The sequence below is a fragment of the Beta vulgaris genome, chromosome 3 (assembly GCF_026745355.1).
Source record: "Beta vulgaris subsp. vulgaris cultivar EL10 chromosome 3, EL10.2, whole genome shotgun sequence".
Lineage (NCBI taxonomy): Eukaryota > Viridiplantae > Streptophyta > Magnoliopsida > Caryophyllales > Amaranthaceae > Beta > Beta vulgaris.
The window spans coordinates 9,819,233-9,885,729 of record NC_079204.1 but is presented as its reverse complement, the minus strand read 5'-3'; the positions used below and the strand labels follow the sequence as shown (position 1 = coordinate 9,885,729).

At 35.9% G+C, this 66,497-nt stretch overlaps 7 protein-coding genes across 8 annotated transcripts in view; all 7 read right to left on the bottom strand.

Annotated features, from left to right (window-relative positions):
• Positions 1-1,785: 1,785 nt before the first annotated feature.
• Positions 1,786-3,502, bottom strand: LOC104906431 (heat stress transcription factor B-2a). The gene is made up of 2 exons (XM_010695175.4): positions 2,938-3,502; positions 1,786-2,844 (listed from the first exon to the last, which is right to left on the bottom strand). The coding sequence occupies exons 1-2, from the start codon at positions 3,187-3,189 to the stop codon at positions 2,113-2,115; spliced, it is 984 nt and encodes a 327-aa protein (XP_010693477.2). The 5' UTR covers positions 3,190-3,502; the 3' UTR covers positions 1,786-2,112.
• Positions 3,503-9,158: 5,656 nt separating this feature from the next.
• LOC104906432 (hypothetical protein) lies at positions 9,159-10,915 on the bottom strand. Its single transcript, XM_010695176.4, has one exon. It carries the CDS (start codon positions 10,733-10,735, stop codon positions 9,299-9,301), a length of 1,437 nt encoding a protein of 478 aa, XP_010693478.2. The 5' UTR covers positions 10,736-10,915; the 3' UTR covers positions 9,159-9,298.
• A 2,005-nt stretch (positions 10,916-12,920) lies between these two features.
• On the bottom strand, positions 12,921-18,720 carry LOC104906433 (hypothetical protein). 2 transcript variants are annotated; one of them, XR_791901.4, is made up of 5 exons: positions 18,568-18,720; positions 17,350-17,938; positions 14,531-14,711; positions 13,554-13,615; positions 12,921-13,159 (listed from the first exon to the last, which is right to left on the bottom strand). XR_791901.4 is itself a non-coding variant. In XM_010695177.4 (3 exons), exons 2-3 carry the CDS (start codon positions 17,869-17,871, stop codon positions 14,559-14,561), a joined length of 675 nt encoding a protein of 224 aa, XP_010693479.2. In that variant the 5' UTR covers positions 17,872-17,938; positions 18,568-18,719; the 3' UTR covers positions 14,235-14,558. The 2 variants fall into 2 exon arrangements, 1 of the variants encoding a protein (XP_010693479.2); XM_010695177.4 differs by lacking the exons at positions 12,921-13,159; positions 13,554-13,615 and having other exon boundaries at positions 14,235-14,711; positions 18,568-18,719.
• A 1,198-nt stretch (positions 18,721-19,918) lies between these two features.
• Positions 19,919-20,652, bottom strand: LOC104906434 (protein MEN-8). Its single transcript, XM_010695179.3, has 2 exons — positions 20,319-20,652; positions 19,919-20,152 (listed from the first exon to the last, which is right to left on the bottom strand). Exons 1-2 carry the CDS (start codon positions 20,611-20,613, stop codon positions 20,145-20,147), a joined length of 303 nt encoding a protein of 100 aa, XP_010693481.2. The 5' UTR covers positions 20,614-20,652; the 3' UTR covers positions 19,919-20,144.
• A 3,679-nt stretch (positions 20,653-24,331) lies between these two features.
• On the bottom strand, positions 24,332-29,834 carry LOC104906435 (probable methyltransferase PMT15). Its single transcript, XM_010695180.4, has 6 exons — positions 28,936-29,834; positions 26,816-27,026; positions 26,371-26,668; positions 25,660-26,052; positions 25,482-25,559; positions 24,332-25,027 (listed from the first exon to the last, which is right to left on the bottom strand). The coding sequence occupies exons 1-6, from the start codon at positions 29,620-29,622 to the stop codon at positions 24,805-24,807; spliced, it is 1,890 nt and encodes a 629-aa protein (XP_010693482.2). The 5' UTR covers positions 29,623-29,834; the 3' UTR covers positions 24,332-24,804.
• A 14,920-nt stretch (positions 29,835-44,754) lies between these two features.
• Positions 44,755-57,127, bottom strand: LOC104906436 (probable methyltransferase PMT15). The gene is made up of 6 exons (XM_010695181.4): positions 56,124-57,127; positions 53,705-53,915; positions 53,137-53,434; positions 46,254-46,643; positions 46,072-46,149; positions 44,755-45,296 (listed from the first exon to the last, which is right to left on the bottom strand). Exons 1-6 carry the CDS (start codon positions 56,826-56,828, stop codon positions 45,050-45,052), a joined length of 1,929 nt encoding a protein of 642 aa, XP_010693483.2. The 5' UTR covers positions 56,829-57,127; the 3' UTR covers positions 44,755-45,049.
• A 3,848-nt stretch (positions 57,128-60,975) lies between these two features.
• Positions 60,976-66,497, bottom strand: part of LOC104906437 (oxygen-dependent coproporphyrinogen-III oxidase, chloroplastic) — a 6,378-nt gene continuing 856 nt past the window's right edge. Inside the window, exons 2-8 of the mRNA XM_010695182.4 lie at positions 66,466-66,497; positions 64,910-65,004; positions 64,268-64,351; positions 62,176-62,263; positions 61,949-62,073; positions 61,770-61,868; positions 60,976-61,338 (exon numbers count right to left, since the gene is read on the bottom strand). The exon at positions 66,466-66,497 is cut by the window's right edge and continues 44 nt beyond it. Coding sequence (XP_010693484.2) covers positions 61,270-61,338; positions 61,770-61,868; positions 61,949-62,073; positions 62,176-62,263; positions 64,268-64,351; positions 64,910-65,004; positions 66,466-66,497 — 592 coding nt within the window. The 3' untranslated portion in view covers positions 60,976-61,269. The remainder of the gene's footprint in view (positions 61,339-61,769; positions 61,869-61,948; positions 62,074-62,175; positions 62,264-64,267; positions 64,352-64,909; positions 65,005-66,465) is intronic.

Here is a 66,497-nt window from a genome sequence, read left to right as displayed (position 1 = left end):
ATCTTTAAAACGGTCCTATCCCATGTCTTCCTTCAATAATACTCTATTGTGAGCAGAGTGAATAAACAAAAGGAATCAGGTGGAAAGAATGAAGTTAACCATGAAATGAGATGATGCACTTGCAATTTCTTAAAGGGAATGCACATGTAGGCGATCAATGTTTTCTGTTACGTAAATATCTTATAATTCTCGGAAAAGGATAATGTATTTGTGGAAGTCGCAAAATTGATGCTAATTTGCAAGATGAAGAATTGAACCATTGTTATTAACTTAGAAATTGATAATGGCAATGCTGTATGAAACTTGAGGCGTTTTAGTAAATTCAAACTAGTATTTTGACTCAAACGATACCTCGAGTCAGTTACAATTATCAAATATATTACTATATATAAATTTCATAATTGATTATTAACTTTTCGTAATATTTTGTCTGGTGCAAAATTGAAAATTCACGTTATGGCATGATAAATTGTTTAAAAAAACTTCTAAAGAATTAAGGCTAAAAATAACAATTTCAATGCAATTAGAATAAGAGAATGTTATTGCTAATGAAAGTGTTAGAGATCAAAAAACTTATCTATGTCTTTAAAATTTCATATAATTATAAGACTTTATTATGTTTTACTTTGAAACATTAATGCATTAAGCATTAAAATTATAGTAGATTATTAGTTAAACTCTCACATTTCATTTCAAGTCATGTGATCGAATCCTAGTAACTACACATTGTTAATATTTTTTAATTGAAATTATAAACACGTGTATTACAAGCTAGAAGAGACTATCGATGCATATTCTCTTACCACAATTCTTTTCCGTTCAGATTTTTTTTACTTATCACGTTATGACGTATATATTTCAATTTCTTAAGGAAAAAAAAACGAAAAATAACAAATCAATTTTTAAATTTAAGAATAATACTTCTTCCGTTTCAAATTAGTTGTGACACTTTTATAATCAGGGACACCTATGCAATTTTTGGAGAGGAGAGAGATAGGTAGAGAAAGAAAACAAAAAGATCCCTATGATATGAGAGGGAAGTTATTACCCAAAGTGAAAGTATAAAATCTACTCTAAAACTTCCTAAAATAGAAAGTATCATAACTAAATTGAAACGGAGGAAGTAACGTATTTGTTTATTATAACTGACTGAAATCATCGTTCGGACCAAAATACTAATTTCAAGCTAAAATAAGATTTAGTCAAGATAGAGTGCTAGATTATGAAATCAAACCACGAAATGTCAAACCAAACCAAAAATATTTTCATCAATTTAGATTTTTTATATTGAATTCTTACCCATCAGCTCATTTTAGATGAAAAAACAAAACCTAAATTCATTTAGTTTAGATAAATTCAAATAAATTAATTCTAGATAACCTCATGTCTTAATGGTTGTTTGGTCCATATGGAGAAATTGAACCTCTCATAAAATCCCTATTCATAAGAAATAAATTACTAAATCAAATTCATGAAAATTTGCCAAAAATAATCGGACAATAGGAAAAATGAAGAAAATTTATACTTGCTTCATGCTATTATACATGACACAATTACCATCTCAACCAACTTTTAATCAAATTTTAAGTGTCCACGTTATTATATTTGTACCTTTTAATGTTGCATTTTCCTTAATATATATTTTAAGGAGAATAGAAAAAAATACATATTAAATTCGGAAAACAATACCAATCCGGAACAACGCTCTAACCCAGATACTAGTTTCAGCTTCAAAAGTAGACACATGATCATAAAAGTGTCTATCCAACATGTGAACAAGAACAATGAAAATCAATATTCAGTATTCACATCTAGTGGAGTAATCAGCTGAACAAGATCATAACCATCATCTTAAACTTTTTTTATTTGAAGAACTTTCAACTTTTTCTACATTCATCTAAAAGCCTAACTGATCAAAACTCAAAAGCAGTAACATTGCCCCTTAGTCCCCTTTTAAGGGCACATCTGACATCACTATAATTAACCTTACAAACTAAGGGTAAAATATCAGACTAAAGAACCTTCTTCACCATACACGTGACACATCTTCCATCACGTGCCTCTTAAGTCTTAACCATACAAAATTTTCTAAAACTAATCTTATTCTGATGATCAATTACAAACCCTCTGATTTTGTCGGTGACATTGTTGAAGCCATGGAGTAGTATTCTGATTATCACCATCATCAATAATTCCACCTACATCAGACGGCTCACATTTAATCTCCATATCAGTCTCCATCATATCATCCTGCACCTGCACCACACCTTCTTCTTCTCTCACACGCTTCATTCCTATTCCTATTCCTATTCCTATTCCTATTCCTATAGGAACACCAAATATCTTAGGGCTTTCACTCCCACTACCCTGTCCCTCACCCGCGGATATCAAATTAGGTGGCAACAAATCCAGCGCCTGTTTCATACAATTGGTGCTACTACTTGTAGCTGTAGTATTCCCTTCAGAAGTTGCGAAATTCGTCATCAATGAAAATATATTGTTGCATAATGCCTTCATACTTGTTAACTCTCTGTTTAATTCCAAATTCTCTCTCTTCAATCTCTCATTTTCGTCGATTAAATCTCCTTTGTTATTGTTGTTGCTATAATTATGATTGTTGATGTTATTAGTGTAAACTGAGGTCGGAATTCCTAATGGCGGAGAATTGGAATTCGATATCACCTGTTCTTCGCCGGAATCTCCGCCGGAAATCTGTTTCTGTTGCGCCACTGTTACAACCGCCGTCGTTTTCCGGCGTTGAATTTCACATAACAATTGCTTTTCTCCTCGTCGAAACGCGTCGTTTGAGAACTCCCATCTATCTGGAACTACCTTGCGAAATCCCTAAATAAATCGAAATTTAACATTTGAATTTAATTTAAACGAATAAAAATGATCATAGGTAAAAAAAAAAATTTTAAAAAAATTGATGCTTACGTAGGTATTGAGCTGACGAACGAAGGAAGAGAAATTGTTGTGCTTGAAATAACGAGGGAGTAAATCGCGAGCGAAAACAGTAGGATTCCAAACGATGAAGGAAGATCCGTCATCATTCCACGAAATGACGTCATCAATGGAAGGATCTTCAACAAGTTGATAAGTTTTGGTCAAAAATGGCGTCGGAATTGACCGTTGAGCTTCTCCTCCACTACCACAGGCGACATTTTCGCCGGCAATTTGATCTCCCATCGTCGGAAAGTTTAAACTTCTTTTAAATAATAATCAAGCTTTTTTTTCTGAAATGAGGAATTATATTAGAGAATATACTTTGAAAAAGGAAGGAATATTTTTTTTTTTTGGTTGGCTTAAAATGGAAGAGAGTGAGGAAAAAGATGAAGATCTGAATGTGGAAATGTGGAGGAAGATATTTGGTAATGAAGGAGAGGAGGAGAAGCTACGTTACTGGGTTTCGAGAAACTTCCGTTGATATTTTTTTTAATGTTTTCTGGGGGATTCAATGTTGTTTTCTGTTGTGTACGTGGTGGTCAACTAATGGGTGAGAGTGTAGGAGAGAGGCCCGCGAAAGTTATTTATAGCCGATAAAGAAGAGATTCTTGAATGGACTAATTATATAAATACTAGTATTTCTATTGGTGAGTCCAAAAATGAAATAAAATAATAATTAGGAAGCTACTCGTATTCGTATGCATTAAAAAAAATGGAATTTTCTAGAAGGTATAGATGAGTAGATGACAATATCTATTATCTACTGATCCTGTGACTTGTGAGTTTGTGAATTGTCCTCAGCCATTATCCATATCAACCATATGGCCAATGGAGGCTCTCCCAAGTTCCACCCTTGCATGTCGAGGTCTGATTCTAAGTGTTGTATATATTTTTCAAAATAAGTAACTTCTTTGAACCGTATTCACACACGATATTATTCAGAGGTCCATTACAAGTTATTTTAACCTTTCTTCTCCATTTAGATCTCAAACAATATTTGGAGTGGATTGAATCCGAGACTTTAATAGGAAAGATGGTAAAAATTACAACTTGAGCTAACTCAAATTCTTTCTCCGTGTTGTTGTGAATAAAATAATGAAATAAAACCAACGAGAGTTTAGAGGAAAGTATTTAATTTCCTGTATAGAATTTTAGAGGAGAGTATTTTTAGTCTAGAAGTTTAGAGGAGAATAGCCCTTAAACAGGCTTGAATGAGAAAATCGAAAAGGCTGATTATAAGGAATGAGAAATCAATTAGGCTCCAAAAATCTTGCTAGCAATGGTTACAGAATACGTTAATAAAGACAAGTCGAGATACTTGCAATTTGCGTCAAAAATAAAAGAAGGAGATCTAAAACGGATCCGTTCGCCACGAGCCGAACCAGGCCGACGCACGCGTGTGTGGTACATCCATACTTCTAGCACTACATCAAAAAATAAGCGATAAAGAACTCCTATATATTAATAAACGTGGTGAAGTATAGCCAATTTTCCAACATGGGACAAGGGCTTTTTACTTTGTTTTTCCACTCCTTACTTTGAGGTTTTTCTTTTAGAGAAATTGTTGAACTAACAACATGTGTTGTACATGAACTTCTATATAGATTCAGTGTACCTTTTTTTTAGAGGTATAGATTGAGTGTACTTTTCTTTTACATGAAGATTGAGTGTACTTAACTACTTATATTGAATAAATGGTTGAAATTTCAAACATTGGACTTCTATATTTTTTGCTAGGGGTTGTGATAAAGAATGTAAAAATATTTCAAACTTTTGACGATTTGATAATCCTTGTATTTTGTGCTAGAGATTGCAACAAACAATGTAAAATAAAGTTAGATTACGTGAATTGCCAAATTATGACTGGATAGTTTATAAGGTGAGTTTTTCATTTCCTCTAACAAAGTCTAAGGTCCTATCATTTTTCTTTATGTAAAGACAGTTTAGAGTATTTCTTTTTACCTATTAAAAAATGAATGGCCAAATTGATAAATACACTAATGTGCAACAAATATATCCCTATAACAAATGAGATAAATAATACCCGGAAGAAAATTCTATTCTCTTCAAGATCTTGCATGTCGAAGAAGTCATTTTGCATAATCTGTGTGTGATTGATGTATCATATAATCCGTCCATGAAGCCACATTCAGTCAGTGTAAATTTTCTGATAACCATGACACGAGTTTTCACCATTTTGAATCGTAATGCTGAGTTTTTCCAACAGGTTGCACGGACACAAATCTTGTATAGTGAGTTGTTTTCTTCTTCCCCTTGTTCATTCTTTTGAAGACTGCACTTTTGGTTTATTCCTGACTATTTTACTTTTTTTTTTTTTGCCACTTTCTTACCACACTTAAAGTTTTGTAATCTTGTACTGGTTTTCAAAATGTGATGATGAATAGAAGCCTATAATATACTTCGTTAGACAGATCATAGCTGTTCTATTGATGTGTAACGTGTATGAAGAAATAAGAATTCACACCCCTTACAATTTTAAACAATAAAAAACAAAGAAATACTCTAGTACTCTTTGAATAGATTAGTTTGGGTTCAAGAACTTGTTTCTTGGATCCTAAACTAGGTAGTTAAATTTGTTTATATTGAAAACACTCGCAACACTCACAAACCTTTTAAAGATTGCTTGGAAACTCACAAGAAATCACTCGAAAAATTATTAAACAAGCAAGCAAAAACAATGCAAAGCTCGATGAACAAGAAATTTAAACTTAAACTTAAACTTAAAACATCAAAATGATCTTATTAATGAAACAACTTACAATATAGTATATCATAAGACTCCAATACCTTTTTTTTTTTTGAAGGAGAAATTTTTATTAATTGAAGGCCAAACGGCATCTACAATAGATATTAAAGAAAAACAAGATACATTCAAACAAACAAGGTTAAATCAAATTCGCCTTAAAAAAAAACTACAATGAACCAAATCGAGCAATACAACGCAGCCCTCTTGGATTTGCTGAATCAAACAGCTATTGATGAGGAAGTCTATCATTCTGACATAGTTTGGGAAGAACAATCTTGATCGAGCCATGTTTACCGCATCCGAGATTCCAATACCTTCAGGTTGAGTCTCGAACTTCAACCAATGAGAACAATTTCTCATACCTAAAAACAAAAAAACCATACTCACAACTCTCATATGGGAGAAGGAGATCTCCACAGCAGAGAGTACTAAAAAAATCCCATAAAGAGATACTAATTTATTCAACAAAAATAGAAACTGAAAATAAAAGAGGGAGAGGGGTTTACCATGGATGAAAACATCCATGGCTGCCCCCTAAATGAAAAAACGGTAACAGAGGCTAGGGTTTAGAGAGAAAAAGAGAGGGGGAAGGGAGCGGCTGCATAATGATTAATTAAACTATGGACTCCAATACCCAACATAACTCCTATCTATCTCTATTATATAAGCCAAGGGAGGAGGTGTGGTGTCCTCTTTTGAAGTGACTAAAATACCCTTAATGATCTAATTAATGGAATGAAAAAAATTACAAAAGCAAATCATTTAAAAATTCTCATTCCAACTTGCCATTTAAAACAAATTTAAAATGGTATATGCATCAAATACTTCAATAAAAAATTAAATGGACAAAATATTTATACCTTATAAAAAAAAGATGGCATACATAACGTGCACATGAAAAGTCTGAACATTCACTACCTTTGATACTCTTTAATTCAGTTAAACCAACTCATTATTTTTGTTCTTTCTGTTCAATATTTATTCACAAAAAATTAATGTTAACAATCACTCACAACCTTTTTATTTTTTTACATTAGCGAATTAATATATCTAAATTCATCTAATTGTTGAATTTTTCACATTTAAGTTTAATCATAAATAAAGTACGAATGGAGTATCTAATACAATAACAAATTTTGAAATTAACGCACGCATCGCGTGCATATGAAGGCTAGTACTAATATATTAAAAGGCGTGCGTAAACCAGGAACGGTGCCACGTGGCGCTCTCCCTATGGAGTTTTAGTTCATGTAATCCATGTACAATAAAAAAATTAAGAATTGCATAGTATAGGTTTTGATCCCGTGACCTCAAGTTCATGTACTAAAGTTTTAACCACTAAACCAAGTTGTATTTAGTGCTATCATATCAAAGTACAATATTAATAAATGAAAATTTTCTTACCCGGGGCATAGCCCGGGCCTAATAACTAGTTAGATAAACTAAAACACACGTAGAACTTAAAAATAATAATAAAAACAACGAATTGAAATAAAGTCCTACTCCTATGCTAAAACCAAGTAAAACCCCTTCTAAATAAATAGGCAAAACCTTGCTAGCAAGAGACTTCTAAAAACAACTAAAGACTCCTAGTCCAACATGGACTAGTACAATCCTGTCAAAAAAAAAAAACATGGACTAGTACAATACTTCTCATAACATAACTAGGAGATTACAATCCTAATAGAACCAGCATTGCCAAGAAACTACCATGCACACCCTTGTTTTCTTCTAAGCTCGGACCATGTGCTTCACTAACCCTTCCATGGCTTCCATCCATCTCTTTAGTAAGCAAGACTTCATGATCATCTCTTGGTGTGCTACTTGCTCCGGCATCATCTATTATATCTTTGTTCCTAGAGTGTTAGCCTGTTAGGATAAATCGAGGATAGTCATTTGGGTAAATACAACTTCTATCAGGTAGGTTTTTCGTCTCTTCACTTTCTTCGAGGTGAGATTTCATGTTGTGTATGACTGTATGCTACATTCAAGGGATTGAGCACCTACATACTATGCGACATCGACTCTCAAGTCTCTTGATCTCATTATGACCATTACCTAATTCTGGTGTAGCAAATATGTCCTGCTTCCATAACTGTGGCCTAACCGACCGATGTTAACCACGTCTGAAACTGTGATTGCTGAAATCAAATTATTGTGCTCTGCGCATAGAGAGATTTAATCAACCTTTTTTTCCTCAATAACTTCGTGCATTGTAGTGCTTTCTATCTTTGCATTCGATGTTCGAATTCCTTGGGGTTTCTGCCCAGAATCAGTGGAAGCTGTCAGATAGAAATTTATAAAGTGCTTGGAAACTCAATGCTGTTCGAAGAACTTATAATATATGCTTTGCCTAATGACATTGTCATCTGTTTTTTCAATGTCAGGATTATGTATGTAATTGCAATACAAGAAGTTTCTTCTTCTTATGAGATGCTTCGACTTAAAACTGTCTCTATATGTGACTACGAGAAGCCCTTTTACTGTAAGTCTTCTTCATCTGATAGAATTTCTGCTTAAAAGAGCGGGCACCTTCGACAAATTGGTTATTGGCTTATTGCCTGCAATAGGAAGGATCAGCTCTTTTTAATCCAGGGCCAAGATGTAAGAACTCTTATTTTGATCAAATCAAACAGTGAAATTGTGTGTTTTCAGCGCCATTGGGATTGTCTAAAATCAAGGCAAGTGATAAAACTCGCTTCTTCTGTCCCTCAGTCACGTTTGCTAGCGTTCCACCAAAGCGTATGGCTCATGTTGCCATGAAACTCAAGGAAGGAGTTCGGTTCATGTGATTACGCATCATCTACTTTAAAGCCTATCTTATTTAAGTTGTTAACCTTAAAAGAATTCAAGGCTTTACCTTTCCTTTGCTCTCGACAAAACAAAGGTAATCTTATAGTTACTCCTTCCAAATCTGTATGCAATCAATTGGTAAACCTAAGATTTATTTTGGTGGATCTTCCCTGTGCCAAGCATTTTATTTTGCAGTTTATCAACCATAAAGTAAGCGTGGGATAGTGGGAGCAACTCTTTTGAAGGTCCAGGGCAAAGAATTTGGCACCACTTCAATTCTTTGCTCCCTATTGTATAAGTGGACAACTCTTTACCTTACCCTATCAATTCAAAACCTTGTCATCTGCCATTTTGACTAAAGGCGAATTGATCTCACAATAAATTTAGTGTGCTGCAAACAACAATATTTGCTGATCTCCTTGTACATTGCCCCGACTTGTTATAATTTTTCTTCAACAAACCATTAGTGTAAATCCCCTTGAATACGCAAGTAATCCAACAGTCTTAGATTTTCGACATCTTTAAAGGGTTGAACATGAGAAAAGTACTTCAAAGAACTCTCAAGCATTTAAGTAACAAGTGCAGTGATAAGTGTATTATGAATAAAGATAAGATCATAGAGCATAATGATATAGAGGGGACAACAAACAGATAAAGAAATCCGAAAACCGCCTTCACTAGTAAGAGCAACTTGTGTTTGTGTATATTGTTACAATGACAACATGGTTACTACCAAAACTGGTCATAAGATTCAAGAAAATCTATGCCATCCTTGACAAATCAAGGAAAGCATCATGAGATATACAAAATCCCACGCCTATATAAAGCTAGATATGCTGAGGTGAAAACAAACCATATAAAGGAAACCCACCAAGCAAAGAAGAGGGCAACTTCTTTAACAAATGCGGAACATGGAAGCACACCACAGAGCAATTGAACGTTCTCAAATAAACCATGATTGACCTGAGAAAATCCCAATGAGAGAAGCACCAATGCTGCTGGTGCAATGAATTGTATAACCCCAAGGCACAAGTAGTGATTGTGCAGGAAAACCTTTGCCCTACTGTACTCCATGTCAGGAACCATACTCGCATGCAATCTCTGGTACCACGATAACACTGCCTCATTCAAGTAAGTTTGCAAAACCCAACGCAGTGCAATAACCTGCAACACCCCCGAAAGCAACAAGCACAACAGCCTAAACTTAACAAAATCGGCTTCCGCCATACCCACATTGCCAACCAATCTCTCCCTATTCCTACCACCAAACCCAACAGCTTCTGATCCTTCAATGTTTTTGTTAATTAGAATTTCAGCAAATGGGGTGATCCAAAGCAAAGAAGTGAATCCCAATAACAGATGATTCGCATAGAAAACGATCTGAGCAAACCATCCACACGAAATAATAGACAAATTACACCTTATTTGATCTGTTCCAAGCCAAAAGGCTCGAGCATTCTTACCCGCCGCCAAGTACAAGAATCCAGCAATAAAACCCGATATCAGAGCCACAAATAACATCCCAAAACCATCAATGGAGCTAAATTCAAAGTCAAGAATCCAAGGATACACTCCCAAGCAGATTAGAAGAGCTACAAAAAATCCCAAAACTCCAACCAACAATCCCAACTGTCTTTCAGACCTCTTAAATGCAGATCTTTCAATGGAAACACGAAGAAGTGAAATCAAGACCCTAAAAAACCCTAAAACCCCAATTACAATTGGAACTAAACACCCACTTTTCAAAACCCCAGAATTATCATCATCATCATCAACACTCACATTGAGATTCAAATACTTATGCAACAAAAAGCAAGAAGAAGCAATAATAAAGCAATTGAAACAACTAGTATAACTATCAAAAAAAAGTCGAGAAGAAATATGTGCATCACCTAATTTCAACCGAAAGATCTGAGCTTTACTCTCATCAAACTCGAATTTGTCCTTAGGTTTCTTCCTGTTTCTGAGCTCAGATGAAGTTTTAGAAGAAAGGGATTGAAACCCATTAAGCCCTTGATTGGAATTTTGATCAGAAGGTCTTTTAATGGCGAGTTTTGGACCTGATTGAGGTTTACTGGGGTTAACATCATCTGGGTGGATGTAAGTGTTGAGACCTCTGAGAAATAGGGAAGGAAAGGAGATGAAGTAAAGGAGGAGAGAGAGTGAAAATGATAGAGAGATTTGTAAGATCAAGTTTTTGTATGAGACTACAAGTGAATACATTTCCATCTCTTCTCCCCACTATGTCTATTTGCTTCGATTTTTAAGGTTAATAGTTGAGACTTGAGACCTCCTTGCCTCCTTCAGGCTTTAGTCCTTGGTGTTGCGAGTTTCAAGTTTGGATGCTCCTTTTCTTTGGAGCAAGCACCTGTGATCTGTTAGGTGTTGTTAAGAAACTAGCAAAAGTGCAAAACAGAGACAAATTGCTAGTGTAGTGCCTTTAGTCGTGTTGTCTTATGAGTTGGTGTGCCTTGGAGCAGGTTAGTAGCCTAGCAGGATTAGTATTCGGATTAATAACTAGTATTTAGGCCCGAGCGATGTCCCGGATTTTCTCTTTGCTACAATTTATTAGTAGTTAAATAAGTATTCTCATCCTCATTTTAAAAAATCATCTTATTCATTATATGTATTTCAAACGTTTTCCATTCATATGTCATCATTAATTTGATTACAAAATCAATAATGGTATGGTGGAGTAATGGTTGGATTTCTTACTTTCATACTTGAGGTTGTGGGTTCGAATATTTACGTAAACAATTCTTCTTTTTTTTTTTACTATATGAGAAAGACGTGGATAGAATATTATTGGATGAGGGAGGGTGACACATGGCACATATACGTTTTTAGGAACGCCTTTTAATATATTAGTATAGATATTTTCTAATAAAAAAGACAAATTACCAGTACCAATAGTGTAAATCAAATGTGAATAAAAGAAACGAAGACATTTTTGTAAATAAAGTCGTCTATGTTATCAAGTTTTACGGTTGAATATTCCGTCGTAATTTTATTTTTTTTCAAATTAGGAAAAGTGATGTTAACTATTTTTTTAAAAAAATTGTCTAACCGGAGATGTACAAGCGGCAAAAGAAATTATTGGTTTTGTAGATCATGATTTGTATTTTTAATATATGACTTATGGGCTATTAAGCAGCGATAAACGTGTAACCAAGAAAAATTTGGTCAGAGGCAGATTCGGCGTTTTTCAGATATAAACAAAAGGTGGGGAGTTAACCCGTGTAGGGAGGAATTTCGAATTTCTAATTGCGTTTAATATTTTTTTCCCCCCTTTTTGACGGGCCCTTATGGCCTTATCCTTATATATCTTTTTATCAATATATTTAAATAAGTAATAAAATAGTTGTAAAAAAAGATCTTGCTAACGGATGTTCCGAAGCTTTAGCTAAGTTTATTTTAATACAAAACTCATATAAACAAAAATCACTTTAAGACAATAGTATATAAATATAAGTTTATGATCCAGCTCCCTGAGGGATACCCGTTAGCATTTGTCTTAAAAAACACATAATAAGGTATATTATCTTTCAAACCAACCTTATGTGTCACAAAATCATAGCTATTATATTCATGGAAAATATCTAGAAACATCCTTTACCAAAACAAAATCATACTCCATCAACAAAGAAAAAACAAATTTATGAGTAGTGCAAGATTAGTTTGCAAGTGAATTTATAAGTACTAGCATTACTTCGAACATTAATATCTTTGATTGGGCACATGTTCTCATTTATGCATTTGCATCTCTTTTTAGGCACCTTTATATTTGATGATTATGAAAAACAAGAGGAATGTTTGTGATGTACAACATGATGCTCTCTAAAAAGAATAGGGGATGGTTAATGGTTAACCTCCTTGGTGTTGCGAGTTTCAAGTTTAGACACTCCTTCCCTTTGGAGTAATTTTCAACAGTTGTTAAGGAACTAGCAGAATAAGTAAAAATCGCCAGTAACAATGGTGTAAATCAAATGTAAATGAAATACAACGAAACAAGAATAAGATCATCATATGAATAATGGTTAAATATCTCGTCGTATTTTATTTTATTAAAATGTAAACCACTGCAAGATATTTGACTGTATAATTATATATAAGTGAGTAGTGATATTTATTCACAAAAATGTCTAATCGGAGTTTATTTCGCTGCCTCATCATGCCATTGCTAAACTAATAAGTTTGCATGACTCTATTCGGTACCAATAGAGTCATTTGGTACTAATTGGTACCAAAATAGAATTACTTTGATTTTGGTATCAAATGACTCTATCTTGGTAGTTGGTACCACTTTGACTTAATTTTGGTACAAAAAATGTTGTGAGATGCTATTTTGGCATATCACTATGAGACGTCAATCCAAGCTCATCGAATAGTGATTAACCTAGTGAAACACTGAAAGTGAATATGAATATATGATAGACTTCCACCTCTTACATTTACAGTGTCTATTTATATTTACACACAATGTATATTAATTTATTTGAATATGATGAACTATAAAAAAGGTTATAAACTCTATACTACTACATGAGAAAGGCTGGGGACGAGTTGAAGGTTGAACTTGAAATGCACTCGCCATTTACTCTGCTTACGATTGCATTGATGTAAGAGCAACTTCAATTGGTTGTAATTTTGAACCTGCTTGCAATATTTAAAAATAGTGAGCAAGTTGCTCAACCATTGGAGCAAGATAATTGATACCTGCTTTAGAGCAATACTTGCTCCACCAAGCTGCTTGCTTGACTTTAAAAAAGCAATAAAGCTTGAAATTGGAAAAAAAAAAAAAAGGGAAGGTGATGCTCACATACCATATAATTGGTGAGTGCATCTCCATCCCAATAAAAGCACAATTTTTTTGTTTCCTAGCTAATTATAATTGAATAAAAAATTAAAGTTGAAAATATTAATTGAGATGTGAGTCCATTCAAGCAGCAATGTATTGTAGCTTACCATTGGAAGACTTTGTAGCTAGAAAGCAATATTGCTTAAAAAGTTGATCTTACAAGTCAAGTTACAAAGTGTTGTAGCTCACCATTGGAGTTGCTCTAAGTTAGCTATGGTATCCTTGCCAAATAGCGTGAATCTGACAGTAACCTGTGCAAACAGACGTTCTTTTAATTATGGGAAGGTCCAAAAAGGATAATGAAATCAAAACTCAATTGGTCATTTGGTTGATCACAGGAAATAATATTTCCTAAGAAGTTGTTTTACCCATGTAGTTCTATGAGTGCAAAAAGTTGTTTCGTTAAAGCAGAATAACTCCACGTCAAAAAAAATAAAATGAAGCATCACAAGCAAAATGGAGCAGAAAATTCATACAGGGACCAATTACATCAGAAGAAAATTTCTTAAAGGAGACAAACAATTCTCAACTAAAGCAACTAGATTTACTGAATTACATATGGAATACCAATCATAAGCAAAGTAGAACTTGAATTTAGAAACATGTATGACACAATAAACAGATTAAAAAAAAAAGGAAACTCCAGAACAAATTTGGTCAAATTCTACCCTAGGTTGATTAGGACTAGAGCTAGACAGCTAGTATAGTATAACATCTTCAAGCATCCTAAAAATGTGAAAACTCATTAGTAATTCACCACAAAACACCACTGATACTGACATCACATGTTCCAGAAATTTGATCACTCAACTTTCTGAAAAATGAGTAATTCATCACAAAACAAACTATTTTAATAAAAAAAAAAGTTCATTTTAGTCCAAAATAACTATATATAACTTGGACAAAATACCGTCATCATCCAAGATAGCAAAATCTATGGACATGTTGATTTTCCAAAGGAGCAGGGTATTTCAAAACAAGATGCTGAGCTGTAGAATTACCAGTTCTAAAATCATACCAGACATAAGCCTTTTAACTCGAGAACTTTATCCAACAACTTAAAAACACTTTACTATTAATCTATTATGTCTTGCTTAACAATCGCTAAGATTAATTTTATGACTAATTAAAAATGCTGAGCAATGGGAAAAGGACATCAAATTTACAGTGTTTGAGCATGCTGTGTTCTGGTATTCAATGCTGTTGAGGGCGTTTCAATTTCAGAAGATGGGAGACACCGGCAACTACATGTAGCCGACTGCTTGGTACACCAGTCTTAGCCAGTGCCCTTCCTTTTTTGTCCATAATCACGAAGCACGGAACATACTTTATATCATAGTGAAGAAGCTGCACCAACATACAAAAGATTGAGAAAGATTATGTTTTGAGCAAACCAAACAAGCAATATAAAGATGACAGTTTATAAGGAATGCTTATGCAGCACTTGGGCGTTTGCAAATAACAGCTACAGAAGACCAGAAGCAATCTCTTGGAATATGAGGCATCTTATAGACATGAAACTAAATAGTGAATTATCTGGTGCACTACAGAGAAAATTGAGCCTGGTGTGCAACAAAAAGAAAAGTGACTGATCAGAACGAAGATGATATAGATTCTATAGCATGAAGGAAGAGACAAGGTTTAAAGGATGTCAGTGTATTGCAGCATATGAATATTATCCCTCTTAACTGTTGGAAGTCGATCTTTACAGTTACCCTTTACGAGACAAGCTTTATACATTAATGATTTCTCTATCAGCAAGTCAAATTTAGTAAAAAAAAAGAAAACATAGCATTGCTGCCTTTGTCTGTGAGATCATTCATCATTGTTTCATCATGTAACATCACTTCAGCAAATTTCATGTACACCAGAAGATAGCTCACTAAAAGTCAAGAGTCAGGACAAATAGCTGAGAGATGAGAGGAGATTTACAACATACAGAACTAATTCATACATCACAAGCTGCTGGGTGAGCTGGAGGCAGAAGGCTCTTGGAGGGGACAGATAGACAGCAAGGTGATCAGGGTGCATTTTGGGTGACTCCCCCCGGCCCCTTGAGGGTTGGTAAAGGTTAATGTAGATGTGGGGCTTCTTGGTGATACTGGATTGGTGCAAGGGCTATAATCAGGGATCGAGTGGTATAGGCGAAGGTGTATTGCTCCTCTAAGAGTCTCAGTGCATAGAGATTTGGATCTGAAGACTGCTGAGGCAGAAATTGTATTAATGGGGCAGCAGTGGCTGCAGAATATGGGTATAGCAGTTTGGATATTAAGTGGTTGTCATATTCTTACCAGTGCTTTGGGTTGAACTGTGAAGAGAGTGGGTTTAGCAGCTTTCATCTGATTTAGAAGATTTTTTCTGTTATCCTTGTTTGATGTTTCTTGGTCGATTATTAGGAGCAAATCACGAAAGGGCCCATCGTCGGCTATGAGTATGATCTAATAGATCCCTCCTTGTTTCTCATATAGTTAATGTCTAAATCTCCTAGCCATGGTAATTCTCCTAGTAATAGTAACATCAGATAGATGATCTGACCAGTACTTGCTGATCAACACAATGTAGCCAAGTTACTCAATATTTCAAAATACACAAGTATTTGCAAAGAACTGAGACACAAATATCAATGAGATTAGCTGCATCACACTTCATCACTCTGTCTTCAATGAAAAATAAATAGCAGCAAACTACCACAACTAATGCTTTAAGAGTGTGTGTTTTTGGAGCTTCCATCCCATACCGTGTGATTATATATTAAAAACCATCTTGCTATCAAAACCCTCGACAGATAGATCAAACGAATTAAAAAGTTCAATGAATTAGCAAAATTCATATAATTGTATATACTTGTATATCCCCTTCCATTAATGCTAGAAACTAGAAAGTATTAAGTGCAGAATATTCAAAGGCTTAAATTTTGTAATTTCCTGCCTTCCACTTTTTTGATTTTTTAATGTACCTGTGCAAACATGTTCTGCTTATATGCTTTAAAACTTCTTATACAATGCCAGAAAAAAGAATTATACTACTATCATCCAGATTAGATGAGTTAAACATGCAATTGGCGGGTGTACACAACATTTTTAACTACTTGGAAATCTTTTTTTCACACTCAATGCCTTAAAAATGTAAAAGAAACCTTTTTCTCTTTACTAAAAACTAATGGTCCCCTTAACAGCCCGTCGAGCATCTTCTTTCAAACATCAACTATAATCTTGAAAAAGTGTGACTGCTTAAAATTAGCATCTGTTCATCACCTTCTTCTCATGTAACTAACCTTTTCTTCAAGCTTCGCTTAATTCTAGATCTTCTCTTTGTATTGGCCACAAGAAAATGACTAAAAAAACAATAATTTGAATGAAGTAAAGATGCTGGGCCAAATCTAACGCCATACGACTTTTTGATCTTTCTTTGACCAATTCCTAACATCAAACAATCATCTTTGCGTCCTATGCTGTTCTTTAGATAAGGTCTGTAATTCAACCCTAGGAAAATCTTTTTTCTCGTCCTTGATTGTTCCATTCAGTTCTTGTGAAACTAAGTACATTCTGTGTTATTTGTCCACCAATCAGCCTTATCTTTATCCAATCTGCCTAAACGTTGAGATCTAAAATTAAGGTATTATATAATTTGTTCTAGGATAGAGAGTTGCGTTGCTTCTAAACATGAACAGTTTGATTAGTATTACCACAGGCAGAAAAAGAACAAAAATTGGTAGATTTGTAAACATGCAAAAACTTCCAAGTATCCAAAAAAGGGGGAAAAACAAACATTTAAGCGATACTGATAGCAAACTGAATGGTGTTAAGTAGAAAAATTTAATCTGAAACACAACCCATTCATATGAAGCTACCACCAGTCCACCACAGTAAGCCCATCATATTGCTGAATTTTGAATCCAGCGTATGAAGTACAAGGACAAACTTCAAAAACAGCTCGAACTTCCTTCAAATAAGCAAATACTCAATAAGGTAAAAACTGGTGATACCTCAGGCAGCCATTTCTCATTCTCAGCATCAGCCATGACAATGTTAAGCCAATTGGAGTTGCGATTCTCAACTTCTGTCACAAACCCAAGAAGCGAATTGCAGAGACTACAATTAGGAGAATAAAACTCAAGGACTGTTGCTTCTTTCCCGCTAGCCAATGCCATTGCTAAAGCTCTCTGTTCTGCTTCTGCTTGTTCTTCTGGGCTTAAGCCCTTTCCTAATGGTTTCTTCTTTTTCAAACTATTATTGCTCTTAACATCAACCTCATTGTTTATTCTATTGTTCAGGGAAATACCACTGAAATTAAGTTGGAAATTTCTAAGTGGAGACCTGTTGGAATGGTTTGAGATTGAATTGAAGAAATTGAAAGAAAGTGTTCCAAGAGTTTGTAAAGACTTGAAAAGCCATGGAGTATCAAGCTCACAAGGACTTGGAATTGGGTTTTTGTTGTGTTGATTAATGGCAGTGTCCCACGGCCATTTTACGCATAATATCGGGGGTGGCTTTCGATCTTTCTCCATGTTTTATGAACTTATACACCACACCGTTTATGTTAGAATTGATTACAAACCCCTCCCAAGAAACTTCCTGTTCATAGGTGTGCAAATTAATCAGCATTATCATCAAAAGAACAACAAGCATATAAATCAGTAATTACAAATAAAACAATCATGCTACATTAATCAACAGGGGAAAAAGTAAGGAAATTCATCCTCATTTATGTTCTTGCTTCCCCCAAATAAAATTAGCCCTTAAATTCACAGACCACTTCCTCAATTCACATAGTTTTCCGTGTTTGAACTCATTAGGTTTAACATATAATCACATAGTGGGTAAAAAAAATCAAACATTTCTAATCTTCATGGAACCTAATTGTTAATTTTTCTAAATAGAACCAAATTTTCTAATAAGAAGAATTCAAAGACCAATAAACTCCTAACACACCCAGAAACTTATTGTATCATAAATTCATACAAATATGACAAACAAAATGGTATAAATTTCTAAATTTTCCAACATCCCACCATACAAAATAGCAAAACTATGACAAAAACCAATTCTTGGAGCAAAAAACAAATAGAAGTGTATAAATAGCCCAGAAGATAAATCAGAAAACTGAAAGAAAATGAAGCAGCTTTAATCAAATTGCACATTGTTTTCACATCAAAAACTTATAAAGAGTATCAAGTTCGTTTTAGAAGAAAAAAAGGGCTTACCAATGGCGAAATTTGGATTAAAATTGGCGCAAATTCGATGTCCACCGCTTCAGTTTTTCTCTATGCTTCGTAGCTTTTCTCACTCTACGCCGTTGAAATGAAACTGGAAAGAAAGAAATACAAATTTTTTTACCGTCGTAATCTGAGCTTTGGGCCACTGTTACTTTCTAACAATACTAGTCTTCTATGTTGTTTGAGTTTGTTGTTTATAAATTTTATCAAAATATAATTATAGAAGTGTGTTTTATAATTATGGTTATACAAATTACCGTAATTTATAAAGTTTTTAGAAATTGAGATAAATATTTACATGTAAAGTTTTGTAGTCAAATTAAATTTGTAATATTTATTATTGAGTAACCATTTTTCTCATTATGTCAAGTTATTTTGTTAACTCTTATTTAGTTTATTATTGGAATTTTTGATCCATCTTTAAATTAGGAAAAGATTTAACTGTACAAATCTGAATATCCAATTAAATATATATATATATATATATATTATATATATATATATATATTTAGCTAAGGATAAAAAAGACATTTCATTAGGGACACCATAGCTCCTCTTGGCTCATATAATAGAGATTATGTCTGGTCCAAGTTAATTACTTCCTCCGCTTCCTATTAGATGCTACACTTTGACATGTTATATTATTTACAAATTTCATTTTGACCATCATTTGTGATTTATACATGAATAAGAAGTATAGTCATGTGCGATCTTGTTAGTTCGTCTTAATATGTATTTCATTCCCCTTTGAAGATCGAACCCCCGACCAATTGGTTAAGGGACAAAGTGAGCAACCATTATGCCAAGACCACTTGGTTTTAAATCGATTTATTTGAGGGGATTTTTGTTGGCTATGAGGTACATAGCTTTTTTTGAGTCGAATTTACCAGACTTTGTCCAACTAGAATATATATAGTGTATGTGTATCTGCTTAATTCGTTTGGGAAGTTTATGTCTTTTATAAGAGTTTTAACTCCGAGGGAATGGAATAAGGGATATCTATTTTTTGAGGGAATTTGGTTATTGATGATGCCTATGATGTGATTTTTAAGGAGACTTTCACCAACTTAAATGTCATTCCAGAGATTAATCTCATTCCCTAATCCGTTGTGTTCCATCTCAAACTTTTCTTATAGGTGATCCAATCTTTTCCTATATTTGCCAAATAAATGAGCTTTTTTTAAAATCCACCGGGCCTTTTCTGTTGGCTATGTATTTCTCATGCATAAAGCTAGTTGCCCAGTTTTTTTTGTGGTTGTCAAGGGTCCAGCAGAGTTACAGAGGTAAATGATAAAGCTTGAAGAAAATATACAGAAAAATATAGCAAGAAGAGATGATATATAGCAAATTACTAGTGATATTTCCCATATAAGAAGTACATATGCTTATTTTGTGCTTTTGTCTTACACTTTCTCTTTTACGGACTTCTATAGAAAATTATCCATTTCTCTTGAGTGGCCATACATGTTAAGAAGGCCATATAGGAACAAAAACATTGAAATAAGTACGAGAAAATAGTTGTGTTTGATAATTTTATTTCTTGATCAGTACTTAGCTTCTCCAGTTTAGTTGCCTGCATGAAAATAAATCTAATATCAGTGTATATCTTCACAAAAAAGATGTACAAGTATATCCAAAATTTATGTACTATAATGCAATAATGTAATGTAATAATAGGATGACACTAATAACAATAATAGTAACACTAAGAAAGACCTAAAAAGAACAACATTATATACCACAGTTTAGAGGGGGGAGGTTGCAAGAAGAAGGAAGGCGACTAGCAACCCTAAGGGTGTTGCAAAGGCACTCATGCTCCACAGCTTGGAGGGCGCCACAGCAGTCGGAGCTCGGGATCGTGTTCGCGGTTCCGGGAACCACGTATGGTGCACACACATTCAGGTTACCGAGCTGGGTGGGGCAAGTGTTCTGAGCCACTGAGCCCTTGAATTGCACCACTAGGGCAATTACCAATATAACCAAAGTTGCCTTTGAGACAGATGGAGTTGATGATTTCATGCTAATAATTGCCATATTTCAATTTGTTTTCTTGTTCTTGTGTGATTTTTATGAATTCAGTTGTTTGTGATATGCTAGGTATGGTCTCATTTTATAGTAAGCAAATTATAGGGTACGTACATAGAATGTGATGCTTTGCATGAATCATCTAATTAAGAGGTCATCAAAATTGCATTAGCAATTTAGCATTAGAAACAAGTGCTTCATTCCTCGTGAGTGTACGTAGTTGTGTGAATCGAAATGCAAAATGAGATTCAAGAGGTAGGAGCCTCGTAGGTTCCAAAAAATTGTGGGGGAAATGAAGGTCATTTATGCCTTATTATTTTTTACAAATAACTTTTTAGCTCGTAGGAAAATCATTTAAGACTATAAAAAATTAAAGTAATATCTCACAAGTTTGTGAAATCATATATTATGATTTAAAATTACTTTTGATACTAGCGTAAATGGTAGGTAATACTACTATAACACATAGATATGAAATTACAACAAACAAAAAGATAAATGATTTGCTTAATCGATGTGTCGTGTAATCGTGATAATACCCCTGTTTTAGAACTCAAAAGTGAATTTAACTATCATTGATGAAGGTTTACTTGATGGCCTTGCCCCAGATATTAATTACAATGATCTTCAAATTTGTTAATCTAAACTAGAAGATTGAAACTTAACTTTAAGAATTAGTTAGATTTCTTTTCAAAAACAAGTAGTGGAAAAGACTCAATATGCTCGATATTAACTTACTCTTAATGAACACCTAAGAGACGGTTTGTTTCTAAATAATTGACACACTTTTAAGAACGTATTCATTGTATTAGGGTAGAATATGAAAATTATTGAAACTAATCTCTTCATGTGCAACTCTTAAGTGATCCATCTACCCCAAACCACAAAAGAATGGACATTGCTACATCTACCAATCGGGTAGACTACCCGCTACTAATAGATAATTAAAATATTAGTATTTAAGTCTAGTTGGATTCCACTATCATAATTACCACAACCTCATATTATGGGGTGGGTAGTCTACCCGGTGGTTTAACCAAGTTTTTTCCCAAAAGAACTCCAAATTGAGAAAAAAAAGGAGAAATAGAAACAACACATGCTTGGTGGACCGATAATTCTTAGCACTAATTAACATAGCTTAGCTACTAATGTTGTCTAATAAAGTAGCTAAGTGGCGTGGCCTGGGACTGTTAAGTCTTCATTGCTATCTAGACTCTAGAGCAATAAAGAAGTACAAATTTGGCATCCTATCTAATATCAATGTATATTGATAAATTATAACCTAAACTTTTGAGATTTAGATAAACCTATCCAGCTATATTATGATATTGCGAACCTTTTCCGGTCACCTAATTAGTAGTTAATAAGCATGCTAGAAGTTAAAGAACTATATACTCTAAATCTCATACTTCCTCCGTTTCATAATAGATGTCACATTGTTGTTAAAACGAACTCCTAGGCAAAATTTCCTAAGCATGTTTAAGTAGTATAAAGTGAAGTAGATTAATTGTAGTGGTCCCCATGTGAAAGGAGGGAAAAAAAACTGTTGGGGACCACATATAAAGTGAAGTAGATTAGTGTACTTGAAACAAATTAGTAAGGGTAAAATGGTAAAAGTATGAGGCAAAAGTTACTAAATAAGGAAAAAAAAACATTGTTGCATCTATTTTGAAACACCCAAAAATGTACAATGTGACATCTATTATGAAACGGAAGAAGTAATAATTTACATAAAAAACGTGCACCGACATTGTAGCTCAGCTAGTTAGCTATGTTATTAGAAAAAAAAATGTGTTGAGAAAGGGAAGAAATTTGTGAATTCAATCAGGTAGATTGAATTACAGAAATTTACAGAGAGAAATTTAGAGAGTAAAAAGGAAGATAAGGAGAAGACAAAACTTATTTCTCCAAAATCTAATAAATTGTACAAAAGCTTACAAAGAAGTATATATACAAGCATACAATTGTTGTTCTAATAACTTATAACTAACTTTGTATCCTTCTAACAAACTAAATAACTGAAAAGGAAGAGGTTTAGATGAGCTGTCAAAGCTCACAGCAGCTAAAACATATATCTTAATACCCCCTCCTCATGCTGGAATGCTATCATTTACAACCATTCCAAGCTTCACAGTGAGAAAACGATGTTGAACAGATTCACGAGCTTTTGTCATGATATCAACAATTTGCATTAGAGAGCTAACATGCTAAGTTTGTATAAAACCAAACTGGACATCCTCTCTAACATAATGACAGTCAATTTTGAAATGGTTGGTCTTGTCATGAAAAACAGGATTAGCAGCAATGTGTTGAGCAACAACATTATCACAATATAGTGTGATAGGAAGAGTAGGAAACACTTGAAAATCATGGAGAAGACCAACTAAACTAACCAATTAAATTCACTTGTAGTATGACTCATACTTCTATACTCAGCATCAGTAGAGCTCTTAGAGACTACTTTTTGTTTCTTGGTTTTCCAAAAAATGAGAGAAGAACCAATAAAAATGCAGTAACCAGTTAGAGATCTACAAGAATAATGACAAGTATCCTAATCTGCATCACAATAGGCAGCAAGTTGTAGATCATTTGAGGAGGATCGGAATAAAACATAACATGATGAAGAGTCCCTTTAAGATATTTCAGGGTATGTTGAGCTGCTAAAAAAAATGAGGCATCCTTGGATCTGAAATGAACCGACTAAGCTGTTGAACAGCATAACTAATGTCAGGTTTTGTCATGTTCAAATAAAGCAGCTTATCAATGATCCTCCTATAAGATTCTAGGTCTGAAAATTTCTCACCATCATAGATTTGCAACTTCAAGCCTTTAGGAATAGGAAAAGAAGTGGGAGAATAATTTTCCATGGAACAACTCTTGAGCAGATCAAGGATATACTTTCTCTGATTAAGAAGGATACTAGAAGATTCCCTAGACACCTCAATGCCAAGGTAATATATATCTAAGCTGACCAAGATCCTTGATGGTAAAACCCTGGTGAAGTTTATCTTAAACAGATCGAATAATGTCCAAATTGTTGCCAGTCAATAGTAAGTCATCAACATAAGCAACAATTACTGTAAAATATGATCCTTGATGAAGAGTAAACATAGAATTATCCAACTTAGACTATGTAAAACCAAAATTAAGCAAAAACTTAGTGAGCTCTAAGTTCCATTGTCTAGAGGCTTGTATTAATCCATACAAAGACCTCTTTAATTTGCAAACTTGACCAGGGGCAACCTTAAAGTAACCTTGAGGAGGTTGCATATAGAATTCTTCATCAATGTAGCCATGAAGAAATGCATTATTAACGTCCAATTGATGCATTATTAACGGCAACTAAAACACATAACTTAATAAAATTAAAGGATGTATATGCATGCAACAATATGGTATAATCAACTACTATCATATTTGGAGTTATACTTAATACTCGATCCAATGATTTGATCAAAATTCGAACTATATTCAAAGATATAATAGTTCAATTTAAGTTGATTTGGACTAAACTTAATAAAAAAAAATAATGTACACTTAAATCAAGTATGACTCAATATTAAATCGATAGAGTTATTAACTAAATAATATTTTATGTAATCCAATCTTAACAATCCATTTACCACTGTAGCCCTAACTATATTCATAGTGGGGATGATATATTGATACATGCATGCTCTTACCGCCTTATTACGCGTAGGGGAATAAATTATGTCGTTTATGTGCATTGCTTTTCAGTTTCCACATAATTTGAAAAGAACATCGGAAAAACATAGCCAGAGAGTTAGTACATTTTGGAGATTAATACATCTATCCACTAGGTAGACTTCCCAGTTCCCACATGAAATAAACAATAATTTTTTTTTTACTGAATTAGACTCTACTAATTATTAATGTCTATTTTTAGTGGGTGGATTACCCACTAGATAGACAAATCCGTAGAATTCTTATCTTCAATCTAGAGAGTTATCACCCCTAGGCCTAACTACATTAATAGGTCTTGGTTTTTTTTTTGTTTTGTTCTTTTTTTTGTTTGTTTTGCGTCTAGTGCCACAAAAAACATTGAAAATGAATTGTTCTATATTTTGAGGTGTGAGTTGTGATACCATCTCATGCTAGAACTAGACTTTGCCTTTACCAAAAATGGCTTCATGGATACCCCATCTAAATTTTTAGACTAGAAATGAGAATATTGGGGTCTTATTCAGTAGGCTTAGGTGCAGTCCAATAAGACTTTACAGCAAAGAGAAGTTTCTCTCTTTGAAGGGGCCCATCCTCATGGTTTACTATATGGCTATCCCATTGAAACGCATCTATTATCTTCTTTATCTGCACCAACAGATCCACATCATCTCGGAACATTACACTCCCTTCTGGCCTCAATATCCTGTCCATCTCTAGCAAAATGTCCTCCATTTCACACCTGCAATGCAACACACAAAGGGATTATTCATGCATTTTTTGATCTGCACGAGTATAAGATAGTGGCGTATCCAGAATTTTCTTATATGAATGGGCTGATTAACATCAAGTTGACACTTTTATAAGACAGTGGCGTATTCAGAATTTTCCTATATAGATGGGTTGATTATCATCAAATTGACACCTTTTTACTGCTTTTGCAATTTTATGTTTATGTTCTGATAATTTTACTCGAAAAAATGTGGATATGAATTATGGTTGCTCATTTTAGGTCATGTTGTTCGTCCATATAGCTTAAGGGCGAATTTGTACAAACAAGTGTGCAAAAACTATTTGTAAGAAAATACTCTGTTTCGTTTTAAATGCAACAAGGGGTATTATTTATGAGATATAAAATATTATTGCGTTGTATTTAAAACGAAACAGAGGAAGTAATACAATTTACCTAAATATACCTGTCTTTATAAAGCGAGAAAATCGAGTCAGCATGGATAAAATCATACGTCCTTGGATAAGTAGACATAGCTTCGCACCTGCAACAAAATATTACAAAAATCTTCATCAATTATTTGTACATCAACTAATAAAAGTGCAGTCTAATGTGTAACATATGTTTTTTTTTTTTGCACATACCAACTATGATAAGTTCCAATCAATCCCCTTTCATAGATCACTCCAAGAGTATTAACCTCAGCTTCCACAGGAACCACATTCATCACCCAAACCGGATCATCCACCAAACCCGCCGCAAAACCACCCATTTTCGCATTCATGTCTAGAAGATTCCGGTACCTTCCTGGCTCCCCTAGCTGGTTGTTCACTGTTTTATAATGTGAAACTCTTCTCTTCCATATTTTCATATCTTCTTGGAATATTTTTGGTGTTACACCCTTTATTGATCCACTGCTAATTCTAGGTGGGATTTCAGTCAATCTTTTTGGCCATTTTGCTAATTGTCCTCCAGCAACTTTATGATTCTCTGAGACTTCTGGTAAAGGAGTGAGACAAGTCTCTAAATTTGTGTACCTAAGATATTTGTTGGATAATATTGTTAAATTCATCAATAATAATGATATTTTAGACAAAAGACTTACTAATAATTGTTAAAGAAATGTTGTAATAAATGAACTATCGTACCCAGTAGGCCAGTACCCACCACATGTTTGTGTCCTAATTTTGTAGCATGGCATATTAGCATGCATCTACTTTTTAGTTTTGTCCATGCAATAGTAAATCAATTGAATCTTCATTGATCACAACCAAAATCAATATACGAAACTATATTTTGAGATGGAGAAAGTCTGATATATACTCAATCGTTGAAGGGAAAAAAAAAAGACTTACCAGGCCATATCTGGATCTTGAGCGGGGCATAAAGGTGGGTCCGCGTTAACTTCTTGAGTCCGTTTGCAATTGATGTGATTGATTGGTTTTTGCCAAATAGCAATGTCATCCTTCTCTATGATTTTCTTCCAGCAAAGTTTTGTTGCCAAGTTCTCTATTCTAGTTTGCTCTCTTTTGAGGACTTCCTTACTCATTTTCCATCCTTTCCAATTCTTTTCCCATCTGATGGGCGGACCTGATAGGATCCAATATCCGCCGGGTCGAAGCACTCTATCAACCTCTATCAAATATACTCCATCTACAAGGATTTCAATTCCAAAAATACAATATAAGATGATTGAACATTTAACATATAGATATAGGTTTCTTATATATATATTTGTGAGCTTATTATAAATTTATTAAAGAGGTTCTTCCTAAATGAAACTAAGCATGGGAAAATTACCATATTGGTCCCAATGAATAAGGCAACGAGCGCAATGAGCCATGTCAAAAGCTCTTGAGGGATAAGGGAGTCTTTTTGAAGCCATAACACCAATTAAAGCAGGAACCCCACGTTCTAGTGCGAATTGAACTTGTGCTTCATGTGTGTCCCTTGGTGCAAATGACATCGGCAATATGTTCCTTGACATCAAGTATGCTCCCCAACTTGCAACCTACATATATAAAGTAATATGACTATGTAAGTATGAATGTATAATGATGAAAATACAACATTAACCCTAGGCACCAACCTCATTTGTGAAATCACTTCTATTACTTAAAAAGTTCATATTGAATACTTCTATTCCATTTTATAGATTATTAACAGTAAGCTACTCGAGAATTACTCAATTGAAATTAGGTGAAAGCTCGACTCTATTTCAAGCTCGACTCGATGATTAATGAGTTGATCTGGACTACTCCTTACTGTACTTGATCGAAAAGCTCGCAAGTAACTCGAAAAAAATTATCTATATGTTATGTATCCTTCATCAGTTTATATAAGCCATAGCCTTCTTTACTCTATAAAATGCTACTACGATCTAACTATACTTATAGTTGAATTTAGTTTGTCTAGTTTAAGTCTATGTTCTTTAATCTTTATAAATAGGCAAAAACTATTAGTTAAATTTCTTCTTCGATGCAAGCTATTGTTTTGTATAAAAGACACAAAGTCCCACATTGACTGGACAATGAAACAAAACTTTTTTTTTCTCTAATCTAAATACCTAACTCAAGTACGTACATGGATGATTCAAGCTCGAGTCAAGTCTTGATTCAAGTTCGAGCTCGATCATAGAATTTTGAGTTTGAGATGAGCTTTATTTTTTCAAACTCGACTCACATCATCTACACTGCTACTAGAGAAAAATCATTACTATGCCAAAACGCAACTATAGTCTACTCCCAAAAGTAAAATACTATAACCACAATAGAGTCAAAAAGTCCCCAACTCATTAGAGTATTCCTAGCCGTTACCCTCCTCGTGGTTATCAGGAGAGAGAGTATAAAAGTAATATTAGTTTATTAGAAGAGAAAAAAAAATTGGCCAAAAAACTAATGTTAAACCATTACTCCCAAAAACCAGCCCGCTTAAGCACTTTAATACTCATCTGTTCTACATTAATTACGATATTTAGGCTTTTATACCATCCATACGCTTTCCATGAAACTATCTACTAATGAAACAGATTTGACCGCTGGATCAACCTAATTCTGATTTGACTTAAACCTGGTTCGATCTGTAAGGGTCAGTCCTCAAACCTAACCAAAACCTGACTTGGAACTACCCAGACTGACTGACACCTAGCAAGATTATATCATAACCTCACCAGACACATCTGTATTCAAACCCAAACCCGATAGTACTCAACCATATATTACTAAATGTCAATTATTTTTTTATATCTACAAAATCAATATTATGATTTGTGCATGAAGATACACATTCCTACGCGTTATTATTAAGTTTTTTCTCAATACGTACCTGTAAACTATTAACTTTTTAAGACTTTTATTTATCGACTATTAAAGATAATTAATGAGTAAACTTGTATGTGAGAAGCATCAAGCGTGTAACAATGTAACTTTACCTGTACTCTAGCAATTACTATAGGAGATGAGGAGGTATGCACACAAATTTTTTGTGTTGTTTTCCCCTTATTTGTTACACGAAACACAAATAATATTTTTTTTTGGGGCTCCTAGTGTAGATTCCTTGGCTCTTGGTAAAAAAAGAATCACACTAGACTAATACATTGCTCAGATCAACCAACCCAACTATACAGTCAATGCTTGAACATAGAAGAATATATAAGAGAATCTTTACTCACAAGCACAAAATAAGTAGTGAGGGTCGAACTTTGTGACCTTCAAATTACAAGATGAGTTCCTCACCACCCCACCAAGCAAGCTTGGTTGAACAATTTATGTTAAATACACCAATAATATTTGTTACACGAAAAATCACGTTAAATATATCTACTGTACACCATTGAAGATTTATCAAACTTTTTACTGTAGGCTGTAGCACCGACTGAAAAGAAGTTAGGAGAGAGAGAAGACGGTAAAAAAGGAACTTACCCCACAGCCAGTATCAATGGCAGTCCTGATAGACCCATCGTTCAGATTGATCAACTTAGCAATATTATCAATATAAGCATCAGCACCAAACCGGAACATGGTCCCACCTCCCGGGAACTTGAACCGGTCCCCTTCAAACCGGATCCAATTCTGAACCGCTTTATGCTCCGTTAACATCTTTGACGGAACATTATTGTACCACGCATAGTCTCTACTAATGGGCCACTTAAACGGGCTCTTATACCCGTACGGCGCAGGCACCCGACACTTCAGTACCTCCGTTTTTGTCGGGCAATGCCTTTCCAAGTGCATCATTCGGGTCTGCTTGAACTTCAAGGCCCGTTTTGGGTCCTCACACGGGGTGTAGTCGCTATAACTAGCGTTACACCCCGGGTAAGACTTGGTCATAAGGCTCGAGCCTGAGACTGTAGATGGAACATCTTCCGCCAAATGATGGGCGGAAAAGTCTAACAGGTTTAGGCTCGAGCCTAAACCTGTGAGATTATGTGTGATGCAAGTGGTAATGATAGCGGAAGTGGTAGATGATCTACCACTTCCGCTACTACGTTGCCATACACCAAAGAAATAGGAAGAGGAACATAAGATGGTAATGAGGGTTAAGGTGTAGATATGGTTTATTTTCTTCCAAAATGGGAAAGTTTTTGGGGGTGAGTCTAAATTCCTCATTGGATTTTTTTGTATTTTTGTTCCTAAGGTTTATCTTTTGTTACTTTCCATTATTGGAGAGTGTGTATATAGGTGAAGGGGCAGAGAAATTAATAGCTCATGGATTGGGGGAGTGTTGAAGTTAAGTCGTTTTGCAGAAAAAGGAAAAACAGTGTGTTAAAATTTGGAGGTGTTTTGGTGAGTTGGTGAGACAGGAGAGTAAATATTGGAAGGACAAAATATGTTGTACCTTTAATGTGTATCTAGCTAGTTGAGGATCTAAGTTGGCAATATCTACTGGATCACCTGACCATCCGCTCCACCCGGATTATTAAGTGGGTGAAAACCCGGTTTAAACGGATGATAGCCGGGTGACGGATAATCGGGTGATGGATGGTGGTCAGGTTCGGGTGATATTTTTTCATCCATCACCCGACCCATCATCCGTTTACCACCAGATTCGTCACCTGTTTAAAGTAAAAAAATATATAATTTTTTAAATTTTGGGCTTTTTCATGTTTATAACTTTATTAATCTATAGCCTAAAAGTTATGTTAGGAAAGGGTGTTGTAGTTTGATTAATGCGGAACAGAAAATTAATGAAATAATAAAGGTGAGAAAACAATAAAGATGAACAAACAAAGAACACAAGGATTTACGTAGTTCAGTCAAATTTGACCTAGATCCACAGGTGGGGGGATTAAAGCTTCTTCACTATAATGGAGAAAATCAGAGAGAATAATACAAGGAGTCCTAAATCTAGAGGCTAAAAGTGTTTCATAAGTTGTGTTAATAATAATGAATACTAGGAAGCCCTTTTATAATATAAGGAACCCCGTACAAACCCTAAAAAATAACTTTAAAACAAAAAATATATCGAAAAACGCGTTCAGCGCTCAAAACCGCGCACCGCCCGACCGGGTCGGGCAAAATCCGCCCGGTCGGTCCTGGGACGAAACAGTTTCGTCAGTTTTTCGTAAAACAGTCATAACTTTCTCGTTTCTCATCGAAATTGGACATATGACCTATCGTTGGAAAGCTCTTTGAACAAACTATCACCTCCAATTTGAATCACATCAAAATCATTTATATATTGAGAGATATGTGCATTCAAAGTTAGCCTTATGCCATTCACAAGATTTCAAGTCATAATTAACAAGTTACAAGATGATAATATAAATATATAAATGTTAATAATGTAGATTAGGGTCAGTTTGGAGACGATTTTACATAGTAAGTAGAATTATATAAATGGATTAGTGATTCTTGTTAGTAATTTTTCTTTCTTCTCCTAATACTATTTGATTTCACCCGTTAATCACCCGATCCATCTGTTTAACCCGATTACAAATGGATGGATGGATTCGGGTAGACATGGATGCAGATGACGGATGGATCGGGTGGAGTGGGTGGATGCGGGTGATGCTCCACCCTCCCCGAACCCGATTCATTTACATCTCTAATCTTAGATCAACGATGAAGACTGAAGACGATAGAAAGTTTGCTCTATTGATAAATACTTTTTCCCACTTCTTTTATAATTGCAATATGTTCCAACCTTATTTAGAAGTTTTACATGCACTAAGGGCCTGTTCTCCCCAGCTTATTTTTAGTTCAGTTCAGTCCAGTTTAGTTCAATTCAGTTCAGTTCAGATCAGTTCAGTTCAGGCTAGTTCAGTTCAGTTCAGACCAGTTCAGCTCTTGACAATACTTTTACTCTCACATATCACTATTCATTTCATTTCAGTTCAGTTCAATTCAGTTCAATTCAGTCCAGTTCAGTTCAGATCAGTTCAGTTCAGTTCAGTTCAGCTGTTTTATGCCGAAGAGAACAGGCCCTAAGGTCTGTTCTCCCCAGCTTATTTTCAGTTCAGTTTAATTCAATTCGGTTCAGTTTAGGTCAGGTCAATTCAGTTCATTTCAGCATTGGAAAATACTTCTACTCTCACCTATCACTATTCATTTCAGTTCAGTTCAGTCTAGTTCAGTTCAGTTTAGTTCAATTCAGTTCAGTTCAACTGTTTTATGACGAAGAGGACAAACCCTAAGGCTCCATTTGATAGGGTGTAAAACGTTTTTTCGGAAAATAATTTTTCTCTATTTTTAGTTTTATATTGTTTGGTTGACAAAAGAGTGTAAAATCATTTTTCATTGGGGTAAACTTACTCTTTTAACGATGGAAAACCATTTTCCCTTCAAAATGAAGGGAAAACCGTTTTCCTTATCTCTCTTGTATACTTCTCTCACTACCTCATTACTTTCCCTTTCATTTCATCATTTTTCTTACATGGAACCAAACAATAGAAAGCTAATTTTGGAATTGTTTTTTCCACTATAAATTGTTTTCCATAAAAATCATTTTACACTAAAAATGTTTTACGCCCTACTAGCAACGTTTTGTTATTTGCTGATAGAACACATATCATCATATTTTAAGAATGTAAGAATTACTAAGTTTCACTCTACTATGTCATATTTTAAATTCTTACACATATCATCATATTATAAAATCATATTTGCTGATAAAAGTAATAAAAATGTTATTTAAGAATGTAATAGCAACGTTTCGTTATTTGCTGATATCTCTATTCAATCACATAAGTTTCACTCTACTATTTCTATCTTTATCTCTTTGCTATTTACCATGTTTTTCTTAAAAAATATGTCAATATGTTAGAAGAGAAAAAGAGAGAATATATTCCCAAAAACGAAAAAATAATACAAATAATAGAGAATTGTCAAATATGGAAAACAATGCAATTAAAAAAAACAGAGAAAATATATTATGAAAAGTATAACAAACTTTAACTTGGTTTATTAGAACTCTTTTTTGTTGTACGTTGAGCTAAATTTGAGAATAAAGAATACTTTCCTTTTGCTCAATAATGCATGTTTCTTTATGATATGTCTATTTGACATAGTTTTGAAAATAAACTTTGTTTTTTGACCATGTAAACCGCAAAAAAGAATACTAAGAGCATGTTTTTCCCAACTTATTTTTAGTTTAGTTTAGTTTAGTTCCGCTCAGTTGCAATCAATTCAGCTCAGTTGAATTCAATTCAGTTCAGTTCAGTTCAGCTCCAACTATCATTTTTATTAGTTATAATTTAATTCATTTCAGTTCAGTTCAGTTGCAATCAGTTCAATTCAGTTCAATTTAGTTGTTTTATATCGAAAAGAACATGTCCTAATACTGTTATGAAAAACTTGACAATTTAATATTTTTAGGTATAGGCCATAGAACACATATCATCATATTTTATAGGAAAATATAACTTAAATAATACAACCTTTCACATGTTCTCTAATATTAATTTAACCTTTCGATTATTACTTATTAATTCAACCTTTAGAAGGTATTTTCTCATATTGATCCTTTGTGCTCCTAAGTCCTAACATAAATAATCTATAATTTTATGGGAAAAGAAACAATTAAAAAGAATCACCCTCTACTCTATCACCACCCCACCCTTGAAACCTCCACCGAAAACCTCCTTCTACCCCTGCCACCACCCTCAAAATTTCCGCCCCCAACTAAATCACAGCTAGGTGGCAGCTTGATGAAAAAGTGTTAGTAAGTATATTCGTACAGTCAAAGTCAATATACATATGATGTTAATTAGAAAATTAATTTCAATATAAATGATGTTAAACAGAGTACTTATTAGTTTTTTTATCCATATGAGACACGAAAATAGTACAAAATACAAACTACAAATAAGAAGGGAATTCTAACCTGTGACCTATCGTTCACATGACCTCAATCTTAACCACTAGGCCAATACATCCTTAGTAAAGTACTTACTAGTTAGTGGTTAAGCTAGACTCTTCAACTGTACTTTTTTTTAGGAAAAAAAATGAAAAATTCATTAATCAAAGAAGGGACAAAGTATCCATAAGAACATATGGAGCTACATCTTCGGGACAATGATTTTCCTAAAATTGCTCAATCCCAAATGGAACAACACTAGCAAGATTATGGGCAACCCCATCTCTTTTGCCATGATTAAAGCTAATAGAATGAAATGAATCAGACATAGAAAGAACATCGCCAAGAATGGAATCTAATTCCGAAAACAAGAGTGTAACCTTTGTTAATCTTGTGGTTACCACCTATGCATCCGAATCGATGATCACATCTTCCATTCCGTGGGTCCTTTGCTAACCGAACCGCCATGTGAATTGCTTTGCATTCCGCCACTTCCGAGGGCCAATAAGCTCGACACCTCCTCACATCCCCAAAACAAATTCCTCTTCTTGCATACGAGCAACCACCCCTAACCCAATCCACCCATCTTCTCCAACTCTAGCGTCTGTATTAATTTTGACCACACCTTATGGAGGTGCATGTCATCGAGGTGAGCTTCTTACAGGAGCCTTCGTAACATTGCCATAAATGCGGGTGGTATATAAGTTGAATTCCTCAACATGCCGCCCAATCCTTTGACACATAATCGCAGTAGGAGTGCTATGATTTTCAAAGAGCTTCTTGTTTCTCTCAGACCACACATTCCATATTAAGTAATATCCCCGTTGCACCATGCGCTTCTCTATGCCACACCACCGCACAAACGTCTTACACATCTCCTCACTCTCAATGTCCCTCGCCATATCTTGACAGCCCAATCAGTCCAGTATCTAGCTGCTTGCGGACATCGAAAAGATGCATCCTAGAACGTCGTTTCATCAACATCAACGCACTAAGGGCAGCATGCGTCTATGACTAAGTGCCTACCCCTTAGCACATATTTCACCGGCAATGAGTTCATGCAAGCCAACCATAAGAGATGTCTAACGTTTGCGGAGACATCCAAATTCCACAACAACCCCAAGCTCTATAAAAGTCATCCAAATTCCCCCTTCCCTAACATGTAGGCGGGTTTCACCGAATGAATCCCATCTTTTGAATAGACCTAAGTCATCTCATCTTTTATATTCCTTGAAATCAAAGGCATGGCAAGGATACATCGTTGATCTCTCTCGTTAAAATTTCCTTCTACAACATCAACTCTCCACTCCCTCCTCTCTTCATCAATTAAATCGCCCACATAGTCACTCTTGATAAACCCTCCTTCTTCATCACCCACCCACGGAGCTCTCCATAAGTCAATCTCTTTATCATCTCCTACTCGATCTCCAAATAACCCCTTCCATCACAAGACTCTTCGCACTCCAAATACTCTGCTATGAATAGCTAGTCGAGTGCCTTAGTCTTGCTTAAAAAATGTCACCATGTGGATAGTACTTAGCACTCATAACCCGACTCAAAAGTGAATTTTTGTAGTGTAACAAACACCAAACTTGTCTACCCAACAACGCATCATTAAAGACAGCTAGGTCTTTGAAACCCATGCCTCCCATACATTTTGGTTTACACATCTTTTTCCAACTCAACAAGTGCATCTTCTTACCCTCACCCTTCCCTCCTCACCAAAATCTTGCCATTGCCGAATGAATTTCCTGAATAATCGCCACTGGGAGCTTGTAAACCTCCATCAGATAAGTAGGTAGAGCTTGAATCATAACATTAATGAGAACTTATTTCCCTACTCTAGACAATAACCTCTCTTTCCACCCTCCTGACCTCTTCCACATTATGTCTAACAACTCCAAAACATCACTTTTTTAGATCTCCCACTCACAGTAGGGATGCCTAGATACTTATGATGCTTATCAACTTGTCTCATATGGAGCAGAGATATCAAAGCTTCCTTATGCTTACAGCTTACTCCTTTACTGAAAGATACCTCCGACTTTTCATACTTAATTTTTTGACTAGATGCTGCTTCATATATGTTGAGAATATCAACTATTGTTAAACATTCATGTCGGGTAGCTTTAGTAAAGAGAAGATTACCATATGCAAAAAGAAGATCAGATGGGAAATTTTCGGACCATTTCTACTAGTTTTCGCACCACGGAGAAGTTTAGCATGCACCTTCTGATGTATCATCTGAAAAAAGGCATCAGCAACCATAATAAACAGAAAGCGCAAATAAGTACGTGCACCCAAGTGCATGTAGAGCATGGTGCATCCTTTCCTAAACTACGTCGTTTTATCATTTTTAGAGTCTATAATTTTAAAAAATTATTGTTATTTGCTTCCTTAAATTATAAAACTAAAGATTCCTTTTTCAAATTTAAATTAAAAAGGTATATGTTCTTTTACTGTAGGCATAAATATTTTATTATATGCCACGTCACACATTTAATTGACCCATTAAAATCTTAAAGTCAAATGCTGACTTTTATTAATGGGTGATCATCAAATTTAATTAATTTGGGCTTATCACTATATTAGGCCTATTTTAATTAATCATCTATTATTGAGTCATGGCTCATCAAATAAAAGGTGGACTCTTAATAGAGTTATGTCCATAAGGCCCAAGAGGCAGGATAAGTGGAAACCCTAGGGTTCTCCTAACTCTATAAATAGAGCTATTCTATTCACTTACAAAGGAGGAGGAGAAATCAGATAGCAGAGCCATCAAGGAGAAAAGTAGAAAGCACAACCTAAACCTGTCAAGTAATCTCTCTCTCAGTCAAGCTACATCAAATTCTCTACCGGAAGAAAGAAACAAGATCAATCTTGGACGAGATCAAGCCCGAAGGCCCTTATTCAAGAAGATCATATTTGTTCGTGAGCAACAATGAATCAACATCAAAATCCTTTCCGTAGAAGAAGGACAAGCATTCAACGTGCCGTTCTATTCTAGAAGTTCTGCCTTGGGCGAGATCAAGCCTCGACGGCCCTCATTCAAGAAAGTCAAGTCAACAGTTCATGAACTCACCAAATTAGTTCATGAACTAATCAAATTCAAGTGGAGATTGAATCAGAGGAGAAAATATTAGAGATTGTACTCATAAATTCAAATCAATAAAATTCACTATTTTGTTACATTTATTTTGACTCTCTATTTTGCAGATTTAAAATTTGTGTTTACAAATTTGGCACGCTCGGTGGGACAATCTCTACCTCTCATCTTTTTCTCCATTCAAGCAATGAAGCAAATTCATTCGACCATGGTGGCCAAGAGAAATCTGTTCATGACAGCAAAAATCCTTTCTCAAGCGTGGATCCTTCGACGGAGTCAATCAATGGAGGACGGACGTTGTTAATGTAAGTGTCATGACCATTGAAGCAAATACCATGGAGGAAGAATTAGCAAACATGAAGATGCTCATTCACAAACTCGCCAAAGAGAATGAGGAAAAAGAAGAACAAATCAAATTCCAAAGCAAACAACTTGCTGCTCTAACAAAGAAACTTGAGAAACGTCCGATTGGTGAAAGCGAAGGCGATAGTGGTGGATCCAAATTTAGCATGAAGTCAAAGACTAGTGCAAAGGATGGAGCTATCCATGGCGATTCATTCAATTTCCAACAAATTCAAGATATGATAGCCACAGCTGTCAAACGCCAACTTGGTGGAGATTTTGACGGGAACGACCACTACACCAAGCCTTATACAAAGAGAATCGATGCCCTAGAAATGCCTATGGGCTATCAACCTCCCAAATTCATGCATTTCGATGGCATTGGCAATCCCAAACAACATATAGCACACTTTGTTGAAACTTGTAATAATGCAGGTACTGAAGGAGACCTACTCGTGAAGCAGTTCGTTCGATCTTTGAAAGGAGTGGCATTCGATTGGTACACCGACTTAGCTGCTAGATCAATTGATAATTGGGAACAAATGGAAGAAGCATTTATGGATTGTTTCTTTAGCACTCGTCGTATTGTCAGCATGACTGAGTTGACACAAACCACCCAGCTGGAGGATGAGCCTGTTATAGAATATATCAATCGATGGCGAACGTTGTGTCTTCAGTGCAAAGATCACCTGTCTGAAGCATCCGCTGTAGAGTTGTGCACCCAAGGCATGCATTGGGACTTGCTTACATATTGCAAGGAATTAAGCCAAACACATTCAAGAACTGCAACTCGGGCTCACGAAATGGAGATGACCATCGCCAACCATGAAGAGAATTATATTAGACATCTACGTCGATGGTTGTTCATGGCTCAACCTTGTGAAAAAAAATTCACAAAAGGACAGAAATACCCAAAAAAAAAAAAATCTCCTAAGCAAGAGTATAAACTGCAAATTCAAAAAAAAAAAAAAAAAATCCTAAGAGTATAAACTGCATTCTTGTCAAAAAATTGAAAATCGAACTACGTTTGGCTTGATCCAAAAAGGTGTAAAAAACCATTTTATTTGGTACGTAAGCATTTTGGATAATTAAATATTTAATATAATTAAATATTCAAGAGCAGCCACAAAAAAAGTAAGTATGATTTTAAAATTGTACTCCATCAAGTCTAAATATGTTTTAACAAAATATGAAACAGAGGCTTGGGGGCATAGTTGTTGTCCACTTGGCTTCACTAATCACTTTGTCAGATGATGAAGCATGATAAAAACTTTGCGGTTGTCATTCACTCGAAGTTCTGGAGAAAGCTATCAAGCACCAGAGTTTCAACAAAAATGTTAAGCATGGAGATTGGAGAAAGCTCTCAAGCACCAATACTTCGTCAAATCTCCTCGAAGTTCTGGAGAAAGCTTCCAAGCACCAGAGATCCGACAAAAATTAAGCAACAAGATCGATGGAGAAAGCTTCCAAGCACCATCACCTATTAAAGTTCGTTGGAGAAAGCTTCCAAGCACCAACACTTGACCGGAAACACTTCAAGATTGAAGTGGAGAAGAGCTCAAAAGCACCAACATATCTTGAGTCTTGAATGATGGAGAAACTTTCAAAGCACCATCACCTTCAAAGCAGCATGTCTTAGGCCATTAGAAAAAGTCCTATTGGAGACCTGCAAAGAAAAAAAAAGACACAAAAATTGGAGAAAGCTTCAAGCACCATCGTGTCAGGCAATCGTGTCAAGGCAATCGTGTCAGAGCTTCTAACACGACTTCACAACAATGATGTCAAAAAGGACGACAAAGTGTTCAAGGCGTCCCTCAAATAGAAATCCTGGTAGAATGTCGACTTCTCCATGTGCACTAAGCTGAATAACTTAGTCTTTATTTGTGGGTGTTACATCATTCGTGTTTATTGGTGTCCACTTAAGAGAGCGAGCTTGGTTTTTCCTACAAAACTCGATCATTGTGCAGCTTGAGCTCTTGATTTCGTGGTGTGGCTTAAATTCCTGACTTTATGGCATGATTCCTCGATGGCTCAATGGTGTTGAAATGATTGAGCTCCTTCAAGAAAGATCTAATTTTTTCTACAAGTGATGGATCCATATCTTCTCTGATAAAAAAATTGTTGGGCATTGAAGCGAAGTCGTAAGCTATTGATTATGTAGTTCCTATCAAGACTACATTCTCGTCACCTTCATGTTTCAGAGTAAAGGACCAAAGGGCACTATTAGTGTAGCATGAGATTGTTTTGTACAAAAAAAAAAAAAAAAGTCAAAACGTTGGATGATGCATTGATGTTAGCAGCATGTTAGCCATTCTTTCAAAAAGAAAAACAAAAAGAAAGAAAAAGTGCAGCAAGCATCAGCACCAACCTAACTAGTTCTCCATGCATGTGATTTTTTTTTATCAAAGTGTACCAGAAGCATTGAGAAACAAAGAAAACAAAACCATGAAATACAGCAATGCCACACCAAGGAAAGAATAATTATGAGGTGTTATTTGTTCGATCTCGACCTGCACTAGTCTCAGTTTGATCCTCCGTGGCGTTGAAGTCTTCACGTCGGCATGTGTCACAACAAGGCGAGCTTCATGGCGTTACCACGTTGGCGGCTCATTCATGGCTTTAATCACGACGCGGCGAGGACGAGTGGACGACATCTCCTTCATGGCATCATGATGTTGCGAGAATAGCTTGGCTCCTCTATGACGTCGAAACAATAGGAAAGTGAAGGGCTTTGCTTGTTACATCGGCTCATGGCTCAACTCCAACTATATGGTCCACCACGTCAGTCTTCGGCGGAAGGCGTCGTCACTTGGGCTCCAATGGTGGAGTGGATAACTACGGAAATTGCTCCGTCAATGTGTCAAGACATGGACAGATGGCTCGGCTTCAAGAGTTGGGTAGGTTAGTCATCATGCCAGAAGATTACAAACCTGCAAAAATAAGATAGAAATGGAGAATAAAGAAAATAAATGAAAAGGTAAGTGCATCCTCCATGGCTCCGCGCTTGATGGTTCTTCCTTCGTCATCTAGAGGCGTCATTCGTCAAATGTGGTTCGTCCGAGCTCTTTTGTTACTTTCGTGGCATCATGATTACGGGAGAGTTGTATGGCTCTCTTTGTCGTACCGTGGCTTCGTCCTGGTGTGGCTCGCCTGAACACCTCCATTGAGATGAAGTAAAATAAAAGCTCTTCGTACCTACTGTATATATAGAAGACATAAGGCTAGGGTGGAAGTTGGAACCCTCAAAAGGATAAATAAAAAAAAATCTTCAGTTTGTTACGAAGATATTCTGATGGGAGATTCTGGAGATTAGCTAACAGAGATAGAAAAAATCAACTCATGCTTATTGGTTAAGTAAATTAATGGGTTGTTCCAAAATGGAGGATATTTGGTTATCAAAATCTAACGTAAGGAAGTAGCTCATTTTCTATTATAAAAAAAAAAAAAGGATTAAGTGTTCGAGACCCAATCACGCTTAAACACTTAAAATTTTGTACGTGATACAGTCTCGAGGGGGCAATTTGTAGGCATAAATATTTTATTATATGCCACGTCACACATTTAATTGACCCATTAAAATCTTAAAGTCAAATGCTGACTTTTATTAATGGGTGATCATCAAATTTAATTAATTTGGGCTTATCACTATATTAGGCCTATTTTAATTAATCATCTATTATTGAGTCATGGCTCATCAAATAAAAGGTGGACTCTTAATAGAGTTATGTCCATAAGGCCCAAGAGGCAGGATAAGTGGAAACCCTAGGGTTCTCCTAACTCTATAAATAGAGCTATTCTATTCACTTACAAAGGAGGAGGAGAAATCAGATAGCAGAGCCATCAAGGAGAAAAGCAGAAAGCACAACCTAAACCTGTCAAGTAATCTCTCTCTCAGTCAAGCTACATCAAATTCTCTACCGGAAGAAAGAAACAAGATCAATCTTGGACGAGATCAAGCCCGAAGGCCCTTATTCAAGAAGATCATATATGTTCGTGAGCAACAATGAATCAACATCAAAATCCTTTCCGTAGAAGAAGGACAAGCATTCAACGTGCCGTTCTATTCTAGAAGTTCTGCTTGGCGAGATCAAGCCTCGACGGCCTCATTCAAGAAAGTCAAGTCAACAGTTCATGAACTCACCAAATTAGTTCATAACTAATCAAATTCAAGTGGAGATTGAATCAGAGGAGAAAATATTAGAGATTGTACTCATAAATTCAAATCAATAAAATTCACTATTTTGTTACATTTATTTTGACTCTCTATTTTGCAGATTTAAAATTTGTGTTTACATTTACCTTACGTGTAGATGTTCATTTACTATATGTTTTTTTTCATTATAACCTTTGCTCTTTTATAAATATAAATTTACACGTTCTTTAATATTAGTCGTGTGTTCTTTTTTAAAGTAGAAAAATTGTTGACAAAAGTTCGTGTTCTTTTATATAAATGGTATGTTCTTTTTGGGTGCACAATAAGCATTATGCACCCTAGTGTATAATCCACGCTTTAAACAGAAACGGGATAGAGGATCTCCCTGCCGCAATTCTCTAGAGGGAGTAATTGAACTACTTATGCTTCTATTAACAATAAAAGAGTAAGTTATTGTCAAGACACAACTCATCACCAGATTAACCCATCTCCCATCAAAGCCCATAGTAAGAAGAAGCTTCCTAAAAAAGCTCCACTCTACTTTGTCATAGGCTTTACTCATATCAAGCTTCATTGCCACCAAGCCTTTCCTGCTATTATTCCTCTTCTTCATTGAATAAAATATTTCCAGGGCTATAAAGGAGTTATCTGACATCATTCTGCCCGGGAGAAAAAGCACTCTGATTTTCCGTTACAATAGAAGGGAGGAATTGTTTAAGCCTAATTACAATAGCTTCAGAAGCTATCTTATACAATATATTGCAGAGAATAATAGGCCTAAACTCATATACAACTGTGGGATTCTTAACTTTTGGGATGAGGGCAATATTAGTGCCATTAACATTCCCAGGGCAAGCAAGTTATGTAAAATATTACTAACAAAAGAAAATACCTCATCACCAATAATGTGCCAGAATCTTTGATAAAATATCGCATGCATCCCATCAGGACCCGGGGCTTTACACGGATGCATCTGGCTCAAAGTAGTAAAAATGTCCTCCTTTGTATAGGGTCGTAGAAGCAGATCATTAAACTCTTGGGTCACAGAGATCAGAGACCCTCACATGTTGTAATAATTCCTGAAAATTTTCATCAGAGGGCTCAGAAGAAGAAAAAATCCAATCAAAGTACCACTCGACTTCCTCCTCGATTTTCTCATGCTGCACTTGCCACACCCCTACCCCATCACGAATACCATGAATGAAGTTCCTTTTCTTCCGGTGAGAAGCCTTATGATGCAAATATGACGTATTTCTATCACCATCTTTACCTTTGCCACTCGGGATCTCAAGTACCAATATGCCTCATTTTTCGCATGCAATGTATCAAATTCCTTCTCGAGCTTAGCGCTTTTATCGTACCTCGCTGCACTCACAGCTTCACTTTGCGTTGCTTGAAGGATTTCTCAGCTTTTTTGATTTTCTTTTTCAAGTCACCGAAATTCTTCATACTCCAAAACTTTAAATCTCTCACAACATCCCCTAATCTCTCCTGAATTTCATCCCCCTCCGCAGCATTCACGCTCCCCTCCAAACCTCCTCACAATGTACCCTCATCAAGGAGCCAACATGTTTCAAATCGAAACCCATTACCTCGCCCTCGTCTCGTCGTCTTCGCATCAACCTCCCTCAACATAATAGCAGTGTAGTCCAAACTGTAACGCACAAGTGTTCAGAAGAAGCTTTAGGAAAGAGTTGCATCCAAGATAAAGAAACAATGAATCGGTCCAGTCTTTCTCGAATACGAGTCTTCGAGCTATTTCCCCTCTCCCAGTTATACCATTGCTCAACATAGCTTAGCTGACCAAGATCGCACCGTGACATTACATTTCGAAACCCCTCCATCGCTCTTCTTTCTTTGTCCCTCCTTCTCACTGTAGCAAAGAATCTCGTTGAAATCACCGCCAAACGCAATAGGATCCTCATACTCGTCACACAAGGAGTTGATCAGAGCTCATATTTTGTGTTTGTTTTCCTCCTTCGGCCACACATAAATCCCCACAAACCTCCAATGAACATCACCCTTGCTTACAATGTCCACACAAGTATGATTGGGAGAAAGAAACCAAAGAGAATGAGATGGTTCATTCTTCCAATACATACATAAACCTCCTAAACGTCCACAACTAGCAACACCAAAAGAATTTGGAAAACCGATACGATCTTTCGTCTTCTCTGCAATATCTTTAGTAACTTTTGTTTTCGACAGTACTAATAAAATGTCGGGGGTATGAGAAGTATTTTATATTCTCAACTTACGAACTGTCCAAGGGTTACCCATATCCTGACAGTTCCAACATATAGCATTCATAATTCCGGGTGGGTTTGGTGAATCCCAACCTTCGCCTCGACATTATCAACATCATTGCCACTGTTACAAGTAACCTGAGTTTTTAATTTTTTAAAGGTTAAATCATCCTTGTTATCCCCATCATCTACCACCATAACATCTGTAATCTTTCTTTTTTCTCCTGATTTATTTTTATTTATTACAATACAAGGACTCTCAAAAGCAGGGGTAGAATTATTTTTAAAAACTCGAGTCTTGGTTTTACCTTTTTGAACTTTGTTGCAATTCTTCCAGATGCTGCTGCAAACAAGAAGGATGGCGGGTTCGATTCCTCTTGCCCAGCCTCGTCACTTGTTGATGAAGGTAGCAACAATCCTCCATCAAAATTATGCGTCGAAGATAGGGGGCCTGCTTTCATAGTGAGTTGTTGTTGAATAATTCCCTTAGTGTCTACCTCGTAATGACCTGGGAACCAACCTTCTTTTCCCCCTGATCAGAATTGGTGAAATCAATCCTACATTCCCCTCTCAAAAAAGCATGAGTTCCTCCTTAATTTTTTGTCTACCTTTTCTTGGGGATGCTCTAATCCACGACCCCCACTGTTTTTCTTCCTCCTTATCTTCATCTTGGATTGACAAGCAATTACGCTCCATATGGCCGATGATTCCGCATCCATAACAAAAGGTGGGTAATCGTTCGTATTTGATTTAAATTAATGCGGTGCTGCCATTTTTCAGAGCAATACATTGAACTCTCCTCAAAGGTTTGGTTATGTCTAAGAGAATCCTAACCCTTGCCGATTTATCCCACCCTACTCCATCCAAATCAACCTCCAATAAATATCCAAGACTTCCCCCAATCATCCTAATATGGCCCTCCGACCGACTTCACATCGAAAAATTATATAACCGCACCCAAAATGGGCATAACTTTAATCCAATGTTCGAGGGTTGAATATCGTCATCAATTTCCTGAAGCATGACGAGGAGTTGATCAAAGGTCCATGGCCTCCCTGCCAAGACCTTGTTTTTGTCACATTGGTTTGCGAACTGAACGACAAAAAGGCCGTTCTCAATCTTCCTAAAAAGAGCCGCTTTGGCGATGAGCCAAATCTGATTTAGGGTTCGTTTTTGGGCTTCGAAATTAAAAGTTCTTACTGTCATCACCTTTCCCACCAACATTAGATCAAAATTGCTCCTGTCATTGGTTTCGAGGACGTCATCAAGTGCAATGATTCGGTATTCCTCTGCTGTGATTCTCAAACTAGAGACCTTAAAAGCAATATCATTAGTCATTCGGCCGACGACGATCCCAAGGGGGATTACAAGGCTCGACAAATCGAGTGGGATGAATGAAGTGCCAAGACTTGGAAACCCAAACTCAGAAACCCAAATTCTAGAGAAACTTAGAGAGAGACAGCTTTTTAAAATCTTATATGGACTTTATTATGTTATAACTACTTCTTTAACGGACTACTATCAATAAAATTAGTTTTTTTTTTTTTTTGAATAGTAAAATTAATTCATTAATAAAAAGTCATACGACATCTACATAAGCAATCGAAAACAATAAAATTAGTTGATAAGCAAGATAATTGACTAAAAATTTAGTACATACATTGAATTCTAGAGAATAGAGATTATCATGCAGGATAATAGAAAAAAGACATCCAAGGAAAAATAAGAAGAAAAAAATGTACTAAGCCAACTATTTTGTACTGTTGCTTTCCTTTTTTGTCTCTCTTTCCCCCCCTTTTTCTTCCAGGATAAACATTAGTTATTACTTATTACCAATTAACCCATCAAGTATAATATAGTAATAACTAACAAATTTCTGGAGAGAAAGAAATCTATGCAGCAGTATTAGAGTCTTGTTGATCACTAGTGTTAGGGGCCGTCCAATAAGATTTGACGGCAAAGAGAAGCTTCTCTCTTTGAAGGGGCCCATCCTCATGGTCAACTATTTGACTATCCCATTGTAATGCATCTGTTATCTTCTTTATTTTCACCAATATATCCACGTCATCTCTGAAAATTATACTTCCTTCCGGCCTTAATATCCTGTCCATCTCCAATAAAATATCCTCCATCTCACATCTGCACCATATTCAAAGATAATAAATTAATAATAAAACTAATACATTACAGTTTGTTTGATATTATTTTCTGTTTCTAATTCTTTTTGAGAACCAAAGAAATATGAAAGTTTGAAAAATATTTTTTTGTTTTATGTTGTCGTCTTTTAAAATTGACAGGTTTTATATAAATGTGATTAATTTTAAGTTTATTATACTCTTTATATCGAATGACTTTTAAATTTATAAAATCAAATAAAACTAATAGTTGTATAAAACAAGCCCTTGGTGATTAATTATCCCTAATGGTTATTATGTTAAGTTGATATGAGTATATAGTTTAAACATATTATTAGCTGGACCAATTTAGTTTGGGTAATGAGGATATTTGCACACATACATGTACTACAGTGCAAATTGCAATATTGAGTTTGAGAGTTTAGTTTTACCCTACTAAATCAAGTCCAATCAAAGCTTTGAAACTAATCTTTTACTAAGTTGAATTAAAAGTGATAATTATCATATTGTTAATTCACTAGTATCTGTGTCATATTATCGAAATCCTTAATCAGTTTTTATTACAAAATCCATTTTTAATACACCTTTTTTAAGATATATTATCCCATCTATAGTAAATATTAATTTTGATATTCGACATTAAGGATTAATTGTATAATCCAGTTATATATTTATACATTTTTGTCAAGTTCAACATTTTACCGTACCCTTTGTAACTTTATGTGGAACTTCTTTGTTAGATCTAAGAATAAAAAAGATCATAACAATCAAAATAATACCTATCCTTGTAGAGTGTGAAAATCGAATCTGCATGAATAAAATCATAAGTCCTTGGATAAGTAGACATTGCTTCACACCTAGAAAATGTAATGTCCAAAATTATAGTTAGTTTCTTATTCACAACTACCAACAAAATAAACTAAGTATAAAACAGACGAACAATATAGTGTTTTCTACTTACCAACTTTGGTAAGTTCCAATCAACCCCCTTTCATAGATCACTCCAAGAGTATTAACCTTAGCTTCCACAGGAACCACATTCATCACCCAAACCGGATCATCCACCAAACCCGCCGCGAAACCACCCAATTTGGCGTTCATGTCTAGAAGGTTCCGGTACCTTCCTAGCTGCCCTAACTGGTTATTTACTGTTTTATAGTATGATACTCTTCTCTTCCATAATTTCATGTCTTCTTGAAATATTTTTGGAGTTACTCCTGTTGTTCCACTTCTTATTCTAGGTGGGATTTCAGTCAACCTTTTTGGCCATTTTGCTAAGTGTCCTCCTGCAACTTCTTTTTCCTCCGAGACTTCTGGTAAAGGAGTGTGACATGTCTCCAAGTTTGTGTACCTACAAATATGTTGGATAATGTTGTTAATACAATGATGAATATATGCTTTTGAAAAAGGGTTAGTTACAGAAGTATATATATAGTTACGTAGATTATTTTATATCATATTTTGGTGAAGAAAAAGTGAGACATTTCTCCAAGTTTTGGTACCTATATGGACGGCGACGGACTTAGAAATTATATGCAACAGGATCACTAGTCATAAGTATCTCCGAAACAGTAATATTAATATAAAAGAGGTCTTTTTTTAGCGTTAAGTGGTCAGTAAAGTCCTTTTTACAATTGATTAACACTTTTATCTACATTTATACAATAAAAATTAGCTTTTTTCTCATACTATTTTCCTCCAAGTATATGACCCACTTCCATGTATATACACCCACCACTGCCTATATATATGTTTTTAAAGTTTTGAAAATGACTTAAGTACTCAATACTCTATTATAGTTTTGAAATTAAAGTACGGTAACTGTTATAACGGATGTGAGGAAGAACAAATAATGAATGCAAAAACAATAAAATCAGACACCAGAATTACGTGGTTCACCAAATTGGCTACGTCCACGGCAGAGAGAGAGAGAATATTTTATTATGAGAAGAAACCAGATTACAGAGAGAACAGAGTGTTTTTCGTAGTGTAAAAGATAGGTTAAAATAACCTATTTATACAAACCCGCTAAAAACGCGTTTTCCGCGTTATTTCCCGATCCGCCCGGGCGAAATCCGCCCGACCGGGCGGTCCCCAGTTCTCCCAGATACGTTTACGCGCCCGACCGGGCGAGATCCGCCCGACCGGGCGAAACAAACGTTTCCCAGATTGCTCCGCGCCCGACCGGGCGAGATTCGCCCGACCGCCCGGGCGAGACGCAGTTTTGCGTCTCTCGTGCATTTCGTCGAACACTTCTTGAGCACCACAATTCAAGGCATATTCTTACAAATCTCCACCTTGACTTGAATTCTCTCATAATCACCAGAAAACCAGATGCATTGATCACAACGCCCAGAATCTCCCAAACACCAGATTTGTCCCAAAAGACAACCAGACCAGATTAGTCCCTAAGGACTCCAGAATTGCCCCAAGAGGGCAACTAACAATCACGAATATTAAGTAAGTCCAAGCAATGTTGGAACTTACTCTGCGGAACCGGCTTGGTGAACATATCAGCAGGATTATCAGCAGTTCCTACCTTCTTCACCTTAATCCTTGTCTCACTCCTCAGAAAATGATATCTGACATCAATATGTTTAGTCCTCTCATGATGGACTTGATCCTTTGCTAAACATATTGCACTTAAACTGTCACAGAACACAGTTGCTTGATCATGATGTAGACCCAAATCACTGATTAACCCCTTTAACCAGATTCCCTCCTTAGCTGCTTCTGTCAAGGCCATGTACTCTGCCTCAGTAGTAGACAAAGTTACAGTAGGTTGTAAAGTTGCTTTCCAACTCACCACAGAACCACCAGAGTAAACACATATCCAGTCATAGACCTTCTACCATCTACATCTCCAGCATAATCAGAATCAGAATATCCTGCAACTAACAAGCCATATCACCTCCATAAATGAGACCAATATCTGACGTACCTCTAAGGTACCGAAAGATCCTCTTGACTGCCTGCCAATGCTCCTTACCAGGATCACCCATGAACCTACTAACCACACTGACTGCATGTGCAAGATCCGGCCTAGTGCAAACCATAGCATACATCAGACTCCCTACTGCACTAGCATACGGAACCCGACTCATGTACTCCTTCTCCTCAGCCGACTTAGGTGCAAAGCCACAGACAAATGACTATTCGAAGCACTTGGAGTATCTATAGGTTTTCTGTTGACATGCCAAACCTTGACAATATCTTCTCAATATAACCCTTCTGTGACAAGAAAAGTTTCTTCTGAGTCCTATCCCTATAAATTTCCATCCCCAAAATCTTCCTTGCTGCACCCAAATCCTTCATTTCAAATTCAGCACTGAGAAGTTCCTTCAATTTCTGAACATCTGACTTGTTCCTGGCAGCTATCAACATATCATCCACATATAGCACTAAGTAGATGAAAGACCCATCTGTCAGCTTGTTATGATACACACAACAATCATATGAGCTCCTGTTGTAGCCTAGCTTCATCATATAGCTATCAAACTTCTTGTACCATTGCCTTGGAGACTGCTTTAGCCCATATAAGGACTTCTTCAACTTGCAAACACTGTTTTCTTTTCCTGGAACCTGAAACCCATCTGGTTGAGCCATATATATCTCCTCCTCCAACTCTCCATGTAAGAAAGCTGTTTTTACATCTAGCTGCTCAAGCTCAAAATCCTGATGTGCAACTATCGCTAGTAGCACCCTGATGGAAGTATGTCTGACTACAGGCGAAAAAATCTCATTATAGTCTACACCCTCCCTTTGTGTGAACCCTCTTGCAACCAGTCGAGCCTTATACTTGACCCCTTCTTCAGATGTCATCCCCTCCTTTTTCTTGAAAACCCATTTACAAGTAACAATTTTTCTCCCTGAAGGCTTAGACACAAGCTCCCAAGTCTCGTTCTTATGAAGTGACTCCATCTCTTCCCCCATTGCAGCAAGCCAATGGGTAGACTCCGTACATGTAACTGCCTCCCTATAGGTTGATGGCTCATAGACATCCACCTCTTCAGCGACCTGCAGTGCATAAGCTACCATATCTTCAAACCCATATCTACTTGGAGGTTTACCAAAATTTGTCCTTATAGGACGTTCCCGTGCCAGGCTAGGCGCCTCCTCACTAGGTCGAAGATGATGGTTCTTCAGAACCAATGTGTTGATCATCACTCTCATCATGAGTGTCTTGCTGCTCCACCTGTTTATCAACACTACTACTATCTGACACTTCAATGGACATCACATTAGGATTAAACATAGAATTTTCATCAAAGACTACATTTCTACTAAGTATAACCCTTTTTCAGACGGAGACCAGATTCTATAACCCTTAACTCCATCCCATAACCCACAAACACTCCCTTTTAGCCCTTGGTTCTAGTTTTCCTTCATTCACATGATAGTAGACATTACAACCAAAAACTCGCAAATCTGAGTATCTGCAGGCTTACCTGACCACATCTCATATGGTGTTTTGAGATTGATCCCAGAATGAGGTCCACGATTTATCAAATAACATGCTGTATTGACAGCTTCTCCCAGAATCTTCTAGTCATACCAGCATTAGAGAGCATGCACCGAGCTCTCTCCAGAAGTGTCTGATTCATCCTTTCTGCTACACCATTCTGCTGTGGTGTATTTCTGACAGTGTGATGCCTAGCAATCCCTTCATTTTACAGAACTCATTGAACTCAGACAAACAAAATTCCAGACCATTATCAGTTCGTAGCCTTTTGATCTTCTTCCCAGTTTGATTTTCAACTAATGCCTTCCACTGCTTAAAATTATTGAAAGCTTCACCTTTTGACTTCATGATAATCAACCAAGTCATTCTTGAATAATCATCTATAAAGATACAAAATACCTGTGACCTCTCAAAGACTCCACGCGTGAAGGACCCCAACAATCAGAATGGATATAATCCAGAGTACCTTTTGTTCTATGAATGCCCTTAGGAAACTTGCTACGATGTAATTTCCCAAAAACACAATGCTCACAAAACTCCAGGTTTGTGACCTTATGGCCACATAGAAGATCTGCCTTGGAGAGGATTTGCATTCCTCTCTCACTCATATGACCAAGTCTCATGTGCCATAGCTTGGTCATATCCTCCTTCTGAACCTCAGACGATGCAACAGAAGCTGAACCTGAGATAGTAGAACCCTGCAGAACATACAAAGTACTACGCTTGACCCCTTTAAAACCTCCTTTGAACCCTTGCAAACATACACAATCCACCACTCCCTCTGAAACTGAAACCCTTACTGTCTAGTAGACTAAGTGAAATCAGATTGTTGGTCATCTGTGGAACATGCTTAACATTTTTCAAAGTATAGATAATATCATCATGAGTCCGGATCTTGATAGAGCCTATTCCAACTATCTTACAGACTGCACTGTTAGCCATCGAAATATTTCCCCCATCTACCTGCTCATAAGTAGTAAACCACTCCCTATGAGGACTCATATGATATGACGCTCCAGAATCAAGAACCCACACATCACTATATGTTTTCTCATTTGCCACTAGAGCAAGGTCATCCTCAGAATTCGAATTTTCTGCTGCAACAGCAGCAGACCAGAACCAGACCCAGATTTGTTCTCCTGATGCTTCTTTTTAGGACATTCCTTCTTCCAATGCCCCTTTTCCTTACAGTAGTTACAGATATCATTAGGTTTAGGACCCCCTTTAGAATTTCCAGATTTCTTAAAATTCTTTTTACCCTGTCCTTTACCACCACTACTACTGGCCACTAACCCAGAAGACTGACTTTCTGTACTACTACCAGATGCCTTATGGCGCAATTCCCTAGTATGCAAAGATGATCTAACTTCTTCTAGGGACACAGAATCTTTACCAACAATGAAAGATTGCACAAAATTTTCATACGATATAGGTAAAGAAACAAGCAGAATTAAAGCGGCATCCTCATCCTCCACCTTCACATCAATATTACGCAATTCTAATAAAATTGTATTTAATTGATCAAGATGATCTCTAAGAGGCATACCTTCCTGCATACGCAGGCTGAACAGACGTTGCTTCAAAAGCAACTTGTTGGTTAGAGATTTTGTCATGTACAAACTCTCCAATTTCAACCACAGACCAGATGCGGTTTCCTCCTCCGCGACTTCAGTGATTATGTCATCTGCCAGGCACAACATAATCGTTGAATGAGCTTTCTCCTCCAGAACGGCCATCTCAGCGGTGACTAAATCCGTTGCTTTCTTTGCCAACGGTGCCCACAACCCCTGTTGCTTCAGTAACGCCCGCATCTTGATCTGCCACAGACTAAAACTATTCCTCCCAGTAAATTTATCGATTTTGACATTCACTCCAGACATCTTTCTCACACAGATCGAAAACCTAAGCTCTTGATACCAATTTGTTATAACGGATGTGAGGAAGAACAAATAATGAATGCAAAAACAATAAAATCAGACACCAGAATTACGTGGTTCACCAAATTGGCTACGTCCACGGCAGAGAGAGAGAGAATATTTTTATGAGAAGAAACCAGATTACAGAGAGAACAGAGTGTTTTTCGTAGTGTAAAAGATAGGTTAAAATAACCTATTTATACAAACCCGCTAAAAAACGCGTTTTCCGCGTTATTTCCCGATCCGCCCGGGCGCCCGGGCGAAATCCGCCCGACCGGGCGGTCCCCAGTTCTCCCAGATACGTTTACGCGCCCGACCGGGCGAGATCCGCCCGACCGGGCGAAACAAACGTTTCCCCAGATTGCTCCCGCGCCCGACCGGGCGAGATTCGCCCGACCGCCCGGGCGAGACGCAGTTTTGCGTCTCTCGTGCATTTCGTCGAACACTTCTTGAGCACCACAATTCAAGGCATATTCTTACAGTAACAATCTTGGTGCGTGGCCGGACTTGACTTACAATATTTACGTACATATGAATTTTTCTATTTATTAAGTTTCAAAAGGGGTTGCTAGTCAAAATTAACATTGAAAGTAAGCAAAATCTTATATGAGATCACATGCAATAATCTTTAAGCTACTACTAATTTCATCTAATGCACGTTGTTAAAAGTATAGTTCTAGACTTCTAGTAAGATACGATTTCAAGGGCATGTTCTCCTCAGCTTATTTTCAGTTCAGTTCAGTTCAGTTCAGTTCAATTCAGTTCAGTTCAGATCAGTTCAGTTCAGACCAGTTCAGTTCAGTCCAGTTCAGTTCAGTTCAGCTCTTGACAATACTTTTACTCTCACATATCACTATTCATTTCAGTTCAGTTCAGATCAGCTGTTTTATGCCGAAGAGAACAGGCCCTAAGACTTATCACAAACATTTTTTCTTTCCTTTTGGCGAAACCTGTCAACACAAGTAGGCATTTTCTTTTCACTAATCAGTTTCACCTAGTCTATAATTAATTCAAAGAGTGGTACACAACCTATACATCATTTTTATAGTCTACTATGCTTATTTTAGTTACTACCGTATCAACAAGTAACATAGTGATTAATGACTTCAATTATGAATAATTAATTGACCATCATAGACGACAGTGATTACCTTACAACAACATTATATTCTTTAATAAGAAAATATGCAATGATATGTGGTTAGGTTATTGTCATATATCACAATAAGAATCTAAAAAAAGTAAGATTTTTAAACTCTAATAAACAGAAGATAAATTCTAAACAACATATGGTCAAGTTATTGTCATATAGGAAAATGCAACAAGATTGTGTGTTACCATAAAAATTAGTTGCTTAATATGTAAATACTACCTCTATTTTTTTAGTTATATAACATTTGATTATTTTAATATACTAAAAAAACAAAAGAAGTATTATAGTCCGATCGAGGGAAAGAAACACAAACCAGGCTTGATCAGGGTTTGGAGTTGGGCAAAAGGGCTGGTTTGTATGAACTTTTTGGTTACGTTTGCAATGCATGTGATTGATTGGCTTCTGCCAAATAGCAATATCTCCTTTCTGTATCACTTTCTTCCAACAAAGGTTTTTGGCTACATTCTCTATTCTAGTTTGTTCTCCATTTAGGTCTTCCCTGCTTCTCTGCCATCCCTTCCAATACTTCTTCCAATTGATAGGAGGGCCGGATAAGATCCAATATCCGCCGGGTCGGAGCACTCTATCAACCTCCATCAAGTACACTCCATCTGTTACAATTTTATACAAAAACAACAAATTTCATTAAAGTAATTTAAATGCTCGTTATACTTCCTCCGATCCAGGCTCCGTTCCATAACATTTGCAACACTTTGAAAAAAAAAACTTTCATATTTTTAGTCAAAGTGTTACAAAGTAATTCAAAACGGAAAAAGTATATATTTATAATTAGAGTAAAATAGAAAAGGTCACCATCAATAAATTAACCAAATCAATATCGGTAAGATATTAGTCCAAGAATGTTGGAATGGAGAAATTACCATATTGGTCCCAAGGAATAAGGCAACGAGAGCAATGAGCCATGTCAAACGCCCTTGAAGGATAAGGGAGTCTCTTAGAAGCCATAACACCAATCAAAGCAGGGACCCCACGTTCTAATGCGAATTGAACCTGAGCTTCATGGGTGTCTTTTGGTGCAAATGACATTGCCAGTATGTTCCGAGATAGCAAGTATGCTCCCCAACTTGCAACCTATTTTACAATATCAGTTAATTCCAACAGTTAATTATCTGGATTTTTACTTACAATATTTTGACTTTTTACCATTGGTGTTCTTAGTTTGACAATGAATTATGACTAATATATGATACAAACTTTAGCATGCAATATGTTGTTGGATTCACCTCAATATATATATTTTTACAAGATCACAAATAAATTATTAGAAATATTAATGGGAAACGTTATGTTATTTGTGACTTGAAATCTTGTAAAAATGGCATAAGACTAACTTTGAATGCACATATTTCTCAATCTATAAATGCTTCTGATTTGATTCAAATTGAAGGTGATAGCTTGTTCCAAAAGCTTTTCAATGACAGGTTATATGCCCAATTCTGCTGAGAAATGAGAAAGTTATAGTTGTTGTAAGAAGAACTGACGAAACTGGAATTTCGTCCCGTGCGCCCAACCGGGAGGCCCGACTAGGCGACTCGTTTTTCACGGGTTTATATATATATTTTTAACCCTAAGTTTTTAAGCTGTCATTAGATAGGAGACTATTCTAGGTTTTATAAGGGTTTTCTTTTGATATAAAAGAACTCTGCTTGGTGATCATTGTTTCACAGACTTTAAGCCATTAAGATTTTAGGACTTTTTGTATATTCTCTTTGTTTTTCTCCATTACAGTGAAGAAGCTCTCGAATCCCCCACATGTGGACGTAGGTCTAATTTGACCTAACCACGTAAATCTTTGTGTTTTTATTTATTTTTTTATATCATTTTTCACATTTTTATTATTTCATTGATTTATTCCGCATTACTCAAACGCTACACCACCTATTTCCAAGTTATATGTTGAAAAAGATAAAAGTTAAAATGGTACAAGTAAAACAAACCGAAAAGGTAATTGATATGGCGGGTCAACTTGGCTTATAGCTAAATAGGTGCGCCGCTCGGTTTGGCCCAAACCACCCAGGCCCCTTGTGCAGTAATAAAAGCACAATATATATCAATTTTCTTTAAAACGCCTTATTATGAAATAAATAGATTAATATTTAATACACATATACTACGATACTTTGGCGAAAAAAAGTTAATGTCTTATGATTTTATGCCATATATATCCATGTATTTCTTACCAAAACAGTACAACCACCACACGTTTATGGACTTTTCCGCTTTTTCATCTCTTATGTTGAAAGTTGAAACATCTAGTGCAACAGTTTCAAAATCTAAAGTAATACAACCAAATTAATTTAGACCTTTTCATAGTTCATTTGGTTTTTAGTTTTACCTCATGATTTCTCGAGAATCACCTTATTAGTAATAGTTCCCAAAAGGTTATTATGGTGAAACCAATACTGAGGTGAGAAAGACCATTTATGGGAAGCAAGCAATATTTACTAATATCTACATAGATGATGCCTATCTAGTTTCTTACCATCCCCGCCCAAAATACAAATCTTGACCATACACAAGCCTTGTTCATTATAACAGAAAATGATACATCTACATCTACCTACCGAATAATCTACCTAGCTTAGTATAAATAGACCATTATAAAAAAAACTATTAATAATATTATCTTAGAATCCATTAGTTATTTATTAATGTGTATAATAGTATCAAGAATATCTTCGCCCAGTGATTAAGATTGAGATGCTGCGAACGATAGGTCATAGGTTCGAACCTCCCCTCTCCTTCTTTGTACTGCCTTCGTAACTCATATGGATAAAAAAAATTAGGGTAATGATATATGTAGCCCTAAGGGCTACATATAAGCATTAAATACATTTCTTTAAATGGAAACAATTTAAGAATTCAAGACACATTTTCACATCAATTGAGGTAATAAATACTTGATTCAATATTTTATTTCTATTTTAAGCACCTTATACATAGCCCTAAGGGCTATGTATATCATTTTCCAAAAAATTAATATGTATAATAGTCAAAGGTTTTTCCCATTATTACTACTCCCCCTCCTAGCCTCCTTGCAATATTAAGACAAAAGATAATAACTCACAACCTTTCAACTCCACATGCACGTCCCCCTCCTTATCTAAACTACGTTCTCCCACCATAGATATATCATCCAATGAAAACACACTATAAATATAACTCATAATCAGAATATTCCAACAAAATCAAAATAATTAAAATCACCCACAAAATAACACAAACATTCCAACAAAAGTCAAGCAATAAAAAAACAAAATTAATAAAATTTAATCTTACCCCACAACCAGTGTCAATGGCAGTCCTAATAGACCCATCATTAAGATTAATTAATCTCCCAATTTCATCAATATAAGCACCAGCACCATTAGGAAACATGGTCCCACCTCCAGGGAACTTGAACCGGTCACCTTCGAACCGGATCCAATTCTGAACCGCTTTCTCCACCGTTAAATGTTTGTGTGGTACGTTATCATACCATACATAGTCCCTACTAACGGGCCACTTAAACGGGCTTTTATACCCGAATGGGGCGGGTACCCGGCACTTCAGAAGTTCCCATTTCTTAGGACAATGTCTTTCTCTATATATGAGCCTATCTCTTGTAAATTTCACTGACCTTCTTCTGTCCTCACACGGGGTGTACTCGCTGTACGTAATGTCGCACGGCGGGTACACCCGGTTTGAACTCGAGTCCGACGCGGATGGTTCATGGTTCGCCGTGTGGTGAGCCATGAAGTCCAGTGGACTCGAGTGAGTGCTGTTTAGAGTGGTAGTGCATGTGATGCTCGTACTAGTGATGGCAGGGCCGCTATTGCGACTCTGCCATATTGCAAGGAGGTAGAAAAAGGAGCATACGAAAGTAACGAAAATTAGAGTTGATATGGTGGGTTTGTTAGTGTTTTTTATTATTGTCCAATTCCAATATGAGGAAGAAGAAGAAGGTTTTGAGGTGGGATTGTATGGTGAGTCTATACCTCCCATGATTTTTGCAACTTTTTTGTTTCTACTATATTCGGGTGTTTTGGATTGTGTTCTTTTCTCTACTTATGGGTGATGAGTATTTATCGAGAGGGAGAATTAGAGGGAGAAGAGTATTGGAAATAGTTTTTTTTAAAAAAAAAAATTTATGGGTGTGTTTTTGTTTATGTATGGGCCGAAGGATTTTGATGGTAAGAAGCGAGGAAAAATAGGTCGTATCTTTCATTGAATCTTGTTAGAATTTTGGGGGAAAAGTCAAAGGACAATGGAATTTTGGTTTTACATTTTTGTTATAGTGTGATGTTATATCGGTGGGTGTTTTCTTGATGCAGTCGGAATTATCAAAGGAAAAGCAAGCGCAATTTCTAGTATGAATAGACAAATTTAGTAACTTTACAAATAATAAATCTGTTAAAACTCCAGAATCCACTATTAAAAACTAAAAAAGTAGAACTCTCAAATATTATTATTAAGATAAAAGCTGCATGTTAATGACGGCTAATAATGTTTAAATAGTCTAAACAAAATCCTAATACGAAAATTAGCAAAATAACAAAATACAAAAATAATTAAAATGTTATTTTTGGGGACTAAACGAACTAATCCAGATGGCTTAAAACCCCTGTAGGTCACGAAATAGCGATGAGTTGGACTTGTTAGCTTGTTTCCCTTTTCGAAAAGGTATTTTATTATTAAGGATTCTCACACAGAAGGCCGACTAGTAAAAATCATTTCAGACTTTTGCGAAAATAAATTTTTTTCGTCGAATTTCGCAACTAACCTTCCTAGGTTATTAGTTTTCATGGATGATTTTTATGGGGAAGGTTAGTAATATAAAAGATTTAGACTCGTTGGAAAGTAGTCGTCCAGTAAGAATAACACTTCACAAGGCTCAACGTATGTAGGTCTTAGGTGGGGTTGATATAATAATTAGTGGAAAAGCAATTAAATGGTTTTATTATTATCTAATTAAAGGGCCCTTTTCAGCTTTTATAAGACTAGGTTTTATAAAATTTAAGGAACTCCTGCCTAGAAATAGGGTTAACTAATCAGTAAATACTTAATTAATTGACTGCCACATGTTTAATTAAGTTCAATTATGCATTTAGGCTCTAGCCAAATAGGCAAATAGCCATCTAGTCTTCGCTTTATTTCATTTAAATAAAAAGTTGAGAAAATAATAATTTAGATATATTCAGAACTAATCAAATTTAAAAGTTACTCACATAAGGGGCAATTGCTCTACCGAAACTCAACAAAAATTAGGAATTGTAAGGTCGATTGGTACTCATATCTACCGTTGGGCATTTAAACATGATACTTAACATTTGAAGTCAGAACGAAAGTGGGTGTGTAGCCTGAAACAACAATTGTATAAGGTGCTGGGTATGAAAAAATTGATGCAGAAAACTGATTCAAATAAGCGTTTCCAATTAAGTGTGTGCGTCAAAGAAACAAATTGCATGGAGGCAAGAAGGGGAAACTGCCATGCGACACGTACGCTAGTGAACCTAGTGGCACGTCCATGCGCCTAAATAAGTAACTGCATGCAGTCTGGTGCACGCCCATGCAAGTGATTTCTCTCGTAGGCTTGAACATTTTTTTAGACTCTGAACTCATAGGCATGAACTCCTAAACTAGCTTAATACTGACTATGTAACGGGTTATACAAACTTACAACTCGATAACTCAGAAAGTAGAACTTATAAAAGACTTGCCAACTTCATTATTTCAGTCTGTTAGCCCATAGCCTATTGTCGTCTAATTGTGAACCACAGGAAGTTTGGAGTTGGCAAATGTTGAAGATAGACCACCTGATATGTCAAACAAAAGTTGGCAATTAGATAGCCAATTATTTGGAGTAATTAGGTCTTATAATGAATAAATTTTCAGTGATTTAGCTAGAAATGAAAATTTACCTGGCTCATGCATACTAATTAACTTCAATATTAAATAAATTTGTTGTAAGAATATCTTAAAAAAAATTACTTTTGATTTACTAATATCTGGAATAATGACGATGACTAATACGATAGTCGGATAGTGAGACTGTCTCACTAGTTATCTTAAAAGGGTCACTTTTTGTTTACGCTACTTTTATTTTAAGTGACTTTTTTAGCTCAAATAATATATTAAGACGGTCTTTTTTATGGACCAACTATATCATGCATGTTCTAGATTGTGCAATTGAAAATGATAGGTCCAATTTAGATGAGTATGTATCATGTCTAAGTAAAACAAACATATATTTCCCACATATATTATTCATTACATTGACCAACTTATCTTTGACTTCCACCAAGAATAAATGTAATATACCTATGTTTTAGAGAAAACAAATTCACAAAAAATAGTTTTCAACTTACTACTCAACCATGAAAATCGCTTATTATTTTTGACACAACTCATATAAGACTTACAGTCCAGTATTTACAACTTACATAAGTTAGGCAAAATAGTTATCATGTAATCATAGGTATTCATGGAAATTTGTTAAGGATATGTATCGTAGGTGCTAACAATGCAAATCAAGCAATCGAAGTATAATATACGGAGGAATTAAATAAAGCAATAAAGAACGCACGGAAATTTAACGTGGAAACTTTGGGAATAGGGAGAAAACCACAAACATTGCACTATGACTTTTAATATGAGATTATGATACAATGAGAAATTTTTAATCTCTCTAGACTCTCTAACCTCTTTCTAGGTTCTCTAGTCTCTCTAGATTGAAGAATATTTCTCACTCGTCATATTATCAATAAACGGCTCAAACATATTTATACTAGGGTTAAAACGCAAAACCTAATGCAATAGGAAACCGAATCCGAGTAGGAAAACAAGTAAAATCCGGTAGGCAGGGAACACAAGGCCAAGTTGTGGCCTTCCTCTCAAGCCACGCCCAGCCCGTGGACTTGAGCTGAACAAAGCACCAAAGAAACTCCTAGTCAGTGAACTCCATGGGCAGGCCGTGGTGTTCATCCGACACCATGGATAGGCCGTGGTCGTCTACTGTTCATAATTTGATCCATTATTGTGCTTCTCCAAATGCTCTAACTTAGTGCAATGTTGTAACTCAACACAATGGCGCACACACATGACACAACAATACCTTAGCTTGTTCCTTCACCTACTCTTCATGATTCATCTTCAACCCACCTTACAAAATCAAAACTCTTTTTTTTTTAACTAACAGTATAGTCCATTGTTTTTTGTTCCTCTCTACTCTAAACATGTTTTTCATTTTAGATTAATCACTATTAAGAGATCAATGTATACTGCAAACAACTGAACATTTAAAACAATACTAGATAGAACTTTTACTCAAACTAATTAATAGAAAACAAGGACTTTTTAAATCATATACTACTTATATTTGTATATTGTCAATTAACAACAAAGTTGTCAAATTGAATTGGCATTGAACTAGCTAGGTGGTGGTAAGTGTTAAAGAGTAGCTAACGGCCTAAAGTAAAGTTGGTGATAACTACTCTAGGATTTACTATTTAGGAATGACAAACAATAGACTATGGTCCATTACTATATTTAGTAATTATGGGTATCCAAAGCATGTGAAGTAACTAACTACTCCACTTAAGACTTTGTTTACTTCAATCATTTTATCTTCTAGCTTAATTAACTAGGAAGATTATTTTATTATGATCAAGAATGGCATATTACTATTTAAACGTCATCATATTGCTTCAAGCTAGTATGTCTTTTTCTAATTTATGTTATCCAATATCACTATAGTGGACATAAAATGGAAGACTACCATATTTTTCGTATGTATGTCTTAGGCTCTTAGCCTTTTTAACAGGTTTTCGTTATTTTTGACCTTAAAATTGTCCCTAATTTTGGCTACAATATAGATACACCTCCCGTACTTAGTTTCAGTTAGCTTGAATATGTCAACTAGTTTAGTTGTTAAGTATACGAGAGTGGCATTATTATCATTATTCTTTGCTATATGTCAACTAGTTCAGTTAATTATAATGTATACACTCGTTGATCGATTCGGTTCTTATGCACTTTGCCGGTGCAGGAACTTCGCTTTTTCTGTGGTCGGGCTTGCGCCTATAATTAAACACCAATGGCGACTTTATTAACTTGGGTAGAACCCTGAAACAAGCTGGACAATACTCTTAACTGGTTCACAACAGAGTCCTTGGAAAATAGGCATGCGTTGATACAGAAGAGATGCCAAAATTCTTACAAATTTGACCTGATTACATTCATTGAGGTTATTACATCTATGATTGCACAAATGACTATCAGAATTAATCTACAATTGAACAGCTAACCCTCCCAAAAAAAAAACACAAATCATTTGCTATGAACAAACAAGAACTCGAGCTCATCACTACGGCTTCAAGCACTCACTCAACAGGAAGGCGGGAATCGGCAAAAGTTGTCAGGTTGGTTCTACAAAGACATTATCACTTCATAACCATTCTTTAGGATTGATGCAAGCATCCAACAATTTCCACTCTTCACTGCCCTCTTCTGGCTTCTGCAGACACCATGTGTGACAAGAAAAGGAATAATATAAGTTAATATATTCATGCGAATGATAACGAGTTGAACCGAGCTCGAACTTGAGATAGCTGGCCTTGGTTCACACCAACTCAAACTCGAGCTCGAGTCAGATTCATTATCCAACAAACAAAATATTCTTTCAAGTTGTCATATTTATATTTCTAATTATCCACTCATACATCATAATTCTTTTATCTTATTTTACATAAATTTTTGAGCCTACTCGTGAGTTGTTCGAGGAGCCAATCTCGAACTTGAGTGGAGGTCACCCAAGCTGAGCTTGAGTAGCTTGCGATGAGGCTAGGCTAGACTCATTATCATCCCTGGTTCCAAAGCAGTTTTGCTGCTACATAACTCTACTCTCTGATTCATACAAGGATCACAACAGCTAAGAAAAAGGCTTACATGGTCATATTCCCAGCGAGCACTCAAGGGAAGAGAGACCAGAATACTCTCAATCCGACCACCAGTTTTCAATCCGAAAGTTGTACCTCGATCGTAAACCTATAAACACATCAAAGAACACAACAGTGAGCTCACTTCAAACATATTTCAAATTAATTTCAAGCCTGACTACAACATACCAAATTAAATTCTACGTAACGTCCCCTTCGTAACTGCTGCCATGCCTTGTGGCTATCAGTAAAAGGTGTGTCTTTCCTTTTCTCTATGATGGGAAGATATGCAGGTATCACGGAGTTTGCACATTCTGCAAATTTAAGATAAGCATCACAAGAGAGGTTAAAAACACACCTGAAAAGCAAGAACAGAATAATAAGATAAAGATTATCAAGGACTACATGATATATACCAGTGGCAAAAGAAAGAAGCATCTCTTGGTCATAGTCATTTAAATCATCAAAAAAGATTCCACCGAGCCCTCTTCTCTCATCTCGATGCTGTTGAAGAATGCCAATAGGTAAATTCTTTGCTTAAATAACTGTAACTTTGTTGACTAAATAGCATATCAAGCACAATAACAAAGTTAAAAAAACGTAAATTTAAATCAGCAAATATATATACAGTTACTCCAACAATTTTGGTGCCTCCACCAAAGAAATAGATGTCGCAACATAATACAATATCCTAAAGTCTAAACAGTTGGAGAAAATTCAAGCACGCACTGGATACACGGCGATTATAAGAGTGAAGTGTGTGTATGATGTGGAACGTTGGTTGTTTGCCAACGACTTTCTACCCCATGTTTCTAGTGGAGCATTGGCTGTCAGAAATAAGTTGTTAAGGCAAATTCGCTGTGTTAAAGCTGCAATTTGTGCAGGTATGAAGAGGAATCTACAGTACTTGCCATTTTTTAATGTACTAAGCAGCATTTTTGGCTTACAGTGTCAAGACCCTTAATTAGCTATTTGATAGAAGCACTACCATCCTTCTTCAGGGAGCACTCTCTGTGGATGGCTAGGAATTTGTCGTGTGATAAGCTCTAATTTTTCTCGAGCAATCGAACCATGCCCCGGCTTTCATTGCTCTGGGTTCCACCATATATATATGGACAATAAAAGGTACATGGAGAGGGTACCTGCGGCTGTGTGGGTACCTCTTCCTCAGGGTGTGATGGTCAATACAGATGAAGCTATGTAGTCCGTCCAAGATGATAGCAGTGCTCTCATGGCCTTTGCAGTGGAGCAAATTAAGGGCGATCGGAAGGCAAAGATGGATGAAGCTGCAGCAGCTTGCTTTGGAGTGTAGGAGGTGCGAAGGATAGAGTGTGCAAATGTCTTCCTAAAATGTGATGCTCTGGATGTGGTACAGAACTGCAGAAGGTGCATCAGAAAACCAGTGCATGTCCCACTTTTTTGTTTCTAGATGATGCTTGCCAATAGGCGAGTCATAATTCTTTCTAATGTGTCTATCTGAAGGTGGAGAATACTATTGTTCATTTAGGTAGTGTCTAGCTCAACTTACTTTAACTTATATTTCAGAAAAAATAAGTTCATATAATTTAAGATAAGTTCAGATGAGTTCTGATAAGTGCAATGCACAACAAGTTCGAACTTATCTTCACTTGATCATAAACAATAAGTTCAATTAAGTCATAATAATTTCAGATAAATTCTAAGGTTTCAATAGGTACCAGTAAATTCAATTCCCAACTACAATAAGTTGAAAATAGTCTGATAAGTTTTAATAAGGCGACTTCAGTTGAACAGGCCCTTGGGCAACTCTTCAGAAAAAACAAGTTCAAATAAGGTCCAAACAGTTTCAATCAATTTAGATAAGTTACAACACCTTATAAGATAGGTTTAAATAAGTTCTATAAGTTAAGGTGAGTTTAGATAAGTTAAGATAGGTCCATATAAGTAGAATAAAACGCTTTTTTGTTACTCATATTTGCTGACCAACTGGAGAAGACCTTGTACTTGTAATGACTATGGATTCACCAAAGTTTGCAAACTTAGGCGTAGCTCGATCTTGCTTGAGAACAATCTTCCAAAAAGACAGAATAATAGTATCATGGAAAAATTGCCTGAACAATTGGGGGGAAAGGGAGATAGAGGAAAAACCAAAAAACTGCTGGTCAGAACTCAGAAGGCAATGACCCTCGTCAATAAATGGAATTGCTCAAAGGCAAGCCCCTAGTTAAGTTGGCATGTGGAACAAGCGGAAAACCTCTTTTTGTTAAGGTTCACAGCAATGTAGTATCAAAATCAACGTTCTGCTTCAATAGTGTACAAAAATGCTATTGTACTCGACTTCTCTAGAAGTGTCAGGCTCATTAGATATGCTCAACAAGAGAGCGTCAAGCTCTTCTAAATATTTTCTATTAAGTAAGAAAGATAACTTATCCATATAGAAGTTCGACACATTCCAAAAATGGGTAGATCAAGCCACATCAGAACACACCAAAAGCCACCATAAAAGCTGAAATGCTATAAGAAACAAACCTTGATATAAAAGTAATCATCACACCATTTCTTGAAACGAGGATAGAAGCTGGGATCAAACTTATCACATGCATCTTTTTGGACCTACAAAATAAGTCAAAAGTATGTAGATTGATGACCCATATCATAATAAATTTACAATGCTTCTGTAGAATGAATTACACAAGTAAAAACCTATCAAGTTTAGACAAAGAATGCAGCAACCAAGATTATATTTGCTCTTAGTAAAGCCAAAAGCTAATTGATCAAATCAGATCACAACATCTAATGTCAAATCAAATTATACAGCCATTTGCCCACAAAGACTTGATTAATGAAACTAACCACAAATGATAACACAGTAGGTTTTAGCTGTTTAATTCTCAACGAGGAATGCAGGTGACGAGGAGATGGCATTTACGCAGCATAACAAATGACCACTAGATTCTAGTATAGAATTTTTCAACTGAATACCCAAATCTATTGTGAGATTTCTCTGTCACTTTGTATCATTGGGAATCCATATATTTAATATATATTTTCAGGTTCACAGATGTGTAGTGTAGAATAGTTTGAAACGTTGCGGAAATTGTGTCTAAACATCAATTTGACATCACTAATTATTGACAGAATGCTGGACCTTGATTTCATGGGGGAATTTACCTGATGGAAGTGTCTAACATCTTCCTCAAAAATATAGGCTGGCGTAAAGTCTGTACCACCACCAAACCACCATTGTCGAGGTGCTCCAGGAGTATCTGTACATTCAGAACCACATACATTTAAAAAAACCATCTAGATGATGCCAAAAACTCGACACTACAAGCCTTAAACAATAACAAAGGTTGAGATCAAGTTCTAACATCATTGATCATACTTTGCTCTTTCTCCTTCGGAATCTTTCACACAATTTTGAGACAGAAAATGCAGTATTAACTACAAGTAAAGCAAAAGAAACATCCATAAAATCCAGCTCAACCATGAAGATTATTTAAGAACAGAAATCTTACTATGAATCTACTTCCTGCTGCAAGGACAGTAGCAATTTAATTCGCAGAAGACTTATCATATTGCCAACTAGCAGACAAGTTCATTAGCAATTTCTGGCTCAACTTCATACCACAGTCAAAAGGCCAGGATCATGTCATACTTGACAAATGCCAGCAGAACAGAATTGGAAGTCCACATAACCCAACAGCACCAACACAGCCATTAAACCTTGCTTATGAAAGCAACAACGGGTTTCATGAGAACACTGCCTAATTTAATCAGAAGCACTCCATATGTGACTTGTAATAGGACCAATAAATCTTCAGGAGAGGGTTCAACCCCCAGAAGTCACGAAACATCACTTTCCCCCACAATCAGAAATATACAAATTCACATGCAGTGATCCACTTCAAATTAATGACCATAACACATTCACAATAAGCATAGCGTTCACCATTAACGACAGGCATGGCTAGCGGTCACAAAGGGAAAGGGGAGCGAAGTGATAGAGAAGGCCTTACAAAATTGTCTCCAAATCTTTCCAGCACTAGAAGAATTCAGTTTAACAAAACAAGAAAAATGGATCCCTCACTCTCCCTCCTCCCCTCCCTTTCCCTTCAAATCCCTCATCCTAACACAATATAAGTTACCAGGAGCCATTCAAAACTATATCCTCTAGTCGTTCACTACACTGCTAGCCAAATGAGACTACAAATGTATTCAGTTAAGGGAAATTGGAGAGTAAGAAAGGGAAGGGAAAGTGAGTTATCTTTCCTTCTTGTATACATCATGGGAGATAAAAAAAAGGAAGAAATCTGAAGAATTCACTTTCCCTCCCCTCTTAGTAAAACCCAAATCCTTCCAACGCCGGAAAGATACAGAAGGATCATGCTATCTCACTCTTCTTTCTTCACCTCCTCTTCCCTACCTTTTCCTCCACGATCGCTATCTAAACCACGCATCCTAAAATCCATCAACCTACAAGAGTACAAGTACAAGCCCTATACCATCCATTAATTTATTAAGAATCCACATCATATACCAACATCACACTCTTATCCACATCAAATCCCTGTCCAATTTAAGAAAAAGAACGACAATGCACTCACTTAAAACACTCATTCGAGATCCTTAACTCCTTAAACATACAAACATAAATCAACAATCAAAGCAATACCCCCAACATTTCGATAAAATCCAAACAACATCAAATAAAAACAAGTTCATACCTTTTGGAGCATCGGTCTCAAAGTAACGATAA

Excerpts from the sequence above, each read along its gene's own strand:
- LOC104906431 (XM_010695175.4), bottom strand. The coding sequence starts at position 3,189 with ATGGGAGATCAAATTGCCGGCGAAAATGTCGCCTGTGGTAGTGGAGGA. Across the intron at positions 2,845-2,937 it reads TTCGTCAGCTCAATACCTAC|GGATTTCGCAAGGTAGTTCC; the intron begins GTAAGCATCAAT and ends CGATTTATTTAG.
- LOC104906432 (XM_010695176.4), bottom strand. The coding sequence starts at position 10,735 with ATGGAAATGTATTCACTTGTAGTCTCATACAAAAACTTGATCTTACAA.
- LOC104906433 (XM_010695177.4), bottom strand. The coding sequence starts at position 17,871 with ATGGAGAAAGATCGAAAGCCACCCCCGATATTATGCGTAAAATGGCCG. Across the intron at positions 14,712-17,349 it reads ATGAGAAATGGCTGCCTGAG|CTTCTTCACTATGATATAAA; the intron begins GTATCACCAGTT and ends ATGTTGGTGCAG.
- LOC104906434 (XM_010695179.3), bottom strand. The coding sequence starts at position 20,613 with ATGGCAATTATTAGCATGAAATCATCAACTCCATCTGTCTCAAAGGCA.
- LOC104906435 (XM_010695180.4), bottom strand. The coding sequence starts at position 29,622 with ATGAGGAATTTAGACTCACCCCCAAAAACTTTCCCATTTTGGAAGAAA. Across the intron at positions 26,669-26,815 it reads TATTCATTGGGACCAATATG|ATGGAGTATATTTGATAGAG; the intron begins GTAATTTTCCCA and ends AAATCCTTGTAG. Across the intron at positions 25,560-25,659 it reads ATTGGAACTTATCATAGTTG|GTGCGAAGCTATGTCTACTT; the intron begins GTATGTGCAAAA and ends ATTTTGTTGCAG.
- LOC104906436 (XM_010695181.4), bottom strand. The coding sequence starts at position 56,828 with ATGGGAGGTATAGACTCACCATACAATCCCACCTCAAAACCTTCTTCT. Across the intron at positions 53,435-53,704 it reads TATTCCTTGGGACCAATATG|ATGGAGTGTACTTGATGGAG; the intron begins GTAATTTCTCCA and ends AAATTGTAACAG. Across the intron at positions 45,297-46,071 it reads TTCACACTCTACAAGGATAG|ATGTGAGATGGAGGATATTT; the intron begins GTATTATTTTGA and ends AATATGGTGCAG.